At 37.4% G+C, this 66,775-nt stretch overlaps 3 protein-coding genes and 1 non-coding gene across 10 annotated transcripts in view; 1 reads left to right on the forward strand and 3 right to left on the reverse strand.

The window, feature by feature from the left end:
- Positions 1-15,641, reverse strand: part of arhgap35b (Rho GTPase activating protein 35b) — a 24,280-nt gene extending 8,639 nt beyond the window's left edge. Inside the window, exons 1-5 of one of the 3 annotated variants that reach the window (XM_007260984.4) lie at positions 15,327-15,641; positions 2,734-6,675; positions 2,438-2,579; positions 1,441-1,518; positions 859-990 (exon numbers count right to left, since the gene is read on the reverse strand). In XM_007260984.4, coding sequence (XP_007261046.3) covers positions 859-990; positions 1,441-1,518; positions 2,438-2,579; positions 2,734-6,465 — 4,084 coding nt within the window. In that variant the 5' untranslated portion in view covers positions 6,466-6,675; positions 15,327-15,641. Of the gene's footprint in view, positions 1-858; positions 991-1,440; positions 1,519-2,437; positions 2,580-2,733; positions 6,676-14,068; positions 14,182-15,222 lie in introns of those variants that run through there. The other 2 variants (XM_007260985.4, XM_049476478.1) reach the window with 2 other exon arrangements.
- Positions 15,642-17,535: 1,894 nt separating this feature from the next.
- Positions 17,536-22,655, reverse strand: LOC103022524 (uncharacterized). Its single transcript, XR_007438538.1, has 6 exons — positions 22,529-22,655; positions 20,771-20,806; positions 20,010-20,084; positions 19,156-19,192; positions 18,860-18,921; positions 17,536-17,795 (listed from the first exon to the last, which is right to left on the reverse strand). It is a non-coding gene; the product is annotated as an uncharacterized LOC103022524 (transcript).
- A 4,197-nt stretch (positions 22,656-26,852) lies between these two features.
- tmprss13b (transmembrane serine protease 13b) lies at positions 26,853-48,599 on the reverse strand. 2 transcript variants are annotated; one of them, XM_015608770.3, is made up of 13 exons: positions 48,405-48,599; positions 42,420-42,609; positions 37,479-37,592; positions 37,244-37,360; positions 36,569-36,695; positions 34,767-34,862; positions 34,113-34,156; positions 33,842-34,004; positions 32,956-33,134; positions 31,818-31,916; positions 31,546-31,688; positions 29,513-29,668; positions 26,853-27,713 (listed from the first exon to the last, which is right to left on the reverse strand). In XM_015608770.3, the coding sequence occupies exons 1-13, from the start codon at positions 48,429-48,431 to the stop codon at positions 27,684-27,686; spliced, it is 1,485 nt and encodes a 494-aa protein (XP_015464256.3). In that variant the 5' UTR covers positions 48,432-48,599; the 3' UTR covers positions 26,853-27,683. The 2 variants fall into 2 exon arrangements, with proteins under 2 accessions (XP_015464256.3, XP_007261050.3); XM_007260988.4 differs by having other exon boundaries at positions 37,479-37,595; positions 48,405-48,598.
- Positions 48,600-51,418: 2,819 nt separating this feature from the next.
- On the forward strand, positions 51,419-60,721 carry tmprss4b (transmembrane serine protease 4b). Of its 4 annotated transcripts, none has more exons than XM_007260989.3 (12): positions 51,419-51,481; positions 52,195-52,338; positions 52,819-52,971; positions 53,577-53,703; positions 54,919-55,041; positions 55,130-55,173; positions 56,714-56,876; positions 57,400-57,566; positions 57,782-57,877; positions 58,668-58,810; positions 59,730-59,879; positions 60,309-60,721. In XM_007260989.3, the coding sequence occupies exons 2-12, from the start codon at positions 52,206-52,208 to the stop codon at positions 60,318-60,320; spliced, it is 1,311 nt and encodes a 436-aa protein (XP_007261051.1). In that variant the 5' UTR covers positions 51,419-51,481; positions 52,195-52,205; the 3' UTR covers positions 60,321-60,721. The 4 variants fall into 4 exon arrangements, with proteins under 4 accessions (XP_007261051.1, XP_022522453.1, XP_022522461.1 ...); XM_022666732.2 differs by having other exon boundaries at positions 54,922-55,041; XM_022666740.2 differs by lacking the exon at positions 60,309-60,721 and having other exon boundaries at positions 58,668-58,790; positions 59,730-59,859.
- Positions 60,722-66,775: the final 6,054 nt, after the last annotated feature.

Genomic DNA, 66,775 nt, shown 5'->3' on the forward strand with positions numbered 1-66,775 from the left:
CAGCTACTGTGGTGCTGTTTCATCCTGGAGCCTCATACATCTGCACAGCTTTACAATTTTCCTGCTTTGACAAACCTGATTCAACTAAGGAGCTATCTTTAGCAAACACTTTATGAGCTACATCAGTCATGTTAGAACAAGGTTAACAATAGCTCCAGCAGTTCCGGATAAAGGGTTTAAATCTGTGGGTAATCATGAGGAGGTTCTTCCAGACACATAAAGGCTATTCTTGAAGTGATATAACCATGCCGAAGGAAGTAACATGAAAAATCTGTGCGACTTATATCACTGTAAATGAACTTGAGGAGCACTGAATTACAACTAGAAGCTCCCAATGTGTTTAATGAAAACCACCTCACATTAGTTGCATTTCAGAGTCTGGGCTGTAGTCTAGGTAGGGTGCATCTCCGGTAGAACTATACTATATAGCTCAGAATGTCGTCTGCATGAAGGATCCTTCAGTTTGGAACAGCGCTCTATGACCTAGCAGCTGAGAGGTGCTATCCTCCACACCACTTCTCAATTAATGTGTTTTCTTTCTTTTAATAATTGTTTGATTGTGAATTTACTATTTAAGACATTAAAGCTATACAGAAAATAAACTGAATAAAGAAATAGAGAGGATGTGTCCAAACTTTCGACGTGTACTATACACAATACTCACTTTATGAGATATATCAGAATGAGAAAATATATATAGATATATTTTGTTTTCTGAATTTACAGTGTATTTTATTTCTCTATGTGCAACACACAGCAAAATGTGTAATATAATGTGGGACATACCACATACGTTTTAATACATTTATTTTCTTATTTAGTTCATCTAAAAGGAAATAATAATAAAAAAAAACTTACTGAAAGCCTCCACAAGCTCCACTTGTGCACTGTATGGAACCAATGGCTCAGGCAGCTCTGAGAAAAAGCTCTTCAGGGCTCCTGCAACTGTGTTTATTGAGAAGTCCTTCTCTACCAGGTCTAGACCATGGTCTACACAGAGAGAGAAAAAAAAACAATTCAGGATTGTCACTCCACATTAATACAAGTGTATAAATTAGTAAAACAGATGTGTTGTTCCTCACAGTAGTCTTAACACAAAAATATACATAATATATACACATTAGTTCACGTAAATAAAGATTTCAACATGTACAATGTATAATATATATATATATATATATATATATATATATATATATATATATATATATGTTTATATAAGTATTTGCTTATAGGCATTGGACAAGGTGAGCTAGTAGCAGTCAGTGAAATAAAAGTATGGATAAATGGACACAAAATTAACAAAACTAGAGGTAAATGGAGATCGCAGCAGTGTAATATTCTCATAATAATTGTAAAATTTAAACATGATGTACTATTCAGTGACTTTGAACTTTTCATTTCTTGATTTAAAAAGAGATTATGAGGCTCTGTACTCACCTTGCTCAAACTGTTTCTGCATGCTCTCCATCTCTGCCTTGTTCCCACTAACTCTGTAAATACCTTCTGTGGTCAAACCTATGCAAAAGAAAGATGAAACATACATTCACACGTGTTCTTTACATTTTTCTTTTTCGATCATTTTAGAACAAAAATGCTGATGTGCAAGATCGGCACTTGTGCGGTTGTCATATGTTCTTCAGTGGCAAATGAGGGGTGAAAAAAAGGAGGAAGTAAGCTAATGTTGCATTTAGGAGTTATAATCAGTGCAATAATAATGCTGACATTTGTGTCTGGACAAAATGAGTCACACACAAAAACGTCAAGTCATCAAATCTAAATTTAACTAAGGTGTATCAGAAAGTAGCAAAGATCTGATTGGTCATGCAGAGAACTATACATTTAGAAACAAACATATCAAATGTAAAGTGTAAAGTAATGTTTTTTTTTCTTTGTCTTTCTAGCTTCTAATAAAACATTATGTGAAAATGAAACCTCTATTTGACAAAACTGTTAACTAACAACTGTTCCTCACATTTATCGTCAAATAAGAATGAATTTAACTCAGGTATTTATCAATCATTAATTAGTATGATCATTTAACACGAGAGACTATACAAAACCTTTTGAGTACTCAACAATAGGTCTGTGTATTGGCAAGAACTTGAAGATGCGATATGTATCACAATACAGGGCTTATAAATCAACATATCACAACATACTGCGATAATACAAGCAATTTAAAGATTTATTATTCTTTGAATCAATTTTTTTTTAATCTGTCAAATAAAACACATACATTTTTTCTTTATAAAACACATTTACATGCAAGATAAAAATTCAATGCAGTGTTTTTAAAAATAGATACAACATATCGCAATACAATATTAATATTTCCCTACATCTCTACTCAATATTTGTCGGTACAATATAAGATGTTCAGTGCTGAAGTTTACTTGTGTCTAATATAAACATTTGCTAGAAACTATGAACTCACCTGTGGCCTCAATGAAGCGGATACATTTATCAATGAATAGTGGAATGGGTCTATCAGGAGACACAACATTAACCAAAGGCACCCCAAAATAAGTACTCTCCAAAGGTTTAGAGATTGAGTGTCGAGGCTTTGGTCTCGTTTTCTGTGGAAAAAGAAAAAAGAAAAACATTTATTTTCACACCATTTAAACTGCAACATGATTTAAATTCTATTCACACCATCTAAACTGCAACCATTAGATTGGTTCAAAACTGTACGCCTTTGGGAAAAAAAAATCTCTATTGTATTATACTAACTTTGCCTGGTCGACGAAGGCTCCTCAGAATGTTTCTTTTCTTGGGATCTTCCCCCTCCTCGATAAGTGACTCTCCTTTTAGCACAGTCACTTCATCCTCCTTTGTCTTTGGAAGGACACCAAGCTCATCATCACTACCGATAGAGAAACTGGTGCGGAAGTTACTGAACTTGCCGAGCCTCTTGGAGCGGTCCCGGTACAGTCGTGGCTTCACCCCTACTGTGGAGAACTTGCGTCGGCGCTCCAACGAGCTGCCATCTCCTTCGCTGTCTGAGCCGTTGCCACCACCGTTAGAATGCATCCTGTTGGAATTCCGGATGGTGATGATCTTTCCCTGTGTGCTGTCATGCGGCACAGAGTAAATGCTTTCTTCATGGCTGGGCCGAGGCTTGGACACCGCATCCATTGGCTCAGCGTAATCTGATGGATCATAAATGCTTTCTCCAGCCGGAGGCCAGGTCACATTGGAGGTAAGGGATCGCCGGTGGCTGATTGGGTCCGTGTAGGGATTAAAGTTGTGCTTTCGGAGGTCAAAGGTAACACTGGGCCTGGGTCTGACTTGTAGAGGGACCTTGTTGTTCAGCTTGTTCTCAAAAGTACTAAGTTCAGAGATGACGGAGAACGTGTCCCCTGAATCAAGGTCAGGCAGTCGGAATCCACTGTGAGAGGTGAGGGTGCCATCGTGGTAAGGCGGAGAGGCTTCCATGTCCTCCTCAGAATCTAACAGCATAGTGACAGGGCTGGGGGAACCACACTGAGGGGAATACACATTCTCATTCATGCTACATGCTTCTGCAACATTATCGTACATATGTGTGGCCTCAACGAGGGTCTTCTTCTCTAACACCTCCATAAAGAACGGTTGCAAGAGATCTATTCTGTGCAGTCCTCCGACAACTCCACCTGGTCCGCAGACCACACTGGCAAAGCGACCCTCGAGTTCACGAGCCAGATCCTCACCCTGGGTCAGCATTTCTCTCGCAAAGTCAGAGTCTGTGAGCTCCGCTTGGGTTTCCCCTACAGCTAACAGCTGGACTGGAATGATGTCCGGAACCTCACAGAGGAAGGCACACAAGGTTTCAAATGAGGCCTTACGACGAGCAGAGTAAACGGCTACATACCCATGTACCAGCCGGCTTTTACGCATGGTAAAAGAAGCATGATATGACAATAGGGACAGCTCTATCGTCTGTCTATGGCCGCCAACTGTCTGCTCCAGAAGCACTGAAGTACCGCTGGAATGGGGAGAGGTTGGCCTGCAATGCTGAGGCAACAAGAAGGGCGCAAGAAGTTGGTCTACATCATAGGAATCTCCACACATGAGGCACATGACAATACGCAAGTCTGCCTCTGGACTCTGGTCCTGCTGCATGTCCCTGATACCTGGAGGCAGAGGTGGAGGGGGAGGAGAACTGCTACGGAAAACAGCATTCCTCCTGGAGTCCAGAAGACACTTTAAGACCTGGTTTATCTGTCTTTCATTCACGTTACGCCCATAGCCCGAGCCAGGAGAGGCAGGTTCCAAAAAGTTACACTGTAGTTTCATGGCTACCTGCTGACCCTGAGAGATTAAGGATTGGGCAGTCTCACCACCAATGTCACTCAATGCTCCCACACCTCTTTTAGTCACTAACAAAAGAGACAGAGGAAGTTGTGCTATGTGGTTTTCCCTCCTGCTAAGTGTAGACTCTCTCAACTTCTCAATACTTTCCACAACATAAGACAGAGATTCCTTTGAATTGTACAAACACAGGCATCCGTGAGGTGTGAATGTGGCTGTATGGAAGGAGTTCACAGGAAGCCTCACGTTGCCTTCAATGGGTCTGAGTATCAGCTCGTACAGCTTTCCTTCAAGCACATAGTGGTCATCGTTGGTACACAAAGCCCGGATCTCATTTGCTAGCTCTCTTGCTAAACCATCTTTTCCCAAGATCACCAAATTAATCCTATCTGCTTTGCTGTCATTCATGTGAGACTTTCCAAAGGAAGGGTAGCGTGTGGGGAAGCATAAGGCTAAAGTCTGTTCAATCTTGTTGTCCACACAGTATGGGCAGCTAGGACAGGTATCCTTCGTTGGGTGATAGACAAAGTGGATGTGCTTCAGTACTAAAGCATCTCTCTCTGCCTGAAGCTTCTGTAAAGCTTTGAAGCGCAGCTCCTCCCCAAGCACTTCCTGAATTGCACCCATCTTTTCCTTACTTGGCTTTGCATCTACTTCAAGTTCATAGAAAAGCTCAGAATACTCCAGGAGTAATTCCTGAAAATCCTCCTTCGCTCGGTCAATGATCACCTTCTGATGCCTGTTGTAAATATCCAAGTATTCCGGCTCCTCCAGCCACTGGTAGAAATCTTCATTCATTATGAAGCTGCGTGCCTCTTCCCATGGCTTGCCAGGAGTGACAAAGGGTGAAGATGCCAGTTTCATCTTGAACTCGTGTCGCATTTCAGCTCGCTTGCTCTCATTACGCAGATGTTCAAGATGTGCATCAAAGATGATTTCTGCTGCAGTTGTGTCAAGCACATCAAAGGGTATGCGTTCATCTTCCATATTGTCAAGATGTGGTGTATCCTCCCACGGTGCATCCTCTAGCACAACAAACCAATGGTCAAAGTCCTTTTTGGACTCAAGAACCTTCTGCACCCCAGACCAGCTCAAATGCTCAATTTCATCCAGTTCAGATACTAAAGAACTCAAAGCCAGTGGAAGAGTACTTAAGTATCCCTTGCGACGCCTCTCAATGTGCTCCTGTTTAAGTCGATGAATATGCTGCTGGAAAAGCTTTTTCGCCTTGGCCGTACCCTCTAAAAAGACATACTCTTTGTACTCTGGCGATGGCTGCATGCGTCGGCTGACGTTGGGCCATGTCTCATTATGATTCTTCACTATGTGGTTCACCAGCCATTCATAGCGGTCCTTCGCAGAGGCAATCAATTGACTCTGATGCTTTAGAGCCTCAAAATAAGGTATTATCTTAAGCTTGCCCCTCCCCTTATCGATGAGTTGCATCAGCGTGAGGAAAGCTAAGTCCACGTTGACATTAGACCGAGCTGAGGTCTCCACAACTTGCAAGTTCTTCTTAGTAATAGCAAAGGTATGAGAGTCCTTGATGTACCGCTCAACACCTTCATCGCACTTGGTGAGAACAAGCACGACAGGCTTTTTTGTCTTTCCTAGGTGATTATACAGGTTGGTGACAAATTTCATTTGGTCATCAAAGCTGCGGTTCATTCCTCGACTCACGTCAACACAGAGGAGAAAGCCGTCCACCTGTAGCTTTCCCTCAGGCATCTGCTTCTGCTCAAAGTCCTGCTCCAGCCCCAACTGATCTGTACAGAAATACATGAGCTTTTCAGCAGATGCCAGCTTTGTGGACGCAGCTCTTTTGATGTAAGGCTGTAGTGCTGTGCTACGATGCGGCTGAAACGTCTGGTCATCAATGAACTCGGTCTGCTCAACGACATGCATCCTGCATTCTGAGCCATCTTCCAAAGATCGCTCCACCTCTCCCCAGAACAGGAAATGGTCATTGTTGACAACCCGGCCCCCAAAATCGCTGGTACTTAATACTGATGTGTGATCGAGATGAAAGTCGTCTGCACTTGGGCGGACAAAGCGATTACAAAGGCAAGACTTCCCAACTCCACACTGGCCTTTTTCTTTCTCTGTGCCCGACAGTCCAACAACAACCAGGTTGTAGGTGGGCGCCCGCGAATCTTGCTTTTTGGCCATCATCGTACACAGACACTCATCTTGCCATGCCACAAAGGTCAACAGAGGATGACTCTCTGACACGTGTCCATAAAGAGTTAAAGAGTTTCGCTTCTGTTCGATCACATCGGTCTCCTGATTTATTTCTGCATTGGTGGTTCTACCATTCCTTTACATCAGATTGGTCCGGCTTGCATGTTTCTTGCCCATATTACAGAGAAATCGGGGGTAATCCTGAAAAGAAAAGAAAAACAATAAAACATGAGATTACAAAAAAAAGCATCTTCTTGTTTCAATCTTATGTATAATGAACAGATGAGTGACAATAGGGGTGGTTGATATGCTATATATGTTTTATGACTATATATAAAGATATTTTTGATACATGTTTATCATCATATTTTGACATAAAAACATAATGCAATAGTAGTGTCAAATTCTTAAAAACGTAAACATTCAAAATTAAACAGGATGAATTACATTATAATGAAATGTGCAGTTGGTTATTGCTATTTAATCACTGACTACATCTAGGATATGAATCACAATAAAATTAATCAAAGTAAAGAAAAACAACATAGATTGGTAGTAATAGTGGAGTCTCACTGGGACATTGATATCATGGTGGTGGGTTCAATACCCAGGGCTGCTAAGTTCCCAAACTACCAAGCTTAGTTACCAAAGCAAGGCTCTTGTTTGGTTTGGTTTTCCTGCAGAACCAGAGTGGCACTTGTATGTCCAACACAATATGGTGAATTTTTAACGTTTTAGACCATCGTTGGCTGCCGTTTGCTTCACAAAACTGAGGGGACTGTACTGAACACCATTCTTTGACAAATGAATCCAGTGTTTTAATAAAAATGGTAGAGAGTACTGTTCAGGGTTAGTTTTGTTAACGAAAACCTGTTGACAACCTAGTTTTCATTACTGAACCAATAGGAGAACTAAATAAAAATGAATTATTGAAAATGAGATCTATAATAAAAATGTCAAAGACGGACGAGATTGAGAAGAAACTATTTGTAATAAATTTTCTTTTTGATCAGAACATATGGTTCTAATGATTCAAACCCGTCACACTACACAGCATCCTTAGTGTTAGCTAGTTTAATAATCTCATGTTTTATTTTAGCATTGTTGAATGTCTTAAAGGGATCTGTGCATTCCAAGATCATTAGCTAATGTATTTTGGTCATGTTGGCCACTAACACCTGTTGAACTTGATACAGGAGACAATTCATACAGCCTTCACTGCATTTTAAATACTATTAATTTAACAAAACTAAGTGGTAGTGCCATGGTAAGCCATTTTATGTGTTTTAAGTTAGCGTAACTCCAGTACAAACGAGTAACGGATGAACTAGAGTTTTTAATAGTTAGAGGGTTTGTTGTGTGGATATTTTACTAAGTGCATCAGATTGTATAAGCTGTGTAGCCACATTTATAGAGGCCGCTGGTTGTTGCAAAATAATAACGGAATTAAATTTAATTGAATTGATTAAAATGTTTTTAGTTTTTATCAATTTAAATTGACTAGAACTTTGACTAAAACTCATGGTGCAAAATGAACACAGTCTGATATTTTTGTCTAAAATCATTTAATTGGCAAAAGCCATTGGCTATATGTAGTGTACAGTATTTTACTGCACATAAAACCTTAAATGACCCCTGTGTGCACTTGAGAGAGAAGGGAAATCCCAGAAGAAACCGCTCATTAGGTCTTTAATGCTTCATTCTAAAATAAGTGCAATCATATTTGCACCACCATACTTTCCTGTAACAAGAGACTTATGCAATGCAGTCTGTTACTGAAACTCTACTTTCTATTCCCAAACAATGAGCAGAGGTCACTTAGATCATTTCCTCTTGCCACCTTGATCCAGAATGAAGATCAGCTGAGCCTGCTCAGCATTTCTACACATGCCACAGAGCATGCCAGTCACTGCTGAACTGTATCTCAACACCTGTCTGGAAGAATCTGTGCTCATTTAGATGTCATGATAATTCACTTTTAAAATAATGCACAGTACTTATAGTGAGCAGAGATATAGTTGATTTTTTTATGTGAGCAGAATTTTGATAAACTCTTTTTTTTTAATAACCCTGATAAAAAATACTTTTGTGCATAATGTATTTACAGGAAGCTGATGTGGCAAAATTAAACTACTACTCTTTAGATGTTTATGCTCTGTTGCCTGGCACAAACCACCCGGCTATAGTTCTCATTCCAGTTTAAAACACCAAACATAAGCTTTCTGATGAAAGAGAAACTAGACACTATTACACTACTCCAAGAAAAAAAAGCTTTACTGCTTATCTGGTTAATAATAGTAAATCATGACTATAGCAGTGCATTCCGCTGTACATTGCTGCAAGTTTCCACTCATCTTGTAGCTTCCTTAGTTCTATACAGTGTGTCCATACAGTACATAAGCAGTAGGGCTGTGTATTGGCAAGAACTTGGCAATATGATGAGTATATGTGTAGAGGGGTTACAATTCTATATATCACAATGTATTGTGATACTATAAGCAAGAAAATACACTGTGACTGCTTTTAAATAAAATTTTAGGAAAATCAACCGCAACAGTGAAATCTGAAGACAGACTACAACCAAACCAAAAAAAAAAATTGCAAAATGCAAGGCTGGATAATAATTCAATATCAATATTTATCACGACTGAAAACAATTCAATAATGGTGATATAATTTAATAGATTTTCGATACTTCAGTATCACTTAGTACCCGCCTGAGGGCTGCATTATGCCAGTACCTTCATGCCGGTTTTCCGAAGACCAGAGTAACGTACACTTAATAATAATCCAGCTTGGAAAAACTGATAGTATTGCCAGTTAGCCAGTAGCCAGCTCCACTGAGACTGGCTGTCTGTTAGCTAGCACTGATTTGATTGATTCAACTTTCCAGGTAAACCTGGTCATTTCTATGGATATGCATGTATCAAACTGCCGATACTAATATACACATTTACAATTCCTTTTCCATGATATAACAAAAATGGCAACAAATATTTGAAATATTGGCCAAATCAGCCAAAAAAAGCAAATATCAGCCGATACCAGTATATTTCCTATATCATTTTGCCTCCCAAGCAATTTTGCCTAATTTTGGCCATATTTACTTGAAGGTTTGTCAAAAAAGATGTGTGTAAATTATTGTCCAACACAAATTATGCTTTAAAAGGAAATATTTTGTTTAGGATGTTAATTTACTTAGAACCTTAGAAGCCATACCACTAAAACTGTTAAACATACATATAATTTTTTTTTTCATAACAACAATAATAATCTAATGCGTGGTTGTACAGGGATTCTATAAAGTGTCATGCATCGTATCTCAGCATTAACTGGTTTTAACTTCCTACAATCAATTACATTAAAAATGCTGTGGATCTCCAGCAACCTATAGCTGAGAGAGTCTGTGAATCCCCAACATCTACAGGACTGCACACACCTGAAAAGAGCTGCTTATCCAATGGTAAAACTCTATTACTTGATTGCTATGACCGTGATTGCTATAGCTTTCTATCTGCTTGCTGCTGTACTTTTGGTGGTGTTTGAATGTGCTGCACAGTGTTTGCTGTTAACTGTGGATCGTAGAGTTTGTTAGTTTGTTAACTGGATGAGAGATTTTCCGGTTAGTGGGGTTAAACGTCTTCATCCTCTTTTCTCCATAAGTCTTAATTAATGGCTTAAACATTAAAAAAAAAAAAAATGTCAGACTAGATAAGTGGAGCTGAATTTGCAGCCCTGACTAGCAACTGGGCAAGGTACTGCAGATTCTTGTGATCTTGTCCCACCAACAGTGAGCCCTCTCAGAGACTCTGTAATCCATATCTAACTGAGCTGTGAGGATCGGCTAAATGCTGACATTTTCGGCAATCGCCTATCATGTATTTTGTCTGAAAACCGATCAATCTTTCTATCTCTTATTACAAAGGTGAGCATCTCCACCACATCACTGGAGAAACAAAACTGCTCTGTGGGACTACAGTAGTAAAGTAACTGAAAATAAAGGGTATTCATGTTTCTTTTTTCAGCATGATGTTGACAAAGTTTCCTTAAATGTGAATTTTGCTAATGATAAAATGATAAAGTGTGCAGCCCTAAAAGTTGTTGCAACCAAACAGTGCCGTTGTTTTTTTTACCACAGAATACTGTTTAGAAACTAGCACAAACCAATATAGGATGCGTGATACTGTGGGGGTCAACTACTGAACTGAAACACACAAGCCAGTAATTACAGAAAACCTGACAACCAACAAGTACATCATAAGATAATCAAGTTGACAACTAATCAGCAAGTGTTCTGCGTTTTTCTGTCAAAACTCAATCTCAGTGTCACAATGTCATAAGCAAAGTGTTTTTGTGTCAGAGAAGCAACTTTATATACATATTTATATAAGACAGCTTTTACATAACAATAAACAAAAGCAGTCCCTGATTGATGCACCTCTAGCAAGACTAGCACTCATATTTACAAGTTAAAGCAAAATTAAGCAGCCTCTTTAGTTCTCCACTGGAGCTACACATCTGCCTGATTCTTAACGAAGAATGTTATTATTAATTAATAGTAAACTGTACTGAAAACTGCAAAATATAGAGACTAGATCAACCTAATTTAGTCTGTGAGTGTCATGATACATCTCTCTGTGGTGACTCAGTGGATAGAGCACTGGGTTCTCGATGACAGGATGTGGGTTCAAAACCCAAGTCTGGCAATTTGCCCCTGTTGGGTGATATCAGCCCACCCCTCTGGTACATGTAATTAAATGTAGGTTCATTAATGTGTAAATATGGTTATTTTTCTAGAGCAGTGAACCTAAAGACTGCACTTCTAGAGTTAGTAGATACGCCCTTAAACACTGATTTAAAATATTTGTCAAACCTTAATCTGACCATTTTTTAGAAGTTCTTAAAAGCAGTTATCTGCTGTTATTTTAAAAAATTAGATAACATGCTCCTACATTTCTACAAACAAGTATCTTTGTATACAATTATTTGTTTCGAGGGGAATATTGTGCCAGTCAGACTTTTTTTTTCAACCATTTCTCTGATCCAGAACTCTTCTTGACCCAAGTCAACATAGTCTGTAAAAAAAAGTCTAAGGGCAAACACAGTGTGAGCAGATGCTAGTGGCACACTGCCACCAGCTTGTTACACCACCTGTTACTGGCAACACATTTTAGCTTATAGTCACATAAGCACATAGACCATACTTAAAGTGATTACAACAACAAAAAGCTGAATATTTCTGCTAAATATAGGCAATGAGTCAACATTTAGTGCCATTATGGTAAATTAATATACTCTTGTCTTGTGTTGCCAAGACAATGCACACAACATGAAATGCCACCGCATTTGTAATTATATCAACATAATTTCACATATCAGCTATGAAATCTGTACCTGTAATAATGTCAGATCTACAAACTATAAAATCATTCTGACATATTTAGGTCCATTTAAATAAGTTACATTTTTTGGCAAATGTATATATATATATATATATATATATATATATATATATATATATATATATATATATATATATATTTTTTTTTTTTTTAATAATAAACAAATATCCAATTAATTGCATGCTCTGTGATGAATTAATCTAAATTAAACCCTTTTCATCCCATTAAAAGTATTTTTAAAGTATTTTCGCTGAGGAGTAAATGACTTACATAAACTTAAAAGCTGTACTAAACATCAGTAACATATGCTGTAAATACTAAATACTGTATATTCCTTACAACACTAAACCACTTATTTATAGATGCACCTTTATTCACCTATACATTACAATACAATAATATGCAAGATGCTATTTTCAGGAGAATCTAGACAACTCACATATATATTAAAAAGTAACTACACCCTAAGACATTTTTACATTAATAGCTGAAATGTGTTGCACTGTAATAATAATATATACCAGAACTGCTTAAAACGATTTAACATGAGATGCACATATTAACAGAATTTACATATTTAAACATATTTTGTCAAAGTTTTAAAAATACTTAATTCCAAAAATAATCTTATATAAATATAAATAATCTTCTTTTAGTCATTTTTAATTTATATTATCTTTCATTATGAAGCCAAAAATGGCGAATTAGCCTGAATTGATCCTGGAATTAATTAATGGCTGATGGTTTGGTAGAGAATGATATCTCTCTGCTGATTAGATAAGATAAATTCTGCTGTTTGTTATGATATGTTTATAATGTCTGTATATTTCTCTGGTCATCAGTTGTGAAGTTTTTTTTTTCATCTAATTCTGGGTATTTCCATATGTATTCCGTGATATAATCTGTGATATTTGATAGATATGATTTCCGCAATGCAAAAAAAACAGTTGGGCTTTTATTCCTCAATTCCGAGCCCTACATATTGACAGGACCCTATACCTTTCATGCAATTTACACAAGTCATATGTCACCATTGATTCACATGCTATTTTGCTCTCTTTCATTTTACAGAATTTTACAGTTGCAGATATCAATAACTGTATGTTTAGTAGTAGAATTTTAATTACAAATTATATCTATAATGCCATTCAGACTAAAACAGCTAAAACATTGAGTTCACATACAGAAATTAAGTTCCTTTGATTTTATCAAATTGAAAATCTCTGGAATGTAATCAAGAGGACGATGGATGATCACAAGCCATCAAACCAAGCTGAACTGCTTGAATTTTTGCACCAGGAGTGGCTTAAAGTTATCCAAAAGCAATGTGTAAGAATGGTGGAGGAGAACATGCCAAGATGCAGTAAAATGTGATTAAAAACCAGGGTTGTTCTTCCACCAAATATTGATTTCTGAACTCTTAAAACTTGAACTATGAACTTGGTTTCTTTGCATTATTTGAGGTCTGAAAGCTGTGCATCTTTTTATTATTTCAGCCATTTTTCATTTTCTGCAAGTAAATGCTCTAAATGACAATATTTGTATATGGAATTAGGGAGAAATGTTGTCCGTAGTTTATAGAATAAAATAACAATGTTCATTTTACTCAAACATAAACCTATAAATAGTTAAATCAGAATAACTGATTATTTTTAAGTCGTCTAATATTTTTTTCCAGAGCTGTATATAACAGAAGTATTTACTAGAAAACGTAAGTGTGAGATTGCATGTATTGCATCAGTGGTAATGTATGACTAGACAAAATTACATAATGGATAAGTCGTCCTGGCAATATGACTAGATCTGTACACTTGATCTGGTCTCTGAGATCCTGCGTTTTGACTTCTTACTGTTAAAATGAATTAGGACTACAGGCAGCTATCGCTGCTGTGATTTCAGGCTAACAGGGCTTGCCATAAGCGCATGTGATGCGAACAATAACGTTAGCTAGGCGCCTGACTAACGGGGTTTCCATCAATATTTGTCCAAATCTGAGGACTGGTTTAAAATCACTGAAACCGACAGCTTTACCGGAGTGTGTTCTCTGATTAGAACTGGCAGAGTGCGAGGAATAATGCAAATCCAGGCCTCTTTAACTAGAAAGAAGACTAGCCGGCTCGGGTCCAGCGTAGCTAACGCTAGCATACACTTTCAGTGTTGGTCGCTAGCTTAGCTTAGCTAGGTTATCCTACCCTATCCAAGCTGCAGGACTGTGATTTAACCACACACACACGCCTTTCTTCAGCTAGGCTAGCTGTCAGAGCTCTCGGCTCGGCGTACCCGTCTTCTGACAAAAAAGAAAACGTTAGGTTAGATAGCTTAGTTAACTAGTGGTCTTTCCAAAATGTAGTTAATCTAGAGATTCGTATTAAAACATTTAACAGCTAGCTTCATTAGAAAAGATAAATAACCAGCAGCTACTGCGTTTCTCCGTCCTTCTTTTCCCTTTCCAGCCCAATCCAATCCCTCCACCTCCTTCTCCTCCCAGTCCAGTCCAGGCCATCGGCGAGGAGCTGCTCAGCCGGGTGTTCTGACGAGTTGTGCTACCCTGTCAAACCGTGCTACCCTAGAGCATGGTTTAAACGTAAAAATACTAGAAAAGGCGACATTCATATAAAAATGCTCCCTGCTGAAGTTTGGATAGTATATTGGGAAATTCTAAAAGAATATATCATGGTACAGCAAAGGGAACTGGGGTGGTTAGAGTCCGTTTTTTTTGTTTTATTCCATTTTTCATTTTTATTTAACTATTTTATAATAACTCTTACTATTATCTGTCATTTACACCCTGAAAACACTCGGACAACTTATGACAGGGGGCTCCGGTTGTTTAGTGATCCAAGTAACGCAGAATTCCCATAAAAAACATGAAAACATTAAAAAGAATGGAGAAAATGTGGGTCGGCGCATGCGCACTGGTGGCAAAAAGCACATATCCATGGGTAGCACAATCCGACAGAACACCCGGTTTCAGTAACGTGAAGCTACTAGCTACGTTACATGTTAACGCAAATGTAATAGCTAGATAAATGACAACTAGCACCGTTAGCTAAGCTAACTAGTTAACTTCCCACCCATTTTCTAGTTAGCTTAGCTAACAAGCTAGGTTAGGTTATTTAAGGCTAGCTAGTGCTCTACTCAGGTTATTCTAGCTGAGGCTGAGACTCTGCTCTATCTGCTGGTTCTGCTGCTGCTGGATGTGAGCAGGCAGCAGTCTGCTAGCCTGCTAACCTTACTTTTCAATGGATTTAACTACTAACGCTGTTTAGCCCCGGATTAACCCGCTGGTCTCTTCTTTGCGCAGCTTGACAAATATTAATAATAGTAAAAACAACAAAACCCTCACCTAGCAACGCCAACATTCAACACAGAGACCCCCGCAGCCGCTGGTCCCCCCGCTAACACAGGAGAAAAACACACACCAGCTCCAGACTCTCCCTCCGGCCTTACCACGTTGCTCTGGACCAATTATGCCGTCCTTTGTTGTGGCCATAATAAGGCGCTGGTTTCAGACGGCCGCGCGCGGGCTTCTCCCTCCGGTCCGCCGCAGATATGCCGCCTCACCGCCGAACCGAAGCCCCGGAACGCAGGAGCGCCGCTGGACGCGTGGCCGAGCTACAGGGCTGCATGTGGGCTGAGCGGTGGGTTTTTCCAGCTTCCCGATAATGGCGGCCCCTCCGCCCCAACTCTCCCCTCTCTCCCTTTTTTTCGCGGAGAAATAGCACAGTTACGGAGACAGCCGAGACTCGCCCAGTGGCGCATGCACAACAGCGCGCGCGCGCTCGCGCACCACACACATACACACACACACTCTGTAACACACACACAGTGTCGGATGTATTCTTGCCTTTGTGGAATTTGTCCATTTTAGCTCTACAGTAACCCAACGATTGTTCACATTGTGATGTACAGCAATGGAAAAAAATAGGAGAGCACTTCAGTTTCTGAATCAGTTTCTCTGATTTTGCTATTTAGTAAAATGAACCTTGTGATTTTATTCTATAAACTACGAACAACATTTCTCCCAAATTCCAAATAATCAATTAAATATTGTCATTTGTAGCATTTATTTGCAGAAATTGAGAAATGGCTGAAATAACAAAAAAGATGCTGAGCATTCAGACCTCAAATAATGCAAAGAAAACAAGTTCATGTTCATATCGTTTTAAGAGTTCAGAAATCAATATTTGGTGGAATAACCCTAGTTGGCATGTCCTCCTCCACAATTCTTACACAATGCTTTTGGATAACTGCCACTCCTGGTGCAAAAATTCAAGCAGTTCAGCTTGGTTGGATGGCTTGTGATCATCCATTTTTTTCTTGATTATATTCCAGAGGTTTTCAGATTGGTAAAATCAAAATTTTTATCCAGAGCTGTATATAGTGGTGTTGAAGTTCATATGTGAAGATTTAAGGGGGCATGTGGTCCTTTAAACAAGTATGTGTTCCTGACTTCGAGTGGGCTTTCTACATTTAACCCTAGTATCTGAAAGCATAATGTTTAATTCAAAGTTTAATTATAATAATAATAATGACAATAACAGAAAGCCAGATTTCCTCTACCTGTAAAGTTTCTGTCATGTTGGGTCCCCACATTTGATCCCCACAAAGACCTGACCACGGTTACGTTTTACACTTTTTTTTTGTCCATTTTACCCATAGTAACTAAATATAACAATGTTATTATTAATATAAATCAAATAATTAATATCTCATAAGCTGTATAAAATATTTCTGCCATTTTGGGGTCTTAGGTCCCTAAAGTTTTTTGCAAAAACATTTACATTAGTCTATATCAATGTTATAGCATCGGATTTTTTTTAGAACATAATTTTAAACATTTGTTTTTAACATTAAAAAATAACATTCTGGTAATGTTAAGAAAACTGAAAATATTATGTTCCAACATTCCAAGACAGTGTTCTAGGAACATGAAATTATTGTTGCAAATAAGTTTGAGGTTATGTGCTGGAAATATGTATATTATTAAAAAAACAGTCTGAGAACATTAAGAAAACTGGACAGGTAAAGGCTATTTGAATGTTTCTAGAATGTTCAGTTGTTGTTCTTTGAATGTTACCTGTAACTTTGTGTGAAAATATTATGAAAACATGACAAAACTAGACAGATTTACATAAATGGAACATTCTGCATAATGTTTGTTTAACAACTGTTAACTGTTACTTTTATTCTAAAAGTAAAATTTTATTAGCTGGGTATTCATAACATTTTGAGGTTGGTCCATTTCTACCCTAACCCCAAACTGAATTCAAAAACATTTCTTAACAAAAAATAATTAGCATAATGATGACAACAACATGCAAAATGTAGCAAAAAAAACCTAATACCCGTCTTTGGGTATTTGGGTTTTTAGGATAAAAAGGGCAGGCAGCTGTTCTCACAACAAACAATCAACTAACTTGTGCACCGTTTGTCCTCACAAGTTCTCACAAGGGTTCAGAGGAATACACTATCTTTAATATGGGGTCTATGAGGGGAAACACTAACTGTCTCCTGTTTGTATTTACCACACTGAACGCCTCACATCTCGTGTTTAAATGCTGTAGTCTCCGAGCCAGGTGCATAATTAACCAAAAGTTTAATATCCCAAAAGATGGAAAGAAAGTAATAAATGTTATGCAACAAAACACTAAACACACATTTTTCATTTGATTTTATTCAGTTTTTTAAGAGCAATTCGTATGTTAAATGCATGTGTCAGCTGACAATGAACAATTAGAAAAAAATACAACTAGATGCGAAATAAATGAGGATATTTTCAGTTTTACACTATACTACTTTACTAAACAGACCATTATACTACAGAGACTGATCACTGTTTTTTATTTGATTTTATGTTTTCAGGTGATAGAGGATTGATCTTCATAGGTGGTAGGGTTAGGGTACACGTTGGGAAACCTACAGAGAAAAAAACAAAGAATAATTACAACTCGCAAAAAGATACAAGACGAGCTCTAGTTTGATATTGTCACTGTCATGCAACAACCATGTATCTTCAACATGGCAACATAACATCATAATCTTTAATGGAAGCATTTTAAATAGTTTATATTAAAACTTTAGTCATAAAATGTGGACAAAATGTAAATAAAGTTTTGATTTGATTTCAAAAAGTTTAAAAGTTTTGCTGCTTAAAGCCTGAAACACTAACCTACAATATACATATATTCTCTATGACTACATTCGAGTTGTATTCCTGGCAATCCCTCATTCCCCACTACTAAGAAATCCAAAAAGGTGGGCTTATCTAAAATAAACATCATACCCACTTCTAAATGACTGTTTATCAAACTGTGAATCATACAGATTGTTTAAAAAGTGGAATTCAAGGAGACTTTATTGTCTTTCGCATCACATGTGGTACATGAGGTGGAACGAAATTGTGATCTCACGATCCAGTTTACACCCAATAGCTGTTGTTAAAATAGATAAAATAGATAATATAGATAAAATAAGAGTGCAAGTTTTGCTATAACAGCATGATAGTGTGAATTAAGAACAGTACAAGATAAAGTGTGTCAGTGCTATTTAAGGTGACAGTGTTTGTAAACAACAATTTTCCTTGTAAAGTGTCAGTGCAGTGTGTTGTTGAGGAGGAGTTTAAGAGTCTTATGGGAATGAAGCTGTTTCACCTTTAAGATGCACACATTCTTACTGTGTTAGCGCACAATAAGAAGAGAATCAGAATTTATTATCTTTATTTAGCTTTAATTATTATCTTCTGTTTCTGGCTAGAGATTATACAGCTATCTAATTTTCTGCTCCAAGAAAAAAGTACAGCAAAGTCCTTATTTTTAAAGATGTATATTTACAGTATATTACATCAATTATGTAATCAAATATGTACGTGATTAGGCCAATGGTAACAATGATTCTAATGTCTTTGGGTTAATGTCTCTGACTCAAAGATGACATTACATCATTCCAAACACTAAAACAAGACTGTTCCCAAAAGGTTGTACCTGCTTTACATAAGTGAGTCAGTAACCACACCAAAATTTAAAGCTCATCCAAGTCCACAGGTCTAGACAAGACAGAAAAACAGAACAGATTAGCATTGTGTCTCTGTATGTGTGTATCTACTGGTTTTCTCAACATCTTTATCATTTAATGAACCAGTAAATGAATTATTTTTATAGCCTATTTTAAATTAAAAGAAATCAGTAAATATAAGCCAACTTAGTACATCTATACATAACACCTTATTCTACAATTGCTTTTTGTTTGTGTGTGTGTGTGTGTGTGTGTGTGCATTTACTTTGCTTTTTGTTTGCTCCCACAGGTCAGCCTTTTGCCTGTCAAAGAAAAACATTGTCTTCAAAACAGCAATGTGTGTGTTTCATTGTCTATGATGTCATTACTACAATACAGGATAGATTATAGTGAGTATATTGTAGGTACATGTGATGCATTTTCACAGGGCACTATTATGAACATCTGCTATTTTATGCAGAGACAAATGACAGATTTTGTCTATGTCTGTCTAACTATTTAATACTTTTTTTCCTGGTAACCCTAATATTCCTTCTGAATGTCACTGCAATCACGACACTTTCTTCTGGGTGCAACTATTTTTGCAACCATTTCTATGATTTGATGATATTTATGGTTTTTTTTGTTTATCACTGGCAAATAATAACATTCATCTATGATTAGTGTAAACATAACTTCTCACTGTACCTGCACTCTAAAAAACAACGATTTAAAACATTTAAACTGTAGTTTATGTATGATTGTTTCAAAAATGTTAAACTAGAACAAAACCATTAATTCAAAATTTTAACCAGTAGCAGTATGTATATTTCAAACCTCTAAGAGATTAGTTTTTTAGTATCTCATTGTTGTAAACTATTAGGCATTTAAAAACAAACTGTATTTCCACATTCTTTACTTCCCACTAATAACTTTGATAAAAAGTGGAAATGAGTCCACTTCTCTTTACTTTTACTGCTTAGCTGCTCCCAAAACACCTGGTTTGAATAATTGGCTAGTAGTTTCAGAGTTGCTGGAGAGTTTTAAAGCAAGAAAACCAAAAAAATGTGCAGGATAAAAAGCCTCCAGAACCAGAAATGAGACACATTTGTCTAAATCATGTAATGTGTTGTTACTTACCCATAATAATGGCAATGCCAAAACAGAACAGAACAGCAGCGAAGATCAGCCCTCCTTTTCTAATCACCTCATAATCTTACACACAAACACACACACACACACACACACAAACACACATATGAATATTTATAAAATAAATAAATGAAATTCTTTTTCATACTTTTTCCAAGTAATCATTTTATGTCCATTCCTCACAAAATGTTTATGCAAAAAATGCATGGTTATGAATTGACAGCAATAATACCCAAATAATCAACTGATTAATAATATACTTGATACATTAACAAAAGTTTGAATGCAATTTATTTGTAATTATTTCCCATTTTTTCCCCCAATTTTGCTAGGCCAACTGTCACACCCATTCAGTTGCTACTCAGCTGTAGATCCACCATAACTAGTGTTGCCACAACACAAGAAGGGTGAAGACTAGCACATGCCTCCTCCGACACATGTAAAGTCAGCCAGCTCACAGACGCCCTGGTGCTAAGTGACATCACCCTTTGGAATGATGAGAGGAAAGAGCGCCATCTACCCACCCAGAGAGAACAAGGTCAATTAGGCTCTCTCAGGGCTCCGGCAGCTGATGTCAAGCTGCATGACAACGATAGAGGTGATTTTCAAAAAATCACCTCTATCACATTCCATAGATAATTATGTTCAGAATCCCGTATGTTTTATTCTGTGTACATTTTCCTGCTAAACATCACTGGATCCTCTCAATCACAAGATTGTTTAGGAGTCGTAATAAGAATAATGCTTACTGTAGGTGAAGTCGGCATCAGAGTGATCAGGTGTCACTAGAAACAAACAAGACCAACACAAGCACATAGTGAATTCCATTGTGAAGTGGAACGAAAATGATAAATGGTTTCCAAAATTTTAATCAAATTAACATCATAAATGTGTTATGTATTAACCCTTTTTACTCTGAAACTCGATAATAATAATTTTAAAGATGTTGGGTATAAAACGTATCCCAAAACGTATCCCAAGCTTTGAGCTTAAGCACTGTGTCAATCCATCATCCAAAAATGGAAAAAGTATTCTACAACTGCAAACCTACCAAGAAAAGGTTGTCCACCTAAACTGACAGATCGAGCAAGGAGAGCACTGGTCAGAGAAGAAAATCATTATTTAAAAAATACATAAGAAGTGTCATTTGCAGTTCCTCTTAAGTCATGTAGGTGACACTGTAAACACGTGGAACATGGTGCTTTGGTCAGCACCTAAATGCAAAGTGCTATGTGTAACACTGCTCATCACCCTGAACACAACATCCTGCTTTCTTCAGCAGGAAAAGAGAATCTGATCAGAGTTGGAGCTGAATCTGATGGAGCTAAATACAGGGCAATCCTGGAAGAAAACCTGTTTAAGGCTTGTGTTATAATGGCCCAGTCAAAGTCCTGACCTAATCCCATTCAGCACCTGTGTCAAGACTGTAGCAATTGCTGTTCACATATGATCTCCATGGTAGACATATTTTGTGTATTACATTGTGTATATAATGTATCATATAATAACACGCTAATGTAATCACGCCTGAATGTTTTCACTTGTATTTGATATTATACATATTATCATAGACTTCCTAATGTTTGACACATACATCCATCTATCCATTGATCCATTCATCTTCTAATTTCCTAATCCTATATTTCACTGACCATTTAAAGCACCAATAAACATTCACAGAACAAGAAGAACTCATGTCAACAGTTACATTTTAGCAAAAGCCTTCAAGTCCAAAGCAGCAGTAAATGACCCTGTGGGTAAAACAATTAAAAAACACTTATTTACTCAAATTTACTGTAGCAGAACCGATAGCTTGTTTGCCTGACACGGACCATTTGGTTGGAAAAGCTATTTTTCGGGTTATCTGCTTCCCAGCTGCACTCATATTCCCTGTTGTTCCTCTATGGGACTGTGCCAGTCAATTATCAGCGATTAGCTGGAGGCAACGGTCCTGTAGCTGAACTGAGCTTATCCACAGAATTAATGCTGCAGAGAAGCTATGGAATTGGCCATTAGGGACAGCTATTCAAAATGCACTAACTGCATGAAAATGAAGTAAAAGTGCGGGTAAAACAAGATATTCATTTATTAAGTTTTAACTTACAGTAGAACTTTATTTTTAACCAAAACCAGACTGATAAAATGTCAGTTTAATGTAACAATATTCATTCTGTATAAACTAGAGCTACAAGGATGCTATTGTTAACTAGTGGTGAAAATATTTGTGAATGTTTTTGACCTGTATCACATCAATTTCTCCAGTGAAAAAAAACTGAAGAAAAGAAAGCAAACTTCAGATACCAAACATGGCTTGACCAACTGTGGTAAATGAGAAACAGTGTAAGTGTTTAACTGGCCATAATGTAAAACAATTCCATTAGTGTTGTTTTTAGCATAGTTGAAAATGAATTAAACTGAACTAGTAAAGTTTGCAATATCAAAATAGCCAAAGTACAATTTCATTTGAGAACGTACACCAAAAACATCCAACTCTATCGTTCACTTACCTTCCCCCATTGTTCAAGGTGTGTAACTCTTGCTTAAGTTGAAGTGCGGAGGCTGGTGGTCAGGCTGAGTGTGTGTGAAGTTAATAATGATGAGAAAGCATAGTGTGTTTGGGGCAATAAGTGGTAAGAGAATGTGTTCCAGAGGGAGGAGAGAGAGAGAGAGAGAGAGAGAGAGAGAGAGTGTTCCTTGTTTTTCATTTGACCCTGAAGAGTGCTCTGGTTAATGTTTGCTTATTTATACCAAATGCACAATATCAGATGTTGTCAGATAATTTTCTATGGATAAAAAGCTTACCATCCTCATATTTTACACATTTATTTTGCAAATTAAAACAAAATGCATATACTTGCTAACTATATTAACCTTAATTATACATCTAAGTTAATCAAAAATATATTTTTAAATGACGAAGTGGGATTTAATGGTATTTAAGTCAAGAATATCCAAAACAGGGTTGTAAAACAAGCTACTTTTCATATCTGTAGGTGGTTTGAGTGATTATACATTTTCATAAACCAGATCCAAGTTAAATCTGGCCAAACAGTAAAATGCCTCAACTTCAAGAAAATTTGGAGGTGTTAATACTGGAGAGATGCACACCACTTACGGACTCGCAAGTTATGGGAATACTGGTTGCTAGGAGAACCTGATCTTCTGACAGCAACAGTCTCTGTTCCAGTGTCTGTAAAAGGAGGGATCCATGCTAGGCTAAAGGCTAATGCTATAGCATACTATAGTCAAACGCAGGTTTCACAACATTTCTTCTCTCCAATGTGTGCTCTGCTCTCATAAACAAACGACACTACCGCAGCTGTAGATAAACTATCAAACTAATTAAACACGCAACAGTAGTAAGGCACAATCTTAATTTTTACTTCTAGAAAAAAAAAAAACCTGGGGAAGCAAATCGGGGCTAAGCTAAAAGCTAATTCAGCTACAGGCACAGGTGCTGGCCAGCAAGAAATAATGTTTTTGTTAGGGTTATGCTGCCTTCATGTCCTCCTTGGAAATTCCTTCTTTTTGGTCGTAATTAGGACATGACATGTGTTCCGGTTTATTTTGCCCTACTCCAAGAGAATTAAGTGAATAAGACACCCATTAGGTGAGTGATGTTTTCCCTTTAGAACCGTGAATTATACTAGACTTTTACGTTTTTTTATTTGTACAGCTATTGCTAATAAGCTTAATCATTTTTAGATAAGGTAAATCTGAGTTTGTTGTGGCGCTCATGTGCTCTCATCTCGTAAATACAATAGTTTCGACATGATTTGAAAGCAGCATTAAAACAATACTATAGTAAACAGTTTTGTTGGGATTAACCAGTGAAGCAAAACTAACCAATAGAAGCAGAGTAGATTTGTGTGTTTTATTCTAAGACAAATTACCAGGGTTATAAATTAGCTTAATTTATACCTTAATAAAAAAAAGTCAATTACTTTTTCCAGACCTTTTAAGACTTTCCTTTTTCAGAAAACAGAACCACAGGTTACATGGTCTGAGCACATGATTGGAGTCTTCGCTCAGCTTTTTTCCACTGTTATCACAAGACGAGAGAGAAAGGGAGAGTGAAGGTGCGTTCTGTGTCAGTGAGTGGTTAAGGTTTAAGCTGTCATGTTCTGAAGGACAAATAGAAGACAAAGGTGCACAAACAGAGTAGATGAAGAGTTCCTTTACACACATTTAGCACAATTAAAAAAATGATATTTCTTTCTTTGATGAACAAACATTTATTTTTTAGGACCAATTTAACTTGGAAGAGACTGTTTTACAGTATTTCCTGTACATACCCTCTTAATGCATTTAGGCCACATTAAAATATTGTTGGAGGTTAGTAAACAGCAAACCATGAAATAGCATTACTTTTATTTTATTAAAAAAACAATATAACAAAAAGGTCATCTTATTTGCACCTTATTTTATTTCTCACTGTGAATTATACACACAGAGGCGTAGAGGTTTAAGGGTTATTAGGCAGATGAGAATCCATGCATCGTAAATTAATTGTAAAGGTTATTTTCTGAAGATTGTGAAGAACGTGTCTGTGATGGTTTAAACATGCTGTTTGGATGAACACGTGAGCACAGAGGAGAGACAAAAAACAGACTCAAAAAGACCTTTAAAGCAAAGTCAATTCCAAAACCTTGTCGGGTAGATCATCAATGAAATGCAATGGAAGTGAAATATCAATCAGACAGAGACTCTTGCCGCAGTTAGTCATTAAGGATTGAGGGTCTTGCCAAGATTCTTTCTCTCTCTCTCTCTCTCTCTCTCTCTCTCTCTCTCTCTCTCACACACACACACACACACACACACACAATTTGAACACACTGGTTAGAACATATGCTTTTTGCTAATATTTTATTAGTAATGGGAGATTAGATGTAAACCAATTCATTTAGAGTAGGTTGTACATATTTTTATTGTAAAAAAAACTAATTGATTGTAATTGTAATAATGGGCTCGAGGGGTCACAAGCATTAAATTATGAGTGATCATCAGTGGGTACAGGATTCTGCAAGCAGGACGCTGCCAACAGGTCTCTGCCAACAGGACGCTGCCTAGAGGATGCTGCCAACAGAACGCTGGGTAAACTGTAAATTGTGCTCATAAAGGTCAGCAGTGGTACTTAAATAGCCTGCAAAAGATATATTCCTTTTGTCATTACACTTCTTCCACTAACAGGGAATGTTGACACAAGGCAAGTGTGTAATGGATTCATGCTGTTGACACCAAATTCTCACCCTAATTCTATATTTTTAAACTGTTCAGTTTAGGTGAGTTTGTGCCCACTGGTTGACAGAAGTTGTTATTAGCGGAACTACACTAACTAGACGTTTTTTTTCTTTCTTTTATCACGCCATTAAGAGCTGTGCTGAAAATCCCAGGAGATCAGCAGAAATATACAATCTAAATTCTTTGGAACCAAAAATCATGCAACACCCAAAATGACATAGATCAGATTTTTCCCCAAGAAATTTAGTCACAGTGTAGGGAACAGTTTGTGTGTTTATATTATAAAGTAAAATAAAATCATCTAAAAATGGAGATACTTGTATTTTGTTGGACAGCAGCGATATGCATTTGTTTATCCATTACTCTGCTGTCACATGATGGAAGGTTTTTCTAATAAAACTCTCAGAAATATAAAGTTGGGAAAGTATCCCAAGTTACACAAAGCTGCTTGAGACAATGCCAAGCGCATGTAAAATTGTATTAGGGGTAAGGTGGGACAGTTAAAAGAGATTTATTTAAACTTGTATGGTCGCTGTATAATTTTATGTGTTGTTTTAAAGTCACTGCTAATTCTGGAAAATAGTCAAATGAATGTTTAAATGAGCAAATTGGCTTGTGACTTTAACCCCCAGTGATTTAGAGAATCTAAATTAGGCAACAGTCCACCTGGGGCACCTTTAAAATTGCTTCCTTCAAGGACATAATGGCAATAACAAGGAGTTATCAGGTGGGTTTTAACCCATGACCAATCAGGTGAGTCTATTCACCTTCAGGGTACCACAATTCTGACTGTAAAAATATATTTCAGTGACTGTACACATACCTGTACAGGCCTCATTAACCCGCTGATGTTTGGTGTAATGGTCGATGTTACAGCACTTGCATTTTGTACAGGAACAGAGCTGCTTAAATCATTAGGGAGTAATTGTAGCCCACAGTCACAAGAAAATACAGAGCATGGCCATATGGTGGTAACATCTCCATGCAAATAAAAATACATACTATATATCAAGGGCCTCATTTAAAAAGGGGCCAGTGTGGCTGCAGGTTTAGATTCTAAACAACCAGCAGCACACCTGATGCCACAACTAATCACAAACCTCAGTCATAAACAGAAAAGTTTGGTCATAAAGAAAGTTTACCAGAGAGCACCCAGACAAAAAGCAGGATTTCTGGAACAGTGTGCTTTGAGTAGATCAATACAACATGATGCAACAGGGTCCATGTCTACTGTGAGGCATAGAGGAGAGAATATCATGGCTTAGGGCCACAGCAAGCTTTCCCTCATAGATCCATAATGAATTCTTTATTGTATCGGACATTTTAAGGACATTTTAAGACCATCCTCACAAACACTGAAGATGAAGCACATCAAACAGCTGAAATAATTCTGCATAGAGGAGTGAGAAAATGTTTTTCCCAGGCAATGTCTGAAACTGGTAGGTGGTTTAAAGAAACATTTAATTAAAGTTATTTTAGCCAAAAGGGGAAACACCATCTACCAGTGTGGTTGCAGCTTTCACACACCTGATGCTACTTATGTATAATCAGTTGGTGAGTCTTTAAACAGTCGATCACATGTACTTCTGCTAAGTTGGAATGAAAACCTTTTACAGATAAGGTTTAATTATTTATTTATACAGTAGTATAATATGTTAAAAAAATAGATTTTTTTCCATGTTTTGAGGGATGGGAGTACAACACATCAGCTGCAGATCATTAGATCATTGTTAGATAGGACATTGGAGAAATCTCTCATTTAATTTCCAGACATTTGTTCGGTTTGCTCTTGATTAATGAAGTGTGTGGATCACCAAGTTACAAGATCATGTTTTTTGGCAGACAGACAATAATAATCTAATGGCACAGGTATCTTTCAAAATAAACCAAAAGAATATTAAACAGCAATAAAATGATCAAAACCAGTTTTATAGCTCAGTAACAAAACAATTGATCTGATTGAAGATGTTGGTAGAAGCCAGTCTCACTCACAAGATAAATTACAAGATAACTTACTGAGGTAACATCTGATGTGTATCTTAACTATTTTAGTCCTACAAGGCTTTCTTTTGCTTTTTTTTTGGCTTACAACCATATTCAACAACAACCAACAAATATTGTGAACAAATCTCAATCAGACATTCGCCAAGTGTTTGTGAAAAGAAAACCATTTGAACTTGCAGGACATTCACATCAGGTACTGCACGAGCAAAAACAAAACAACAAATAAATACAACAAACACAGAATGTATTTCTACAATTAAAGAAAATGAGTGCAAATTATCTGTACAGATGAATGGATTTGATTTTCTTAAAAGCAACAGGAACCAAATCAGGCCAAACAGATGGAAGTCAGACAAATGTGATTAGTTGTGATGCCTCCGGGGCAGGAGCTTCCTTCAGATGTGTTGCAAAGTACATTCAGAGTGTTGCATGGTCAGGACCCTCTTGCTATTAGAGAGAGAGAAAGAGTGAGAGAGTAACAGGGAAAAAGCAAAAGAAAAAAGTTATCTGTTAAAAATCTTAGTGATAATAGACTTTCCTGTAGATTCTGTTGTTTTTCTGTAGATTTTTTTTGTAATAACTACAGTTTATGGGAGAAACACATTTTTTCTTTAATTGATCCTTAGGAATAGTAAACAAAATTTAAACTAGGTCAACTAAAAACATAATGTGAATTTTTAAGTTGGTGAACTTAATATGTGAGGTTTTTATACATTTAAAAAAAAATCTCTGAACTACAGATTTTTAGTTGGCACAGCTGATAGTGGTTTTCTTCAAAACTAAAAAATCCAGTGCAGTAAGTTGTGTTGAATTTTTTTTGTTTTCTGAAATTTTTTTTAAACCTTTTCAATTTTACAGTTTAGGAATTTCCATCTTTCCTTCCTTTTTTTTGTGGTAAACCATTCTTATCATATATCTGTTATCTGTTTCTAGCAGTAGGAGCCCATAGCATAACATATCTTTTTTTCTTGAATTTTCAGTCCCCTTACAATAATGATTTTAATTACTCAAAGGAGGGAATTAAATGAAATGTAAGGTTCCTTAGTCAGTTATGCTGCTTAATTAAGGGTGTAAGTCGATGGATAGTAACCATAGTGTGAATGTTAAGTTTGGGTGTAAATGCATATTTTTTGTTTGTTTGTACAATGTGATGTCTATGATATTGATATTTTAGTTGTAATTTGTATTGTTTTGTAGTGCAGTGTAGTGCAGTGTACAGCTCTGGAAATAAAATACCACTTCAGTTTCTGAATTAGTTTCTCTGATTTTGCTATTTCTAAGTAAATGTTGGAATAAAATGAATATTGTTGTTTTATTCTATGAGCTATGGACAACATTTCTCCCAAATTACAAATAAAAATATTGGTATTTAGAGCATTTATTTGCAGAAAATGAGAAATTGCTGAAATAACAAAAAAGATGCAGAGTGTTCAGACCTCAAATAATGCAAAGAAAACAAGTTCTTATTCACAGTTTTGGGTTTTAGGAGTTCAGAAATCAATATTTGGTGGAATAACCTTGGTTTTAATTACAGTTTTCATGCATCTTGACATGTTCTCCTCCACCAGTATTATACACTGATTTTGTATAACTTTATGCCACTCCTGGTGCAAAAATTCAAGCAGTTCAGCTTGGTTTAATGGCTTGTGATCACCCGTCTTCCTCTTGATTATATTCCAGAGGTTTTAAATTTGGTAAAATCGAAGAAACATTTTTAAGTGGTCTCTTAATTTTTCCAGAGCTGTATCTAGCAGTCAGTGATCTTGCACCAAGAGGCACACTACCCAATATGTAGCCTGTTTGAGCCTTTTTTTTTATGGGCCAACAGGGAAAAACATTTTGCACCCTCTTGTAGCAAGACCCAGTGCCTACACACTGTATCTGCATGACAAAATACAGCATGTCAAATTTTGCAGCAATCTGTGTGTTAGTGTATATAAATGATATCTGTTCTGAGTGGCTACCCTGCACTGCATATTACAAAAAGCAGTCCAGACTGAAGAACTCAGTGAGGATACATGGGCGGACCTAAACTGCGGTAAGCTCAACCTATCGATGCATTATTTAAGATATGACAAGGTCAATAAATTCAGTTAATAAATATAACACTTGATCTTGGCACTGTATCCTCCAAAAATACACTTGGGAGTAAAATTTTACATTTTAATTTTTTTTTAAAGTTTTAAAAAATTCTCAGTGTTCTTTTCCCCCATCTGTGTGCATGAGCATGTACAGTATGTGCTCACCTCCATCTTGCTGTGTATCCATGTTAGCAGACTGTGTACGTTGCTGTAAACACCTGGTCTGTTCTTTCGGCCACAGCCCGCACCCCAGCTGGTCACCCCGGTAAGATACCAGCGTCCATCATCATCCTGGCACACCAGCGGACCACCACTGTCCCCCTGCAGAGGGAGCATGAGTAAGCTTATTTATTTATATATATATTTATTGGTTTCCATCTAATAACCAAAGTAGCCTAAAACAAAACAAGAGGGCTGCTGTTGTTTTTGGCTATGTGATATACTGTAGTCCATGTTTATAGAGAACATTGTGTCACCCAGTATAGAGTCAGAAACCAGACGTGTCAAGTAATGAAGTAAATATTTACATAAAAACTTTGGTTATCTATACTTTACTGGAGTCATTTTTTTTTCAAATGACTTTTTACTTCTACTCCTTACATTTTCACACAATTATCTGAACTTTCAACTTCTTACATTTTACAAATAGCCTTGAAACTTCCATTTTTTTTATTTCTGCTGGTGTTAAAAAAAAACCCTATCCAGATAAATCTCTCCATGGAGGGGGGGGGGCCTAAGCTTTTGTCCTTAATGGCATTCATCTTTACATTACTTTTACTTTTACCAGTACGTTTACACTTTTACTTGGGTAAAAATCTTGAGCTGATACTGAACTCCTACAAACGTATTAAACCACAGTATCTATACTTCTACCTGAGTAATGAATGTTACATTTACATTTTCATTTAACCTTAAATGAATTTAAATACTTTTCACACCTTTTCAGAAACATTATATGCCACCTTTTTTTTGGTCACACCATATTTTTGGCCCTTTTATCTGGGCAGTGGTTCATTCAAAGCACCTTTCACACCTGCCGATTTATTTGGATTAATCTGAAAAATCTGAAGCTTCAGACCAAACAAGGGGAGAAAAAGTAAAAATCTCATATTAATCCTGATTGTGGTCGGCAGTTGTAACGCAGTGCCCTTCTGAACCACTAGGTGGCAGAAACTAGCTGTGTATGGTGCTGATATGAGTGGATTAGACCATTAATGCAGGGTTAGAGGATGGCTGACTATCTCAGCCAACATTCCAACATATGGGGCTAGGTGGGTTCCAGGTGGGCATGTGCTCTGAATCTGTGTGCACATTTGTTTTTATTGGGATCCAGTTTGTCTTGCCTTTATAGCCCACCTTTATCACACATGTGCCATCTAGGTTTCATATGCAAAGTATCACTTGCTTATAGGCAATACATATTATACTGTAGAAAGCCTTTCAATGTATCTTCTAAATGAGTATGTGGGTTGTGGACATGAGAAATTAGCAAAATCCTCTCTAACAAAGCTAAGCAGTTTTTCCTGCCATTGACTTGTGTTCTTCTTCCTAGAACGCTCACTTCACGGTGTGCCTTTGACATCCCCTGTTATGTGGAACTTGACCTTCAGTTTGGAAATGGTACTAGGGATCACTCAAAACAATACCGCAACTTAATTGGACAGAGCATCAGCTTGAAGTTGCCCTATCACACGGTGTCTACCGAGATGGCGATGTGACATGCCAATTTTTGGAGAAGACACCTACTGACCACTGTTGCAGTACCAAAATCTCGAAACAACTGTTTCAATAGCGACGTCAAGAGAAGATTTGGCAAATGTTCCTTACAAATGTGGCACCATTAAAAGGGAAATTAACAGGCTTTCCAAAGGAAAAATATGTATTGACAAGAAGCATAGTCAGGACAAAGAAAACATCTACCAATCACAAAAACCTTTTGTTCCTTTTTGTGCTATCCTCATGGAGCCCATGTTTAACCCACATTCCCATTCATCTCCCATTCATATGTGGGGCCAATATGAAACCCATAGATATAACTTTCTAGTTCCTAGTTAGGATACTCATACAGGCCCCACATGGCCATGTTCTCTAATTGCATGCTTACACACGTTAACGAGTAAAAATAAGGTTCTCATAATGTGACCAGTAACTGATTAAAAAATCTAGCGAGTGTGTGTGTGTGTGTGTGAGTGTGTTACCTGACAGGAGTCTCTCCCCCCACTTAGATCTCCTGCACACAGCATGTTCTCAGTGATCTGCCCATTATAGACATCTGCACTGTTACACACTGATGAGTCAATTATATCTACTGCCACCTCCATCAGCCTACTGGAACCAAGGGCTAAAGATACACACACACACACACATACACTCATGTTATGGATAAAACCCAATTTTACAATAAAACGCAATATTATAATAACTGTAATATCTCGTTAAGGTTTTGAACGGAGAAAAAGGACACACCAACCTGCCCCTTCAGTCATGCTGCCAAAACCAGATGTCCAGCACTGTGTATCTGCAATGACAGTCTTGTCGAACATGGGAAGACACACAGGCTGGACTGTACCTTCATCACACAGACACACACACACATACAAAACATACAGTCAGCATGTAACAGCATTCTACACACAATCATTACAACTAAGGTGTTTAATTAGAGAGTGTGGGCCCTAAATTGGTGATCAATATATGCTATATTACCTTTATAATAATATATTTGGATAAAAAGTCTAGAGTTCACTAAGTTCTGTTAAAACAGGTGTCTGACCCTTTCTCTGAGGCCTGTACAGTCTGTACCAAGGCGCGAGGTGCTGGTCGAGGCGACCTTGGTTTTGTCTGACTTGTGCCAAAAGCCCCCACCGTTGTTCACCCAGACGTTGCTGACTCAGCTTTCTCTCACGAGAAGAGTGCCCAAGTGAAGAACAGGTGTGCCAAAAGCCCCCACCTTTGTTCACCCAAATACTGTATAAAAGTGTGTGTATTCCTCTGTATTATCAGAAGACTGGAGCTTCCTGGCTGACTTCAACAACAATAAAAGATCAACTTAGAACTTCGGAAAGACTCGTCTTCTCCTTTCTTTAAACTTGAGGCACTCGTCTGTTTTTACCTTCTTTCTTTTGAACTTAGAACTTTTGTAGTGATGCATGACTAGATAAGTTTTAGAGCGCTCATTTTAGCTAGCCCAGGCTTCCCTTCCTGGGAGGCCTAGAAGAGTCGTGAAATAACCGCGACAAGAGCACCAATAAAAATGTAAAGAATTTGCATTCTTTCCACGCGAACCAAGGAGGTGGTCATAATGTTATGCTGTGTATACAAATCACAAAGGAGTATACAAATCACAAACTCTCACATTAAATGTTTACTTCAATGTACTTCATATGTACATAAAGTTAATGCCGAATTTGATTATGCATTTACACGAACTTGCAGAGTCCATGTAGGTCGAGTGAACAGTCTCAGTAATGCAAAATTGGGATACAGCCCCAGTTAAGGCTTCCTGTTCCAATTTAGAAGACTTAATTTTTCATTTACACTGTTATGGGTAGCATATCAATTGTAATACAAAAGAGTAGATTTTGTGTGTGTGTGTGTGTGATACTGACTGGATAGGGTGACAGGCTGGCTGAGTTTCAGCAGGGCAATATCGTAGTCGTTGGTCTGGGAGTTGTACTTTTCGTGGAGGATGATCTGAGCGACGGTGTTCGGCGAGGGCAGGTTATACTGTGACTCCACACCCAAATACACTCGCCAGTTACTAGGCAACTGCCAAGAGGCGGAGTCTCTAAGGAGGATAAAAGACATTCTGTCAGTCAACTTATCCCATTCTTTTAAAAATACAGCATAAATTTATCATAGATATGTATCTGTTCATTCATCCAACCATCCATTCTTCTCCACTGTTCTTTCCATACATTCATAAAAAACTATCCATCCATTCATCCATTGTTCTCTCTCCATTTATTTATAATAACATCCATCCCTCCACTAATCCAGTGTTCTCTCTTTATCCATTTATCCATTACACACAATCACACTATCTACCTATTCATTCACACCTTTAACACACCATACATATACTCATCCATCCATCCATCCATCCATCATTATCTACATACCTTCATAAACTCATCCACCCATCCACTGTTCTTTCCATACATTCATAAAACATCCATCCATCATTTTTCTAATAATCAGTCTATTTGTTCAACCATCATCTACTCCATCCACTGAATGCCCCTACATATACTCATCCATTCACTTCATACATTCACAAAATAGTCCAGCCATTTATATATTTATCCATCCATAGTTATTCTTACATATTCATAAAAAACATCCATCCTTTTATTTCTCCATCTCCCTATCCCTATCCTCATCAACTCATCCATCCAACCATCACTATATGTACTCATTTATCATACAATCAACCCATCCACTCATTCATCCAACATTCTGTTTTAAGGCTCAGTCTTGTTCTCAGGTTCATACTTGGGAAAGCAGTGTGCAGCGGTCAGTATGAAGTCCTGTGCGACCAGAGACCCACCGCAGGTGTGAGAACCCATAAAGTGCAGGCTGGCCTGCCACGGCCACTGACCCAGACCTGCCACATGACCCCCTATAATCTTAGAGGAGGACAGTGGAAGCCCACAGTCTAAATCAAGAAGAAATTAAAAAAAAGGAAGACAAAGAGAGTTTAGTGAAGCCCAGTTTAAGAACTGTAGATACGCTTTAGTGGCTGTGAAGTAGATGAATTACTCACCACTGCACTGAAGCGATGTCGCCTCCTGACCAGGACAGGATGAACTGCAAAAAAACACTAGAATCTTTAAACTGTAACCTGAGCTTCAGATTCGAATAACAATTTAATCTAGTGGTCCACCAAATCATGCACTCAGATTGGTGCACAAAATACAAATGTAAAAAAGTAAAAGTACATTAAAATATATGAAAAACAACCCAACCATACAAATCACAGTATGTACATAAAAAAAAACATAACATGTATAACCATTATCCCAAGTGCTACATTATGTAATGTACTAAACGTATTTAAGGTTCTGCTGTTTAAGAATCGAAAACATTCCATCATAAATGTTACTAAAACACAGTAAACTAAAACCACTGACACATGATATTGAAATCCATATTATAAATCTCAGATGACAGCATCAAATATTGCTGTCTTTTAATGTTAATGTATTAACGTACAGCTAAAATCAGCATCGGCCACCAAATTTCCGCATAAATCAGCACCTAACATTGATAACATTGATTCATGCCCCCTTTTTGGGGGGGACTTTAGACAAAGTGGATTGTTTGTTTCACCAGTGTCTGACTGACGTTTGTATATATTTTATACATATATCTGAATATGAATTTATTATATATCAAGTTTTATGTCTAAAGTTCTTACGTGACTCTGAGTCTTCCCTGTATGTTGTTTGCAGACTGAGTGCTCACAGAGAGAAATGAAGGGGAGGTTGATGGCAAGGATCCATAGTGAAAACTCCTATAGGAAAAACACAAAAACATACAGATGTATGTCATTTTTGAGATACACTATAGAACACACTGCATGTTTAAAATATAAGCAAGGATTTTTTTAGTTGACTTTTATGTTAATGTGTGAATGAAGATTTATTGATAGTTTTTAAATCGTGTCAGTGTTGTGTCACTGTGTGTTCACTACATGGATGGGTTGAAGGCGGTGGCCAAATTCCATCTGTGCTTCTTGCACAAGTGTGGTCAGTTTGGTTGTTTGAGTAAACGCTGTATGAGCCCAGGTTTTGAACCCACAACCCTGTAATACAGGGGTCTCAAACTCATTTTTGCCGAGGGCCACATTGGCATATTGGCTGTCCTCTGAGGGCCAGATGTAACTTATAAATATAAGAAAATGTAACCAGATGTAATACAAAATGAATGTAATTACTCCTTAATGTTAAATAACTCTCAATATACTATTTATTCAATCAAATATTAAAGTTGCATGGAAAAATGGTTGCTTGTTGCTCTATTAACATAAATCCTTTTAATTTATAAGTTATATTAACTTTGATCAAAACGTTTGATACTGAAATAAGGCTTAATAAATATAAAATCAAAAATTGTGAGCTGTGACAGATTTAGCATTTCCTCAGATTTAGCAGTTCCTCATCCAACCACTAGTCGGAGCTGCAGCTGCAGCACCACAAGCCCGCAGTCTTTGCTTAGTCAGAGCTGCAGCCCAGCCACGGGCTACAGGGCTCAGCTGAGCCAGTCTGGAGCGTTTTTAAAAATTTGTAAGTTCTTCTGTGTATGAAATAAAATAACCCCACTAACCGGATAATACAGCTCTCTACAGTTCATCTTTCAGCCCAAGCAGCTAACAGCAGCAGTTTAGAGCAGCGTCACGGAGGCACTGCTGGGATTACATTATAAACAGGTCAGTTAGCGCGCTGCTAACCTCAGGATGTTTATAACTACGGAGTTTAGTGGACACACCACGGCAGCAAGGTTAGACTGTTGAAGGCTACTGAAGACTACTAAAGCAGGCAACGCAGCGTAAGCAAAACAAAAACCACACACACACACCAAAATACAAGTTAAGATAAAATATGAAAACGAACATAATAAAGCATAAATAATTAAATTGAATTGCGGGCCAGATGTATGTTTATTTTGTTAACCCGTGAGGGGCCGTATGAGGGCCGCTACTTTGAGACCCCTGCTGTAATAAATGGCCCCATGATCTGACCACTGAGCCACCTTCACAACCATGGGCGTGGTAGTGGGGGGAAAAGTGGACCTGACTACCCAGGGCCCAGTAGGGAGAGGGGCCCATGAAAATACTGATTTTTTTTTCACTCACTTTCCTTTGTTTACTGGCATGGATAGGGGCCCATTAACATAGAGGGTGTACAGAGCCCTGAATTTGCTGCTACGCCCCTGTTCACAACCATCAGAGAGCTTAACAGTTAAAAATGGCTTCTTTAATAAAAGACTCCAAGTGTCCAGAAAGTTCTATTTCTACTCCATTAGTCCAATTTTTAAACGTTCTAAATGAAAGCAAGTGATTTGTTTACAAGTTCACAATATGATTTTTTTCCAAACATTTTATGGCACAATTTTTTTTTAGTTATTGAATAAAACATATTGAAGAAAAAAAACTATTGTAATCCGTTTGTTTGTATGTGTGTATGAGGAAAAGAGTATGTATGAAATCCTTTCACTCACTCTCTGAAGCCGAGCTGCCGACATGTTTGGTCTGCCAGACTCTGACTCCACCCCGCAGAACAGACAGGAAGGAACTGTCCGGAGTTGGACGTCATGACCTGCAGTTCATTCTGCGCTCCAAACCTTACTGTAGAGCCAAGCAGCGAGCATCATCAACTGAAACTTTTGTGGGTGATAAAACCTTATATCTTCTATTAAACACTATGGTAGTATTATGGATTGGGTCTCTTTTGCATCTTTACCAGAATGGCTTGCAAAAAATTCTGAATGACATTAGTAAATTAGCAAAAAAAAAAAAGACATCGATCCTAAGCGCACAAGTTCTACCAAAAAATGGTTGGTTATCTTATCTCATCTTATCTTGATTGTTTATTATGTATTCAGTTGTGTACAGTTATTGCTGCACAAGGGGGTCACACCAGACACTGAAAGCAAAGGTTGTCATACTTTTGCCACTAACAGATATATAAAACAAAATATTTTTTCTCAATAGATAAATCAATTTATCTTATTGGTTATTTGCTTTTTCTCATCAACTTTGTGTGTAAAACTAATTTTAAGTTTAAGTTTCATTTTATGCAGAAATTTCTAATAACCGTTAAAGCATTAAAACGTTACTGTACAAAGACGAAAAATAACAGTTATTTTGGTTGTAATGTTTATATAGACACTGACCACAGGTCGACTCGTCACTCCCCCTCTTGCAGTCAGTGTGTCCATCACAGACAACAGTTGAGGATGGGCAAGTGTCCGTCCCTGAACCCTTGAACACCAATGATGCTCCATACTTCACTAAACAAAGGACAGATAGGTTAGAAGAGTCTGAAATTTAGGTCTGAGGAATCCATGATAATCTAAATTATGTCCTGAATGAAGAGTATACATAGAGATGTACATAACACAAACTCACCTCCCAGCCAGACGGCAATTCCAATCAGAACCAAGAGAAGGGCGGAGCCTCCTGATCCTCTGTAACAACAAGCTTTTTTGTTTCGTGTCACCACTAGCCTGGTCTGAGGCAGCTCTTCTGAGGAGGACAGTGTATACATTAGGATTATTTTTAAATAGTCACTGTTTTAATATCTACTATATGGTACATACAACGTATATTATTATATTCGTATTATTATTGTTTCTTATAATAGATTTTGAAGCATTGCTGTGAGGATTTGATTGCATTCAGTGCAGTAACAGCATTTTAATCCACGTCTGGAATTAGTCCAGGTTGAATGCTACTAGATTTATGTTTATCTGCTCTAGAAAATCCTTTTATATTGGCAGTAGATAAGCTGCAGAAGTAGCTGATTGCATTCATTAGCAGGGGTGTCCAAAGATGTTTGCACATATAATGTGTGGAACTTTTATCAGGAGATCCTCACAACGATTTGTGGCTAAAGAACATAATTGGCTATATGTTTTTGAGTGGTTTGAAAGGCTTGTTTATTCTTTTAGGCTAGATAGTTTTGAAAATACATTTTAATCAACCCTTTAAATTGTACCTGCTTTGTATTTAACAACACCTTTAGAATGTGTGATACTGATGCACTCAAAGTGGTAGGGGAAAAAGTAAGTGAACCCTTGGAATCATAAGCTGGTTGACTCCCCTGGCAGCAATAAGATTCAAGATTCAAGATTCAAAGAGTTTATTGTCATATGTACAGTACAGAAACGGGTTTCAGTGTACAATGAAATTCTTTCTTTGCTCTTCGCCAAGAATGCCAAATAGAAGATAGAAAAAGTGCAAAAAAAATACAATAAGGTTATAAATATTAAACTAATTGTCAAAGACATAAAAAAAATAAAAGTTACTTAAGCAAAGAAATGTATAAAAAAAGTGCAAGTGCCAAATAATGCAGTTATGGACGTTAACTATATATATTAAAAAAAGATTAACAGTAAAGTGACGGCTGCAATGTAAACATGTTGAAGTAAAGTGCAGGGTTATTCCTGAGTTGTGTTCAAGAGTCTGATCCCAGGGTTATACCTGAGGTGTGTTCAGAGTCTGAAGGCAGGGTCATTCCTTAGGTGTGTTCAAGAGTCTGATGGCCGTGGGGAAGAAACTGTTCTTTAACCTGGTGGTCTTGCATTTTACACTTCTGTACCTCCGGCCTGAGGGCAGAAGTGTGAACAGTCCATGCTGGGGATGGGTGGAGTCTTTGAGGATGGATGCAGCTCTCCTGTGGACTCTGTGGTGGTAGATGCTCTGCAGGGAGGGCAGTGGAGTCCTGATGATCTTCTCGGCAGTCTTCACCACTCTCTGCAGACGTTTGCGCTCTGCCACAGTCGTGCTGCCGTACCACACGGTGATGCAGCTGGTCAGGAGGCTCTCGATCACACAGCTGTAGAAGTTGTTGAGGATCTTGGGAGACATCCCAAACTTCCTCAGTCTCCTCAGAAAGTCCAGCCGCTGTTGAGCCTTTTTGACCAGCTGCGTTGTGTTTATTGTCCATGTGAGGTCCTGACTGATGTGGACGCCCAGGTATTTGAAGCTGCTCACACTCTCCACTTCAAGTTCCCGGATGAACAGTGGCTGATGAGGTCTCCTCCCCTTTCTCATGTCCACTATCAGCTCCTTTGTCTTGACCGTGTTGAGAGCGAGATTGTTGTCTTCGCACCATAACACCAGCCTGGTCACCTCACTCCTGTAGGCCGCTTCATCTCCGCCAATGATGCGTCCTATCACCGCGGTATCATCAGCGAACTTCAGGATGATATTGTCCTTGTGTGAGGCGACACAGTCGTGGGTAAACAGTGTGTAAAGGATGGGGCTGAGGACACATCCCTGTGGGGTGCCGGTGTAGGTGGTGATGCTGGCTGAAGTCCTGTTGCCAATCCTTACAGACTGGGGCCTGCCAGTGAGGAAATCCAGGAGCCAGTTGCAGAGGGAGGGGTGCAAGCTGAGTGTGGACAGCTTGTGGGTGAGTTTGTGGGGGATGACCGTGTTGAAGGCAGAGCTGTAGTCCACAAAGAGCATCCTAATGTAGGAGTCTTTGGTTTCCAGGTGTGAGAGGGAGTAGTGGAGGGCAGCAGAGATGGCGTCTGAGGTGGATCTGTTATGACGGTAGGCATACTGCAGTGAGTCCAGGGTGTCCGGTATGCTGTGCTGGATGTGGGCCAGCACCACTCTCTCGAAGCACTTCATAATGATCGGAGTGAGTGCTACTGGCCTGTAGTCATTCAAGCAGGTGGGGGGGCTCTTCTTGGGGAGGGGGACGATGGTTGTGGTCTTGTAGCAGGTGGGAACAATGCTCTGGCTGAGGGAATGATTGAAAATGGAGGCCAGAACACCAGCCAGTTCGTTCGCACATGCTTTGAGGGCCCGCCCAGGAATGTTGTCTGGTCCTGCTGCCTTGCGGGGGTTGATTTTACTCAAAGCTCTGCAAACTTGGCCTGGTGATATTGAGAGTGTGGAGGAGGGGGGTTGGGAGAGCTGGGTGTGTGTACCCCTCTCAGTGTTGTTGCTGGAGGTCTCGAAGCGGGTGTAGAATGTGTTGAGATCATCCGGTAGGCTGTCTGTGGAGCTGATGGTGCTGGTGGTGCTCCTGTAGTCTGTGATGTGCTGCAGGCCTTGCCACATCCTCCTTGAGTCAGCATTGGAGTAGAAGCCATCCAGTTTCTCCCTGTACTGCCTCTTGGCCACTGTGATGGTCTTCCTCAGTTTGTACTTCGCAGCTTTGTACTCAGTCTCATTGCCTGATCTGAATGCAAGAGAACGAGCACGCAGCATGTGTCGTACCTGGTTGTTGACCCAAGGTTTCTGGTTGGGGAACCTCTTCACCTGTACGGTGGGCACGATGTTGTCCACACACGTGCTGATGTAACCGGACACGTGCTCAGCATACTCCTGTATGTTGATTGAAGAGTCCCCCATAGTGGCTGCAGCCTCAAACATATCCCAGTCTGTTGTAGCAAAACAGTCCTGCAGGATGCCCTCAGTCTCCGGAGTCCATATTTTCACTGTTCTGGTTGTGGGGGTTGTCTGTTTCAGTCTCTGCCTGTATGCTGGGTACAGGAATAGGGAGATGTGGTCTGATTGTCCAAAGTGGGGACGTGGTACAGCACGATAAGCACCACGCAAATTACTGTACACGTGATCCAGCGTGTTTTTATCTCGTGTAGGAATATCCACATGTTGGTAGTAATTGTGGAATACAGTCCGTAGGTTGCACTGATTAAAATCACCCGCTGTGATGATGACGGCATCAGGGTGAGCCGTCTCCAGCGCGCTGATGACGTCATGGAGTGCACCGAGCGCTGCTGTGGAGTTCGCTCGTGGATGAATGTAAACAGAGCATAAAAACACAGCTGAAAATTCCCGTGGAAGGTAGTGGGGACGACATTTAAGCAGGAGAAACTCCACGTCTGGTGAACAGTGCTGATGAACTGTCTGAACGTCTCTACACCACGCGTTGTTTACAAACACACACACACCTCCTCCTGTAGCTTTACCAGAGGCAGCCGTCCGGTCTCCCCGGTGTACGGAGTGAGTCTCGAGCTGAATAGCGCTGTCCGGAACTTTATCCGAGAGCCAGGTTTCAGTGAAAATCAGAGCGCAACACTCTCTCATTTCCCGCTGCGATGTAATCCTTGCTCTCAGCTCGTCCAGTTTGTTTTCCAGAGAGCGCACATTAGCTAGCAAGAGGCTAGTCACCGGTGGTCTGCTAGCGCGAGCCTTTAGCCTAGCATGTAGCCCTCCCCTCTTGCCCCGCTTGCGTCGCCGCCTCCGAAGCGCTCATCAACTAGGTACTTCCTGTAGCTGTGAATCAAACAACATTTAGGAGGAATTTTAGCCCATTCTTCCAATGCAGCACTGCTTTAACTCAGTCATATTCCTTGGAAGTCTCATGAGTATGGCTCTTATCAAGTCAATCCGTAGCATCTCTATAGGGTTAAGATCTGGGCTCTGACTTGGCTTCTGTTCTTCATAAGCCATTCTGTTGTGGACTTGCTCCGGTGTTTTGGGTTATTGTTCTGTTGCATCATCCAACTTCTAGAGAGTTTCAGCTGATGTACAGGCACTCAATTTTTGAGACACTTTGGAATTCATCCTCCCCTTAACGATTGTAAGCTGGCCAGGCCCTTATGCATCAAAGCAGGCCCAAATCTTGATATATTTTATCCACCATAATTTATGGTTGGGATGAGGAGTTCAAGTATGTCAGATCTTGTTCATGAGGGAGGGAATGATGGAGCATGAGGTCCACTTGGAGCTGGAAAAGGTAGCTGGGAATAAGGAGTTTGGGGCCTCTTTGCTTGCTACCCAGACCGCTGGCTGGCTGGCTGGCTGGATTGGTGGACGGATTGATGAATGGATGGATCAACTAGATTCGACTAGAATACACAGTCCCGAATTGTTTCCATTTGTAGATGGTTTGCTTTATTGCAGACTGGTGGAATTTCTGGTCTTTGAAATCTTTGACTACAGACCTTTTCAGCTTCATGTAAATGACATTTTTTATTTTAGATCCTCTAATAGCTATTTTGGTGAGGCATAGCTCATTTATTTATACCCTTTTATCAATCAAAGTAGCTCTAATCAACACTTCTAAACTAATAAAACTAACATTTCACACTAGATAACTTTTTCGAGACCATTAAAACAAGGGTTCACATACTTTGTCCACTAGCATTACGAGGTTTTTATGGTTGTTCTGAATCAAGACATGCATGAGCATATATTGTTTTGTGTTATTATTTTAGGCACATTATATTGGTTAATACTCTAGACTTGGATGAATATCAGATAATATTTCATAACAAATTTGGGCAAAATAAAAAAACTGAAATGTCTTCAGTTCAAAGTTTCTTGCCACTGTATGTGTGTTTATAGAGTGTACTGTGTGTGTAGTACCTGGCTCAATGCTATTTGTTGTAGCAATAACAGGGAACGATGTTTGAGATGTATGTATTGGGGGTAAAGGACGGTGGATGTAGTAGGGGATGATGGGCAGGGCACTGGGCAGCGGCTGGGTGCACACATAGGGAGGTGGGGGATCATTTGGCTTCACCACGGAGTAATATGGAGGAGGGTTTTCATCACACTGAAAGAAGAAAACACATTTAAAAACATCATTAATTAATTACACTTTGTGTCCATCTCATTAAGTTTACAAGCAAAGCATCATTTATATACATAAATTGTTGGGTTTAATAACTGAGGCTTGGAAAATCTGGGAAAAGTGCAATATAAATGAATTTGATTTGTATTAAAATAACTGAAATGTGTAGAAAGAGGATATAGAGTTTAAGCAAGTTGTTGTCAGTGCGAAACATCCCAATATCATGTTTCACTAAACCAAGACAGTGTGTTCCTGTCCTGACATTCGCATGTTAATGGTTGTGGTTAAACAGCCTGGATTTGGAAATAAACAAACCTGTATCACAGATGAAACAGGGCATCCAGACCATCACCAACTACAAGTCACCCCCCCCTGCTTGTAACAGTGATGCCTCCATTCCAGATACACTGAACTCCTTCTACGCAAGGTTAGAAGCACAGAACTACACGACAGCAAGGAAGAATACACCTCCTCCAAACGATCAGGTACTGTGCCTGTCCTCAGCTGATGTGCGGAAAACTCTACTCAGAGTCAACCCACGGAAAGCCCCAGGACCAGACAGCCTACCTGGCAGAGTGCTCAGAGGATGTGCAGAACAACTCACGGATGTTCTTCATCGACATGCTTCAAGACGACCACCATCGTCCCTGTGCCGAAGAAGTCTCAAGTGTCCTGCCTTAATGACTACCGTCCCATTGCACTTACTCATCATCATGAAGTGCTTTGAGAAGCTGGTCATGAGGCACATCAAAAACCAGCTCCCATCCTCACTGGACCCTCTGCAGTTTGCGTATCGTCCAAACAGATCAACAGACGATGCCATCTCTACTGCGCTCCACCTGGCTCTCACCCACCTGGACAACAAAGACTGCTATGTTCGAATGCTGTTCATCGACTTCAGTTCAGCATTCAACACCATCATCCCTCAGCATCTGATCGGAAAACTGAGCTTGCTGGGCTTGAACTCCTCCCTCTGCAACTGGGTTTTAGACTTCCTGACTGAGAGACCACAATCAGTCAGGATTGGAAACAACACCTCCAGCACCACCATACTGAGCAACGGCGCCCCCCAGGGCTGTGTGCTCAGCCCACTGCTGTTCACTCTGCTGACTCATGACTGTACTGCAAAGTACAGCTCAAACCACATCATCAAGTTCGCTGATGACACAACTGTAGTTGGCCTCATCAGCAAGAACGATGAGTCAGCATACAGAGAGGAGGTGCAGTGGCTGACGGACTGGTGCAGAACCAACAACCTATCTCTTAACGTGGATAAAACCAAGGAGATGGTTGTTGACTTCAGGAGAGCTCCAGGTGTCCACCACCCGCTGAACATCAATGGCTCTGCTGTGGAAATTGTGGATAACACCAAGTTCCTCTGTGTTCACATTGCAGAGAACCTCACCTGGTCCCTCAACACCAGCTCCATAACCAAGAAAGCCCAGCAGCGCCGCTACTTCCTGCGGATACTGAGGAAAGCACATCTCCCACCCCCCATCCTCACCATGTTCTACAGAGGGACTGTAGAAAGCATCCTGAGCACTTGCATTACCGTCTGGTTTGGGAATTGCAACACCTCAGACCGCAAGACCCTACAGCGGATAGTGCGGACAGCTGAGAAAATCATCGGAGTCTCTCTTCCCTCCATCACCGAGATCTACACCACACGCTGCATCCGCAAAGCCACCAGCATTGTGGATGACCCCACCCATCCCTCACACGGACTCTTCGCTCTGATGCCGTCCGGCAGAAGATACAGGAGCATCCGAGCCTCCACTACTAGACTCTGCAACAGCTTCATCCACCAGGCAGTCAGACTTCTCAACGCACAGAGACAGAACTGAACCCCCACCCCACCCACCACTCACCCAACACACGCACACAAAACTAAACTGTACACCCCCCCCCCTTTACACTCACAAAGAACTGAACTTCACCCACACACACACCCAGTCAGCACATAGAGGCTGACATGACTTTATTTGCTGCACTCTTAAAAACTATAAACTCTACCTCAGTAACTGCTGTGATTATATATGTTACAGTATGTCACACATCTCTGCACTTTATCCCCACTATACACTTTATTGTACCGTATCGGTACTGCACAGTCCTGTCTTTAAATTGTCTCGTCCTTTGTATTTACTGTAATTTAGTGTTATAATTTTATAATTTTATGTTGCACTGTCGTCACTCCTGCACTTTATGTTGTCTATTGCTTGTTGTTCTATGTTGCACCATGGTTCCGGAGGAACGTAATTTCATCACATTGTGTACCTGTACTCAGATGTAATGACAATAAAAGCCTCTTGACTTGAAACACTGATTCATGTGAGAGGTGAGATGAGTGTGTGTTTATAGTGACAATGCACTTAGGTGTTCCCACACACACCCCAACGTCATTACTGACAATATTAGTTCTCTTTCATAATGGAAAAACACTTTAACCTGTCACAGCATTCAGTTACAACCACAAGTTCAGATTAATGTTTTGCCTGGCTAAAAAAAAATACAATACACAGTCCAGGTCATCCAATTTTGGCCATTTTTGAAGCTTTGTGCGAAGTTTTTTCAGTCCACACAAAGATAATAAGCATGGTTATGATAAAACATGCATTTATTTTCTTAATTTTCTTTAAAAATTTCAGGTGTGCCAACACTTTTGGCCATGCTTGTTCAATAATAAAATATAAAGGCCTCAAGGACACTGTTGCTAGATATGATAATGTACTTTAGTCTGTGTTTATAGATGATGGTGTATTACACAGTGTCAGCAAAACATCTCACAAATGTTAGGAGAGGAGACAAAAAGGCTGGAAAAGTGAAATTAATAAAAAACAGCTGCAATACCAGCAATTTGCTCCTAATTCACATGATTATGTATAAAAAGAGGTACGGAAACTGTATTATTCAAAGAAGAAGTCGAAAGTCAACATAAACCAAAAACACAGTTGTCTATTCTGGACCAAAGCGTATTAAAAATTAGACAAATAAAACAAAATGAAAAAAAAAATGTTTTGTGGACAGATGAATCAAAATATAAAATTGAAAGAGGGTATAAATAAAAGTACAACTACCACACTTTACATGCACCTTGTTACAAGTTAATGTTCTAAATTGAACAAGGGCGTCAAGTAATAAAGATTTCAATGCTTTATTACCTTACTTAAGTAGAAGTTTTGGTTATCTATTCTTTACTGGAGTAATTATATATTATATTATAAAAATAGCTCCTATTTTATTTCAGCTTGTTTTTATTCCGGCTTCCCATTCTTAAAAAAAACTATCCAGATAAATCTGTCCTTTCAGATTATAGTCATTATGGTTTTAGGAAAAAAAATGTTTTTTAGGAATGTTTTTAGACACAGACATCAAACTACACATTCAACAGACCAGAGTAAATAGAATACATATGAATACAGATTCAAGGACATGTATAAGGATCAAAATAAAGGTCCATTTCCCATACGGAAATGCAATATATGACAGGAGTGGTGTTTCCATATATGTTGCCTATGAGGTAACATATTGTTTTCACATACATGTATCCATATAGTATCTGGTTATCAGTTGAAATGTTCTTTTAATGTGTTTGATATAAAATAAATGTATTTGTAGCATGTATGTGACGTATATCAAAATGAGGTATATATACACACATAAGCATACACATTTTAATAGGCCAGGCATAAATGTAACATACATTTTAATATATGTTTTTTACACACATGGCCATACATATTTTATGGGCCAGACATATATGTAAAATATATTTCAATATATGTATTTTAGATATATGACCACCATGATAGATTTCAATATGTACAATATGTTTTTACATGGCCATATATTTCATATATGTCAATCTCATATATGAACATATATTTCCTTTTCGTAAAGGTTGGTCCTTACCAAAACAAAAAAAAATTGTTTACATTTTTTTTATTTCTTGACTATTTATCATATAAATAAAACACCAGACTACAGAGAAACACATGTTTCTTCCAACTTAATCACTTTTAAGTATAACTTGCATGGATTGCACTTGCACCATCAGCGCCAGGGTGGACATTTTTAGTGAAAATTGCAATTGTAAGAAAATGTGGTTGACATACAGATTGTGAGATTAAAGAAAAGTTGAAATAGAACCTTTGTACACTGTGATCAATTGTATTTATATTGTAATAAAAAGTCTATATTTGCTGATTTTATTCTGCTTAACTGAATAAATACAATGATTTGTCTGGCTTGTCCAGCTTTAATCTTTCAACATGTTTAACTTAACTTTAATAAAGACGTTTTGAAATTCTGACAACTTCATAAAACTGAGGTGATAAAACAATAAATTTGAGATATGAATTCACTGATAATTACTGTCTTACTTGTTACTTTCTCAAAACAGTAAAATGTTAAAGGTAAACGGTGTGTCTTACAGTGTGCTACCAATTCAGTGACCAGCTTCATCTGATGTTAGAACTTCTACTTGCTTTGAGGGGATTTTTTTTATGTCATTTTTAATATTTAAACATTCAATGTATAGAGTGTATTTACTGGGAATTTTCCCCAACTTCTACATAGTTCTGTTGTGTTGATACGTAAACAAAGTCATTCTCATGTAACAGTTCCTTATACAAAAGTTCAGAGGACATGAACCAAGGGTCACCGTAACTACAACACAACAGCCACAACCTCTGTCAATTATTCTGACTCAGTATGTTTCTCTAGAACAGAGTATTTCACTTTAAATCTCTTCTGAATGCAAAATTTTGTCAAATGTGTAAAATTCATTTTTTTATATAGCTATCACCATCATCTTCCTCATATTAATATATTTTTCTAAATGTGTTCTGATCACAGTCTATCAGGGGCAGATATTTGTGTTTTAATACTGAATGCATTAACATTTATTTGGAGTCAATTCATTACATTCAATGTTTTTTGTATAAACAAATGGATTAATATATTTTTTGTGCTTCATATTTTTCTCCAAATTCAAAGAGAACAACCAAATAAACACAGAAGTAACATTAAATATACAGTATTGTCATGTGTGCTTTTGAGGGGTCAGTTTAATCACATGCTGTTTTGGCTGTTTAAAACCCAATAAAAATCAATACTTTACAATTCACATTTGATAACTACAATATGCAGTTTTGTTTTGAAGGTGTTTTCCATCATCTAACATTTTAGTGCTTTACTTAAATACTTTACCATCCATATAACCAGTTCTGACATCATTTCTAAGTTATGAAATTGTTGTTGTATAATTTCTATAACAAAAATAAGAAAACATGCATGAGCTGCTTAGTTAATTCAGCTGATTAAATTTTGAATTTTGTATCAATAATTAGAAGCAGGTCTGAACTCTTATGGGTTTAACTTTGTTAACATGTTTTATTATAATCATTTCTGGAGGCAGAAATTGCTGGCGTCCAATTGTCAGTTTATTTAAAGATAACAGATAGGTTATAATATAAAGGTTTATGATATTATATCATGTTCAGTGTATATCTTTGCTGTCCAATGAAAAACAAGTCTCTCCATTTTGGTCAATGTTAATTTACTACATAATTTAAACATACATAAATAAATGGAAGGCCAATAGAAATTCTTCAAAGTGACCTATAATAAACTTTTTTTTAATATATCTTTTACCTTGCATTACTTACAGTACAGCCCTGTTTCTAACACTATGAGCCATAAACACAGAGTAAATAAATCTACTGTGCTTACAGTGTGTATTCACCACCCAGAAAACAAGAAAGAGTGAAACATACCTGTACGCTGGCCTGAGTGTTCTCCATCAGTGATTGAGGTGAATAGTAATGAAAACAGAAGCTGGTTTTCTGAAAGTATAAAAATTTGAGGTGTTCTCTCTTAGACACTCACTCTCTCAGTTTTCTCCCCAATGTCACCCGTTCTCGTTATCATCACCCGCAGCCAATATTTCTCTAATAACCCTCATCAGACAACCTTCGCTCTGTCATGATCTTTCTTGCTTAACTGGTTTAACAGCCACTACTTAGCAACAAAGCTTGCTGTAATCTGCAAAAAATAAAGCATTTCATGTGCACACTGTCCACATGCTGTCATTAAGTAAAATTGAACACACATGTATAAAATACAAGAGCTTTATCAAAAAAGTGACATTTTGTTGAAGTTGAAGTGTTCCTTAAGCAGTAAGTATTCAACATTTTTGAAATGCAAGTAGTTTATTCTGACATTTAAAATTTAGGTACTGAAAGTAAAAATACAGGACTGTGTTTTGTAGTTTTTACAGAAAGCAGTTGAAAGTTCAAAAGGCAGAACATGAGCAGTGAGTTCTTTTTATAATATCAGCTTGATCTCTTGATTGTATCAAAGTAAAAGTATTAAACTCCATATCAATATATGTAAATAAAGGACTCATGCACTTTTTCATCTCATGTAAAAGCTACAGTAGGGCAAAATAAAGGCAAAACTTTGTCTGAAAATGTATGCAAATTCAGTCTTTTAAACTTTTTTTTAATTAAGCAATAGTTACACTAATGACTGTCATTTTGTATGCTCTTAAGCACTAATGTGTATAGCATCTACCAGCCACACATATTTTTAGGTAACTGGCTTAAAATAGTCAAGAATAAAAAATGAATCAAATGTATTTGTTATATATTTTTGATCAATAATAGATAAACTGTTCAACTGGCAAAAACTTAATAAAACATAAATATATAATAATATAAAAAATATAAAAAAATATATATACTTTTTTCTGATGTCAGACTGATTTTGTAGTTTTCTATAATAATATATGTTAAAAATGCTGTCTTTAAAAAGTACAAGGGTGTATTGTTTTAGTTGAGGACTCATTTAAAAAAACACTAAAATACGTAGTGTTTATTATCAGAAGTTTAATGAGCACCAGAGCACAAACATAAGGGGTTTAATAGTTGGGGTTCAGAAACTTTGCACATTTTTTGAACCCCCCGCCCCCCCCCCCCCAAAAAAAAAAAACAAGAGAACCAGAGTCACTGTAGAACTCGTAATGTTATTATTTTTAAACATTAATTAATATAATTTCTTTTTAGCACATTAACCATCTCTTGACCAGCATTGGGTATGTCTTTTCTAGATCACCAGCTGCTCTGGACCTGGATGTTTTTAGCAGTGATGCTTTTAAGAAATTTGGTCAAGTACCCTTTACTTGACTAGCAGGACATGGGTACTGCCATCTGCTGGTAAGATGATGTTATGCTCAGAACCATGTTTCCAGATCTAAAGCCACATTTTACAAATTTCACCAGTAGACAGATAGCTGTGGAGTCATTAAATCAGTCAGAGACTGTATTCATCCAGCAGTGAAAAAAATCTTATCTTCTGATCTGTGGTCAGTGTAACGTTGATCAATTCAATTGTCTGATAATTTAAGTTCAAATTTGAAAATAGAAAATTGACAGCAAAACGTATTGGGTGTAGTAAAGAAGAAATGGGACTTTATCCATTTTTCCAATTTTTTACTTTTTTTCTGCACATCACAAAGAATTTCAGAAAAAAAAATATATTTTCTCAATTTTCAGATTTTTACATCTTGTAACAAAAATAAGTTGCATTAAACCATCAGATTTTGTCAGTTTAACGTTTTTCAGGCATAATTTGAACATTGGGTATACAACTTTGACTGAAAAATAAATATATCCATTTCATCTGCCATTCACCAACATAACCATTCACTAACATAATTGATTTATTTTTTATTTTTTTTTTCATTTTTACATCTTGCAATAAAAAAATGGTATAATGCAACTTACTTTTTGTTACAAGATGGAAGAATCTGAAACTAGAAAGATTTTTTTTTTATTTTTCTTAAATTGTGATCTGCAGAAATAAAATATATTGTGGCGTGGAAGAGGAAGGAGGACTCGTGAGACTCATTACAAATACTCAACAGCTCTTTATTAACAGGCTTGCCACTGATTTATAGCCTTTAACAAGGCTAGGAGAGCGAAACCCAACTGCTAACACAGCACAAACAGCCCTGAGGCCACCAACCCAGCTATCCAGCACAGAGATGGTAGGTCCCCTTAAACCCACCCAAAACATCCCCCCATAATGACCCGCCCCCACAGGCACACTAAAAGCTGGCACACACACGCACACACACACACAGACGCCACAATATAGACAAATGGATGAAAACCCATTTATTTAATACTACACCAAAAGTTAAGAACTAATAATAAAGATGTCTTACCTTAAATTTTTTATTTTCGAATTTAGCCTTAAATCAAAACAATTGAATTGATAAACAGTACACCGACCAGATTTTTTGTAACCAGATGCAAAAATTGAAAAATCTAAAAAAGTTTTTTTTTTTCAATTCTGTCAGCGAAAAGCAAAAACAAATAAATAAATATTGAAAAAACAGATCAAGTGTTTTACCAGTAAATAGAAAAAAATGAAATGTTTGAACTATGTTCAAGTTTATCCTAAAACAGTCCGAAAATTGAACTGATAAACGTTACACTGACCTGATATGATGATTTTATAACAAAAGTACACAAGACCTCAGCAACAGTAAACCTTGATTTTTCAGAGGTTTTAACGTTTGCACTTAAAACAACTGTGTGAACAAACATATCACTCTTGCGCAGCATTCGTTCTTGCTCACAGTGTTTAAAACTCAGATCTGCTTCCATTTCTGCTGCACTGGGAAGTGCTCTGGGGCATGAGACCAGTTAATTAGGACCCATTCAGATCAGCTGTATAAGCTGACGTAATTGGCCGTTCACGCCAGCTCATTGGTCAGTGGTGTGTGAGCTTCCTGAGAAACACAGACAGGTCTGTTTAAATTCAGCTCCACACTAAACCTCAGAAGGTGAGTCCTGCTGACATGACACACTAGTTTATTCAGTTAACTCTTGTCTCACACATTATTGGTGTCAAGATAACATATTATAATTAATATAGTTCAGTCTGAATGGGGTGACTTTAGGTAAAATAATGATAATACTGCTGGTTTATCAAGAATGGCTAGAAACAACACCATAAAGCCTGAAATGACTGTGTACTTTTGTCCATGTTAATAACAGTGTTTTATATAGGGCTGTGCAAAATTCAGAATTTCACAATAAATAAATTATTTCACAATGAATCATGCTAATTGCTGTATATTTTTTATTTAATTAGGACTTTGCTACAGTATCCTACATAACACAGTCTAAAGGTGGTGATTTACCTCAATTAGCATGAGTTACTTTGTTTAATTGTGGAATAATTTTCTTAAAATATAATCTTGTTAGCTATTCACACATACTAATTCTACTTACTCTTATGTTCTTCTGTCTGTTATATGATCATGTCAGGATTATCTGAATTGAATTAGTGAAGGTTTTATGTTGCTTTTTAAAACAAATGTGTGTGGAATAATAACTGTGTCGAATTGACACCCCTATTTACACAGATGTACACTCCTGTTACGCTCTTTTGTTGTTTTACTTTGGAAAGATTTGACCTTTCACCTTTCCAGCGCAATTTGACCTCTCTCTTACACACTCAAAAACACGCTCACAAACACATACAAATACACAGGCAGAGCTGCCATGCCCCTGAACTCGAGGAGGCTTCCGAAGTTGCAGACTGAGAGGATGAGGAGGAAGAGACTGAAGTTAGCTGCGGTCACTGTACTCTCTGTGCTGCTAACACTGGCACTGCTGGCAGTGGGACTCTACTACAGTAAGCATGTTGAAACATATTGTGCAAATATCAATACACGCTTACATTCTGCTTTTATTGTAACATTTTTTGTAACTATATTTTATTCTGTACTGCAGTTATCTAACATTTAGTGAATTCATGAAGGTGTTCACATTTGCATACATCATATTTAACAAATTTTAACATAATACACCTTATCCTAAATATAGGCACGTTTTAAAAAAATGTTATTGTGTATTTCAAATTCCAGAAATTCACTTTTACATCAGTGATTGTCTCTACTATCAATTCATATTCAGCATACACATTGTTACAGCCTTCAACACTCATTTTCTTTAAATAGCTCTTTTTATTTTATAAATTTATTAGGTTTTTAATTGGCTCAAACACAATTTGGCAAACCAAACAAAATGTTGTGGGTTTGTCCTGTATTGAAGTTTTGTGCATTATTTTTTTGATGGAGTGAAAATAAATTGCATATTTTTCTTTTTTTCCCAGTAATCAGGCTGATAAACTCCAGGTTTTATTTCTGTGCCGGGTCTCTGAAGTTTGTTCCTGTGACTAAAGCTTGTGATGGAAATGCTGATTGTGATGACGGAGAAGATGAGCTCACCTGTATGTCTAACCTCAGCACAAACACTACCTATCCAGGTACACACACACACACACACATACACACACACACACTGTATCCATACTTTTAATATAGTACACTTTATGTGGACACTTCTGATGAGAGGTTGCTACTGAATTCAGTTTAATTTCTTTCTTTATTTAATTAAATTATTTTCTACATGTTAGATTAACATTAAAGATATGAAAACAATTAAGGGGTACCAAAGGGGGTTTGTCCTCCACAATCTCCTGACCTAAACCCAGCTGAGATGGGTGATTGGTGATTTGGGATGAGCTGGAGCTTCACAGTGTGATGGAAAAACAGCAACTATTATTCAGCACCAAGAGTGTTCAGATCTGTCATTAAAACTAAATATGGCAACTTAGAAAAATCTATTAAACATATTCTGATTTGTTTAACATTTTTATAAAATAATTCCACATGTGATCCAAACAGCTTTAATATCTTTAATATTATTTACAATAAAATACATTTAAATGTAAAATAAATTTACAATATAAAATATCATAAAAAAGAAAATATATTGAATTAGAAGAGGTGCGTCCAAACCTTTGACTTGTACTGTCCACCTATAGATGAAAAAAATAAGGTAGCTCTGCATGTGTGTGGATGTGTGCAGTGAGATTGGTGAGTGAGAGTTTGATCTTGCAGGTTTTTGATCAAGACCAACAGTGGAGAACTGTGTGTGCAGACAACTGGAGAAGCTGGTACACTCAAGCAGCATGCCAACAGCTGGGATATTCACAGTAAGTACACTCTCAAACACAAGTACTGTGGTTATGTACACAACTTAGCAACTAAAAAGCACAACATTATTTAAAGAATATGCATAGCCAGGTAACTTTTGATTTAGATCCAGTGATTTTTATTTTGACATTTTAAGCACTGTCCACAAAAACTGAATCACAAACTGTCACTTTGCTTTTGATTTTTCCATTTTGTGTTTCCATTTTATTCCTTTCAGACATGCAGCCTATTGCAAGGACAAATAAATAAAAACATTACCATTGCAATATATTTTTTTTGTCACATAAGACCCATGCTCAAGTGAAAAATTGCAGTGATTTAATAAAAAAAAAAATCTATTTATATTTTCAAACATGCTTGGAAAAAGAAAGCACAAAACAGTATTAGCATTTTTATTTCAAGTGTTTTTAGTTTTATTTATGGCAGGATTTACCTCCCATACACAAAGTCTTGCTTGTTTCAGACATAAAATTGGAAAAAGTTTGTAGTAGAGCTAAAAAAGGTAGTAGCATTTATGTTAAAGTAAGTTTTTCCCACAGTACAACAGAAACTAAATATTGTCGCTGACCAATAAAAAACAAGCGTCCAAAACAGCAACTTTACATAGGAGAGATAAAACCCTCTTAACTTCCAATGGAAGTCAATGTGAAAACAACAGTTTATTTTAGGTAATCTATTGGTCCGTTCAGGAAATTTTGACACAGTTTAAGGGACAATTGTGTGTTTAAGTTTGCAGTAAACCAAAATTCTACAAAAATGGAGCCCCTTTTTTATTGCTCAGTGGCAATATGGTGGCTTTCATGATGGCACCCATGTTCCAGACATAGCCTAAAAGATTAGCTATTAGCCATCATTTTTCTCTTTTGTTTCTGAGTACTTTGTTCTGATTGTCCTGCGGTTTTTGACTCACCCTGTATGTGCATTAAGATAGTGCCAACAGATGTAGCATAAGCTTTCAATAATTATTAGCACCCTCACACCAAATGATTACTATTAGTCACCACTGGCATCTGATTATTTAGTTTAGCTCTGTAACTACACAGCTAAACTAAAGAATCAGATGCCAGTGGTGACTAATAGTAATCATATGGTGTGAGGGAATATTTCTCTCTATTATGATCTGATTTAAATGGCACTAGACATGGTTCTCTCTAACAATGGGACTCTTGATGGTGCACTAGTAAAAATTGTGAGTGTGTCCTGTTCTCCTGTAGCAGTCCACGGAGTGTGCAGGTGCCTGTGGGGAGTTTACCCTCTGAAGTAGGTATTGCATTCACTGCTGTCACTACTGAAGCTCAAGAACCAAGTGCAGACATTCAAAATGTGCTCACTGCAAGGTAACACATACACATACACACTTCTGAGTGATGCATACATGTTTAGATTGTACTACCACACTTATGTTTTAAATTGTGAATTTTTTAGAGATCAGTGCTCCTCTGGCTCAGTAATATCTCTGGCGTGCTCAGGTAATAGAGTGTGTCTGTATTGGAAGAGAGATTAGTCTTTTAATACCTATAATGATCATTTGTCAAAATTAAATTCTGAAACAAAAAATAGTTCTGGGAGTTAGTTAGTGAGAACAATATCATAGGTACTGTGTGTGTATATATAATACTACTACTACTGTACTATAAGTTGTATAGAAAGAATAGGACAGTCGGTAAAGCCTGGTTCTTGCGATACTTGGAAAAAAGCTTGAAAATGAATCTTCAGCAACATTAAATAAGCCATTCATTGAAAAACAAAGGGTTACAAATGGTCCAGCCAAATAACGCTCTATCACTATGTTCTTAGGGCCAGAGGTTTGATTCCTGGATGATTCTGCCTGCCATCAGCAGCCAGAGTCTGAGAGAGCACAATTGGACATGCTATCCCTGTGTTTAGATAAGTCATCTGTTGGCAGTTGACCTGATTCATCCTGATAAGTGTGCAGACTGGTCAATTTGAAAAGAGTGGGTGGCTGACTTCACATGTGTTGAAGGAGGCATATTGTAGTCTTTACCTTTTATAGTGTTGGTGGCTTTACCAGTAATTCAGGAAGTTCAAATAACCAGTTATTGGGTAGTAAATGGGACAATATTTGACCTGTTTGAATAGTAGATCAATTGTTGCTTAGGAAGAAGCAAACATGATAGCAGCCAATAGCTAATATAATCGAACTCATTAGCTTACTTTTAATATTTCCAAATGCTTAGTTCACACTACGCAATTTAACCTAAATTGTTTTCAGTATTTATTGTTGATCAGTGACAAATATGTCTGTTCAAAGGCAAATTGGCCATCACTTGGTGCTCACACAGTCGAGCAGCATGAACTGGTGTAAGATGCTCACCAAGCTTTTGCATACAAAGTCACAGACGCACAGTAAACAACTAGCAGGTTTAATATCTAGACCAGTTGGCCACTGTGAGTTAGAAGCATTGGCTACTGTAGCCAACAGGATTTCAGAGAGGGAGAACCATATGTCCAACAGTCGCACAAAATTGCTAGCTCTTATTCTGTATCCATATTGTGTTTCTTATTCTGAAATTACAAATTTAAACGGGACAGTAAAAAAAGCAGTATTTATTTACAAAAGCTAAGGGATGCTATTGAATCCTTTTTAACTAATAGTTAAATGACTGCATCCTTTAGCTATTGTAAATGCAATCAAACAAAAACCTCTGTCTAGAATGCGGGGAGAGGATTGTAAGTTACAAGATAAGATAATCCTTTATTAGTCCCACAGTGGGGAAATTCACAGTATTACAGCAGCAAAGAGATAGCATGGCAGCCAGTACAAAAAATAGATAAAATAAACAGTACAATATAACTCTTAATTCTTAACTCTTTATTTACAAATAATTGCACATTACTTCTTAGTTCTTAGTTGCACAGGGGTAATGGAAAAATATTTTACATTATGTTACACTGAAGAAATTCCATTTTCTGTAAGTGTGTAACATTTAAGTGTATACAGGTCTACAAACATGACGTATTTGTTTGTGTGTTTGTTCATGCATGTAGACTGTGGGGAGGTGGTTGGCCTAAATCGGATTGTAGGTGGTGTGGACACAGTAGTAGAGATGTGGCCGTGGCAGGTCAGCGTGCAGTGGGATGGACACCATGTTTGTGGCGGATCACTGATCTCTAAACAATGGGTCATCAGCGCTGCTCACTGCTTCACTGGGTGAGGGTATGCACACACATGTATTCATACAATGGTAGGATAATGCCTAGGTAAACAGAACTGTGGGTGGGGGGGTGGGGGGAGCATACACTGTGATTGGGGAATTGGCCTTCTAAAATTAGGTAGAAAATGGAGTAAATTACAAATAAATTATTTTGGTAAAAACCCATAGCGTTAAATTACAAAATCCTACATTCAGCCATGAACATGACTGCACCACCATTTTTTGGAATGTGTTGCAGGTCTAAAATGCAGGAATAGATGTATATTAACAAATGAATTGAAGTTCATCAGACCAAACATGAAATATCTTGGGTTCATACTGTCTGCTGTGAAATACATGTCAATAAAAATCTAACTACATATATAAGAAAACAGCCTTTTTATTGTATAAACAATTTCCATGCTGTGCCAACTTTTTCTGATTATGGGTTGTATATGACTGGCTCGTGGTAAAATTTATAATGGATTTTATTTATGATGCAATTATTAATCTTTGCATTGTGTTTTTTTTTTTTTTTAGACGGACACGGGAACTGAGATCATGGCGTGTGGTTGTAGGCCATACCTACTTAACGTCATCTGGAGGCATATCCGTGAAAACCATTGTTCTTCATGAGCACTACAGCCACGTACATAATGACTATGACATCGCCATGCTTCTGTTAAACTGGCCTGTGGAAATTGGAGGTGCTTCAGCCAGCTCTTCCAGAACAAAATCTCATGACCTGTCTTGACTATTAACCTTTATATTTGTTTTATTGTTTTATTCTGGCACTCATCTTGCCTGATTAGCCTTGTAGAAAAGTTGATCACTTCATTTTGAACGTGTTGAGATCAAAAAATGAACATTAAATTACATTCATCTTTCAGTTTGCTTTACAGTTTCCTGTTTCTGCTTTCAGACTCTGTTCATCCAGTCTGCTTGCCCCCGCACCACCTGTCAATCAAAGAGGGGGAGGAGCTGGTAGTGACTGGGTGGGGTGCGCTAAAAGAAAATGGTGAGTGTGGATAGGATATGCTTCATTCAACAAAATCACGTCATTCACACAGCAGTTGTTTTTTGTTGTTTTTTGTTGTTTCCCACAAGGTGGGAAGACTGGAATTAGTCAGCAGGAATAGGGAAAATGGATGGAAAAATGGGGCAGTGGCCAATTGGTGCAAGTACACACTTATTAGCACCACAAATCAACATTAGCACCATCCAACAAATACTGAGTAAGTCCCCCTTAAGGTGCCACAAATGATCTGATCAGTTGAGGCATGTACTCCACAAGACCCCTGAAGGTACTGAAGGTGTCCTGTGGTATTTTGCACCAGTACTTTACCAGCAGATCCTTTAATGTAAGTACTGTAATTTATGAGGTACGGCCTCCAGGAATCAGATCAATGGTCTCCAAGTCTCCATTAGATTAAACTTTATCATTGTAGCATAATACAGGGGTACTCCTTGACACCTTTGTCAGTTTACCAGTTGTCCTTTTAATTTAATTGTCTTCTCCAATTAAGTCATCCACATTCTTGTTTATAAACCTGCTGAAATGTTTAAACTCTAAAGATTACTCGTATTACTTAAGTCAAAATGGGTAGTGTGCGTGGGGAAATAGGTGAAGGCCTGTTAAACAGGGCAAGTGAGGAACGTTTAGTACTATATCCGTAATTAGACCAGCACGATCATCATCAGATTCACGTGAATAAATGTATACAACTATTATGGAATACGTTTAGCATATCCTATTTTAGTAAATACTGTAATACCAACATGCTTTGTACTTTTTTTTACACTCTCAGGTCAGATTTCATCTGTGCTAGAGAAAGCCAAGGTACCTTTGATTGACAGGTCTGTGTGTGCCAAAGCATCTGTCTATGGCTCTGCTATTACTCCCAGAATGCTGTGTGCTGGCTATCTCTCAGGTGGAGTAGATTCTTGCCAGGTAACAAAAAAAATACATAGACATATAAACACTAGTTGTGCTTTTAAGAAACACCTTTTAAATCCTTTGGATTTAAATGTAAAAAATGTACATAAGTATTTAAGGTGTCAAGGTATTCAAGTACCAAAGTCATTATTTAGGGAAACTACAGAAGAGGCCAGCAGTTCAGTGTGTCACAGTTTCCCTGTGTTAATGTATAAGTGAGCACTGCCTGCACAGGACCACAATAAAACAAAATTAGAGACAAGCTGCTGTTTTATTTCTCATCTTAGCAATTACTTTATTACTGCATTTCACCTGTCAGACCTCTTATTCTTCTCTTCACTGCTGAAACCGAGACTTAATTCAGTGTTGCACTGAACTTAAGGTGTTGCCATGTGGGTTAGCCAGACCTGACTCTTCCTGTAGCAGTTTTCTTCTCTTTTCAAGAGTCTTTTGAAGGTGTAGGAAACAGTACATACTGGCTCTCTGGCTTAATCTGTACTTTCTTTAAAGAAAGACTTTTAATAGTTACAGAGTTATCTGTGTTATGATGTGTGTTATGTAAATAATACAGTAGACACTTAGTAGATACTAAAGACAAATTGACATTAACAAAAAAATATATATATATTTTTTTAAGATTATTTCTATTGCTACTTACTGGCTGTAAACTATTAAACCATTAATAGTTTACTTTTTACTAATACTTTTTTTTTAATAATACTTTTTATGTATACTTACAATATATTTTATGTTATTTTATTTGTTTATTTTTATATATTACTTTTTTACTTAGTTTGTTTTTCTTAAAGGCCCTAGCTGTTTGCTGAAACATTTTGCCATTTTACCATTTCCGGTTATTGACTGGACCTGAAGAGCTTAGTAGTGAATGTAGGTAGGTTTCTATCTAGCTCACTGGTTCTTTTCCTTCATTTAGGGGGATAGTGGGGGTCCACTGGTGTACCAGTCATCTCGTTGGCAGCTGGTAGGAGTGGTGAGCTGGGGAGCAGGCTGTGCCCACAAAGAAAAACCTGGCGTTTACACTGACGTCAGACAACTACTCGACTGGATTTATGCAGTGTTGGAGGTGTGTGGATGTATATGTTTATATGTTTGTATCAACAGAACCAAGTCTATACAGATTTCCAAGTGATCAGGCCTAAATGTTCATGGAAAAGCCTGGCAGGTTTTGAAATCCTAAATCATCATTGTTTTAGCTTGCTTTAAATTTAGCAAGACTATCAATCAAAATAAACACAAGTCACTTTTCCAATACAAGAAATATTGCCGGTCTCAGAACAAAACCTCTCCATTTGCATAGTGTGACTATTGTGTAATGAATAGACCAGCAGAAATGGTTAGCACCATCTGTACAGAAATAACAGTTGTTACAATTCAGAAACTTGTGGAAATGATGCCACATCGTATGATTCAACAAACTAATAGAGTATGTGTCCTTTTCCCAGAATGAATATAACGTGTTGATCTTACTGACTGTTTTTAACTTATTTTCCAGAAATACCCCTGAGACTGTGTACAGTGATCTGGAGGAAGTTGCATCTATCAACACACATCAAACATTATATCAATATGAAACAAGCATTATATCAAGAATGTTTACTGATACAGTTGAAAGACCTTTAAGACTATGTCAACTAAAAATATTAGGCTTGTAAACAGTGAAACTCTAAGTAGTGTAAATGTAGCAAAAAAAATGATTTGCATCACGTTAAAATGCCTGAAATGTGGGCAGTGGTATTTAATTGTTTAAGTGTTGCTGGGTGCAGGGTGGTAATGTTTTGGGTAAGTTTTTAAAGTTTTAGATAATAGTTGTGACATTTCGTATGGGGGACATGTTAAAGCACTGTGGATTTTCATCACCTTATAAATTAAAATCAAATGAATAAATGTTTTAAAATATGAAAAAAAGATCACTCCACACAGTGAGCTTGTATCCAAAACTTTATTTTTTTTTTTTACATTTTTTTTACAGTAAATAATCTGTATGCATGACTGTAAGTGACTGTACGGTTTAGTTGTTAGAACAAGATGGCTGCACTTTCACTTAAGGCGATAGAAAGAAACCAACCATGTGTAGACCACAGCATACTGTTGCTCTAAAGTTGTTTATGTGATCTGTGTCTGCGCTTCACCTAAAAATGCTAACATAGCTAATTAACAAGTTAACATTAGCTTATTTACAAGATGACGCATCGTTTCCTAGATCTAATCTTGGTTAGCAATGTTAGTATACTTGGTGATTTACCTCCTTTATAGAAAAAAGAAGAGCACAGCACTACATCTCAGAAATATGCACTTGGTCTGACACACTCTAGTCTTTGTCCCTTATGTAATTTGGATTGAGAAAGTACTTTCAGATGATAAGCAATGAAAACTGTTTGCACCTCCACTTCTGGTTTAGCTTACTTCACCTTGAGTGGTTCACACTCTAATTTCGCTGCATTGTTAGGTTAGGAGGTGCATGTTTCTGTTTTAAATTGATCTACATATAGTAAAGCCCATATACTGCTTCAGGTGGATGGTTTTTAATGTTGAGTGTGAGCTGTTGAAGCACTGCTCAAACCCTGTGAGTAAAGTGCTCATCATCTGAAAGTACTCCTGTATCGACCACTTTAATGGTCTTCTATTGGAAGTTGGCTCTCTATATAAACCATCACACTTTCTCTCCAACAGAAATTAAACATCCTCCACATAATTTAACAGTAAAATACAATAATTCAAAGGCAAATTATCAAGTGACTGATTTGATGACCGAAGCTTCTTCTTGCAGATACTAATCCATGTGTGATTTATCTCTTTCAGTGGATAAAGCACAAAGTAAAAAAACAGCAAGGATGACTTCTGTATGATATGTATTTGTAATAGGGGTGTAACGGTGCGTGTATTTATTGTAAAACCGCCACTGTTCGGTTAGCATAAACATGTGCAGAATACACGGTACAGCCTATAGGAGACTTGCGATCTCTCTCTCTCTCTCTCTGTCTCTGTCTCTCTCTTGCTCTTTCTTTCCTTCTTTCCTTCTCTCTCTTTCTCTTTCAGCATTTAATAAAAGAGCTCGAGCCCAGTTACGGCATTCCATCTCAAAGAACTAAACATGGTTATAATGAAGTTCCACTGTTATTATAAAGTTAATACAGGTACGGCTATACAAAACACCCTGCCTCTTTATTTTTTCCACCAACCGTACCGAAAACATACCAAAAACAGACCGAACTGTGGGGTTTATAATGAGGTATGAATCGAACTGTAAATTAATATCTGTAACCATAACTCCTTTTGTGTAACCATAAATTGCACATGGCCCTTAGAAAACATGTGATTAAGAACCTAAACCTATGATGGATTTGCATAGTACCAAATCAGAATTAAGGTATTTAAGCCAGCCCTTGAAGCTCCTTTAATTATTTCAAACTTCATTTGGAAACCAGATAATTTTATAATCTACAATGGAACGGTAGTTAATATTTAAAATGTGGACAGTCTATGATACCTTAGAGCATGGACTAAAACACTTATGTTCGGGAATACTTGGCGCAGTTTAAAATTTTAGATTATTTTCTGGGACATTGACTAAAGTGACCAGTCAAGTTAAGTGGCTGATGCTGATCTTAAATCTGCACATCTGTGAATAGTCTGCTTAGGTCTGGATTCTAGTGGCCTCTCTGAAAGTTCATTAAAAGCCTGTTTCACCACCCATTTGGTCTATATGAATGGCATTAATTAGAAAGACCCTTGTCCCTAAGGACTTGTCAGTAATGCATATGTTAAGTTTGTATGATCAGTCTCTCATTCAATTCACAATTTTTCAGTGCACCATTGAAACATGGAACAGACACAAGTTAAATGAATATTAAATGAATAAAAACAGAAAAAAATAGCAAACCAAAGCGTATTCATTTCTCCCAAATATTCATTTCATTAAAAAAAGTTATTCACCAATTATCCAGCAGTTTCATCATACATTTTTCATACAACATCAACGATCCCACTCAGGCATCAATTTTATTTACAATGTGCAATTATATATATTCTGTAACGCCAGCATGGTGGATTGCATTTTCTTTCATCTTCTAATGTGTAGGATTTTTTTACATTTATTTATTATGTAAAACGTTTTGGAAACTTAGTGTATCGCAAGTATAAGATTAAAAGTTTACTTTTCCAATATCTTTTCCTAATACACACAAAACCATAGGCCCACACAGTCATTCTAGAGGTATGTTGAACTACACTTTCCAATATGCATTTGGTTCAGAGCTACAGTACTGTTGGTTTATTGCTAAAATGTTATCACAGTAAAATGATCTTATGTTCGCTTTACTTCACAACGACCATATTATTTATGGGCCAACCTGTAAAACCTGCCCTGGATAACCAGACCATATCAAACCACAGAAAAAAAAATGAGTATAAATTAGTGTTTACATTTTAATGTAATACTTTAGCTCAAATTCTTTATAGTCAGGGAGAAGGCTTGGGGGAAATGGGTTGACTAAGAACTAACTAAATAAAAGAGGTATGTAAAAATAAATTTTAGTACATTTTAGTACATACATATGACTGAATGTTCATGAATAAAGGTATAGTCCCTGAACATATTTGAGGTTAAAACAGATTAGAAAATCTAAATTAAAGATAAAATATGCAATTTGAAGACCATTGTATTGAAATATAACTTGAGAATGTTTAAAAGATTTCCTTCTAAAGTCTCAGCATGTTATATGATTATACAGAATAAGTGCCGGTTTCTGGTCAGGCTGTTAATGTGCTACATTCATTAATAGAGCTACATTTCTTATTCTTTTATTCTTTTATTTCTCTCTCTAAAAGCTTTGTTTAATGTTTTAAGGCTAAATTACTGCAGCACTCCGTTCAAAAGAAAACCCTGCCAAAGCCCTAAAGAAACTGCAATAAGCCAAGACAGTCCTGTCACAGTCTTGCTGAGAGTGCAAAAGTAAGATTACGTCAGCTCTCTGCTTTCATCACTGCACCAGTTCTCACCAACCACAGAATTTCTAATCTACAGTGCATTGATTTTAAGATCCTGCCCCTGACAATATAATGAGGACCCCATTGTTGCTGGAAGATCTTGTATACTTGCTGATCACCACAGGCAGTCTTGCACCCAGGTCAAGTAATACAACAAAATGTATGTCTGAATTGTGTTATATTAGTTTAGGCCTTTTCAATAAGTTCCACTAGTTAAAACCTCTTAAATGGCCAACTAAGGTAAGGTAAAGAGCATTCCTATAAGCATGTACTGGTTAACTGGGTGCAGATCAGTTCAATGACTTTTTAAAGTACAAATCTGACTCAATGAATTCAACCCTCTGTGATATAGAAGAGCAAAAACGTTTGACATAACCTCCAGCATATATGCAGTAATATGTGCCAATATACACAATCTTATCAAAGAACAAGAATTTGTTAAAAAATAAAATAATAAAACATTCTAAAGTATAAATTTAAGTAGTCCACACAACAGTGTAATTCTAAATTGTCGACTTACATACACTAAGCTTGAATTCTACATAATAATCTAGAATGTATTTAGTTCTTAGTATTTAGGTTTTTGTTTAGATCAGTAACAACCAAATCAAGGTATATTTTTTTATTCTCATATATGATTATATGAGAAAACGTAATGTATTTTGGTTACCCTTCATGGTCTTGTAATCCATGGAATTATTTCATATTCTCATTTTATATATTTTTGAATTCAGTTATCATTTATCTCTATGTTCACTTTGGCACTACACAGCCATTGCTATCTTTAACCTGTTTCTTTACTAACCAATCAGTTTGGTATAAAAAAGAAGAAGAAAAAAGAGCTCAATTGGCCCTTATCATGACCCGACCCGAAGTCGATCAAAGGAAAGATATGCATTCAAGTACAATTAATATAATAAATATATTTTCAAGTACTGTATGTAGCATTCATACTGGGCAAATGTGTGTAACTATCAGCCACTTTTTTGTTTGTTAGTAAGCCTGTATTGACATCATGCTTGTTGGACTAAAGTGTGCTTATTGCCTGAATATTGCATTTGCATTATTGAATGATGAATGTGTCTGAGTATACATTCAACGAGATGAATTGTGTTCTTCTCAACCTCAAAGCTGATGCTTTTGATTAAGACGTCTATCTTTTTCCATAATAAAAACAGCATTAAATATATTTGTCTAGTCTTAGAGTAAGCATTTTTAAAAATATATCAGCTGTTAGCATGCTAAAATGCATTGCTTAATAGTATGCATCGCTTAATAGTAGACGCAGCAGTTTTATTGTTTCATTCAGGTTTTTTTTTTCCTTTAGGGGAAACTGGTTTCTAGGGATTGTCAAGTATTCATTCATTACCTCTTTTTTTATATATTTTTTTCAGAGTTTTTGATTTGCATTATATTGTTTTGCATTTGCTTTTTCCTCCCCACCAGTAGGTGGCAATAGAAGCGTTTACAGGCACCTGTGTTTCTTCTCAGGCAAAATAAGTAAATACATCTGTAACATAATAAATCAAAAGGCTTATGCTGAGCTGCCCAACAAATTTGGGCAAAGCTGCACATTTGCTAAATATTGCATTTTACAATGAGTTCCTGTTGAATTCATAGCAGAATTCAAATCAAAGACTTATTAACAGACCAACTTTCTTACAACTGTTTTGCTTTTCGCAGAACAGTAGAGGCAGCAGCCGGCTATGTATCTCAGACTATCTTGATGGTATAAAGAAAGTTAAAACTGAGTCCATCTCAGTTAAAAGCACAAACCAAACATTAAAACAGCATCACTTTTAGCCCTGCCATAAGCATTGTTTAAATAAAATCAATATTTCTTATATAATAAAACAGTCCAGTTTTGGCATTGGCCTGTATCTTTTAAATGTAAGGAGAATGATGAAAGTGTGCAATATTACAAAGCATATGTAAATATATGCATAACATCAGTAAGGCCCATCCCTCTATTGTGCATCTCTGCTTACAAATAAACCTTCAGAAAAAGATAAGAAATGCATTATATGAAAACAAGGGGAGGAGATGGGATTGATTCACAAGCTAAGCCCATCGCTACTTTTAAAGAACCTGCTGAAATATGACCATAGCTTAAGTTTAGTTGTGTTAGTAGATTAGTGGCAACCAGGCTAATTGTGTGGTTGGCATCTACCACTGTGTTTACACTCTGACTGAGAGAGATATTACTTCTTAAAAAAGTCAGTGCGCTAATTATATATAAACCAGAGAGCACAGAATCTACACTCCATCTGGTACAGATTTTGAGCTTATCAGCATCAGCATCTGTAAAACTGCAGCCACAGTCTGAAATAGACCACTGAGATCATTCGTCATTCTGTAGTCAGCATTGTGTCCATAATATGGCAGAAATTATTTATTTTTAAAAATTCCTTCGATTATATTCTTTGACAAATGTTTACATACATTTGTATTCTAAATTTCACTGAATTCATATAATTATGAGCTAAGACACAGGATTTTACTATATGTCCTAGCTAAAAATAATGTGCCCTTAATTGACATGAATACACTTCAGTATCATACACATACCCACAACCAAGAATGCCTAACCATTGGAAAAGAGTGGTTTTAACCAGTTCAGTTAGAGAAATATGCTGAAGATCTTTACCACACTATTCATTCAGTATGACCAGCATGAGGAAGCTGGTCATCAACAACGGTCACACAGATAGACCAGCAAAACCATCCAGCTCAAATTAAAACTTATGCTCTTCATAAACTGCTCAACCTAGGCTTACTAGTACTCCAGTAACACCAGTTAGCAGCAAAAACTGAGCCATTTTGAGCTGCTACTCAGTATGACCAGATTAAAAGTGGTTTTCACCTCTTTTGGCACTTTTCTGGTCATCCATGAAGTTTCACAAACCAAATAACAACGACAGCTGATTCAATAACGACAGTAATTCAAAGCATCCGGTAAAGTTAAATGTACAC

The sequence above is a fragment of the Astyanax mexicanus genome, chromosome 1 (assembly GCF_023375975.1).
Source record: "Astyanax mexicanus isolate ESR-SI-001 chromosome 1, AstMex3_surface, whole genome shotgun sequence".
Lineage (NCBI taxonomy): Eukaryota > Metazoa > Chordata > Actinopteri > Characiformes > Acestrorhamphidae > Astyanax > Astyanax mexicanus.

Bases quoted from the DNA above. Each gene is read 5' to 3' on its own strand.
- tmprss13b (XM_007260988.4), bottom strand. From the start codon at position 48,431: ATGGAGAACACTCAGGCCAGCGTACAG. The intron at 37,596-42,419 runs GTACTACACACA...TGTCCTCCTCAG, and splicing joins AACAAATAGCATTGAGCCAG to AAGAGCTGCCTCAGACCAGG. The intron at 31,917-32,955 runs GTCAGTATCACA...TGTGTGATGAAG, and splicing joins CCAGCCTGTCACCCTATCCA to GTACAGTCCAGCCTGTGTGT.
- tmprss4b (XM_007260989.3), top strand. From the start codon at position 52,206: ATGCCCCTGAACTCGAGGAGGCTTCCGAAGTTGCAGACTGAGAGGATG. The intron at 53,704-54,918 runs GTAAGTACACTC...GTTCTCCTGTAG, and splicing joins CAACAGCTGGGATATTCACA to CAGTCCACGGAGTGTGCAGG. The intron at 58,811-59,729 runs GTAACAAAAAAA...TCCTTCATTTAG, and splicing joins GTGGAGTAGATTCTTGCCAG to GGGGATAGTGGGGGTCCACT.